The sequence below is a fragment of the Urtica dioica genome, chromosome 6, assembly GCF_054948205.1.
Source record: "Urtica dioica subsp. dioica isolate 48M chromosome 6, U.dioica_male_clone48M_v1_H2, whole genome shotgun sequence".
Classification (NCBI taxonomy): domain Eukaryota; kingdom Viridiplantae; phylum Streptophyta; class Magnoliopsida; order Rosales; family Urticaceae; genus Urtica; species Urtica dioica.
In genome coordinates, this window is record NC_142761.1 from 28764350 (window position 1) to 28836438 (window position 72089).

Sequence of the window (72089 nt, forward strand, 5' to 3'; positions counted from 1 at the left end):
AAGAAAAGCTCACCAAGGTTCAAAAGGGGACGGAGTTTGTGCAAGCCGAGCTGCAGGGCATGAATGACAAGATTGCCACCCTTCTAGACGATCTTCTCGCTAAGGATGCTCTCTTGGAGAGGTCGAATGGTAAGATTGAACGCCTTCGTGGCAAAGTTCAATTCTTATCTGTCAACGTCGATGATAAGAAGGAGAAGATCAAGGGATAGGCGGCCCGTTCCAATTATTTCGATAGAGAGAGCAAGAGGTTGGCGGCCGATCTAGCGGCTCGGAACAAAGAGCTGAAGGACGCTCTCGAGGAGCTCGCTCGATCGAAGAGGGCGGCGAAAGCGTAGCGGGATTGGGCTGTCCATGCGGCGAAGAAGACGACTTCGATTAAGTATCAGGAACAGATACTTAAGCATCGTGCACAGAAGGAGAAGATGGATGAGGCCGTCCTTATTTTAAAGAAACTCGAGCAATGCCGGGGGAACAAGGAGTTGATCTTGGAGGCCTTGAAGGGCGAGATCTCAGATTTGGCGACCGAGATGAAGGATACTGAGGATGACATTGCCCAGTATGAGGCCGACTACGTGGCCATTGTCGTTCCTGAGGTTGAGGACATCCCGTTCACCCCATACTCGGAACGATCTCCTGCCCACGCCTCCGCGACCGAAGTCGAGTCCTCAGCCATCAATGAGCATGGTTTGATGCTCGATCGAACTGACGAGGTCCTCAACTCCATCCCGAAGGGTAACCATGAGGTGGCGGCATTCACGCCCACTCCAGAGCGTCGGGACGTCGAAGTTAAACCCCAGGACCAAGCTTAAGCCTTCTCCAGCCATCAACAAGAATTCCATTTTGTTTTCTTTGATTTAAATAACAATGTTTATTTTATTTTTGGGGCCCGTGTGTTTTGGGAGAAGTTTTTATCATTTTTGATACAATTATAGGGGGCTTCGGTACCTCTATTTTATATTTGAATTATTTTTCTTATTATATTTTATGCAATGCAATTTCATTTTTTTACAATTTGCCAAGTCCTTTAGCACGCCAAATTTTCTTTTGTATGCACAAATGTTCATTTTCTGTCTATTATTCAGTCCGTCCGACAGATCTGAATATGTTTAAAATATTGTTTAGTTCGCCACTAAGATAACTCGGACTTGCAAAATTTGTTAAGTCTTTTAGATAGCCCGTATTCGGCCTATAATGTTTCCCTTAAAGATTTTAGAGGAGTCGCAAAGCCTTTTAGATCGTCAGAGATCTAAAACGTTTCCCTTAGGCTGAGGTTCTATATTGGTTTGTCGTTCAAAATCTGTCAAGTTGTCCGGATTATTGCCGGTCCGAAACGTTTCCCCTTATATTTGAAGCCGAAGTCCGCAAATAAATTTGGTCAAGATTCTGTTAAGGCTTTTAGATCGTCAGAGATCTAAAAAGTTTCCCTTAAGATTTTCGGATGAGATCGACCTTTCGGGGTGCGTCCTCCGATCTAGATGACGCTGCGAGATGTTAGTTCACGTTCCATGATCTTAAAACCGGGATTCCGTTGAGTGTTTCAAGTTCATAAACTCCGGGGTATGCTACTTTGGTGACCCTATAGGGGCCTTCCCATTTCGCCCCAAGTTTTCCGGCATCTGCCTCGGCAGTGTTTAGGAAGATTTTTTAGAGGACCAGGTCCCCTACGTCGAATCTTCTTGTGTTGTCGTCTTTGTTGTAGAATCTGGCGATGAATTGCCTATAACGAGATAACCGTGCTAGGGCTGAATCCAGCTTTTCCTCCACAAGATCTAAAGCATCGCATAATGCCTCATCATTTTTTGGCTCATCCTCAGGCGCGTGTGTTACCCTAAGGGTTTGCACATGGTGTTCGATTTAGATGACAGATTCAACTCCATGGACGAGGGAAAACGGAGTTTCCCCTGTCGGCCTTCGCGGACTGGTTCGGTACGCACATAGCACACCTGGTAGCTCTTCTGCCCACCGCCTTTTCTTGGCATCGAGCCTTTTCCTTATGGAATCTACTATGGTCTTGTTTGTTGCTTCCGCGTGCCCATTTCCTTGAGGATATCGTGGTGTTGACATCCTTACCTCAATGTTATTATGGAAACAAAAGTTCCTGAATTTGTTTGATATGAACTGTGACCCATTGTCCGTTATGATCACGTGGGGAGTTCCATGTCAACAGATTATATTTTTCCAGATGAATACTGTGACGTCGACATCCTTTATCAAGACGAAGGTGCCTACTTCCACCCATTTTGAAAAATAATCTGTTAAGATTAATAGAAATCTTAGTCCGCCAGGGGCGACCGACATTGGTCCCACTATGTCCATAGACCATTTCATGAATGGGTACGGCGCCGAGATAGAGGACAACTCTTCCGCGGGTCTTTTTATGTTAGGGGCATGGCATTGGCATTGATCGCAACGGCGCGAGTGCGCCTCGCAATCTGCCAACATGGTCTGCCAAAAGTAGCCTTGCCTCTTTATTTTGATGGCAAGCGCTCGCCCGCCCGCATGACTTCCGCATTCTCCTTCATGCACGTCTTCAAGGATTTACTTGGATTCCTCCATCCCGACGCACTTAAGGTAGGGTCCTGCGAAGCTTCTCTTAAATAGTTTCCGTCTATGATGCAAAATCTCGCGCTTCTTAGCATGACTTTGCGTTTCGCCATCTTATCAGATGGGACCGTACCAGTCGTGATGTAATGCAATATTTCATCTCTCCAATCCCCCCTTTTTATTTCTTGACCGCGGTAATGGTCATGGCAATGGAAGGTTGTTTGATTGTTTCGACTGGTATGACCCTTTTGAGATCCAGATCCGAGGTAGATGCCAAGGCAGCCAATGCGTCGGCCGAAGTATTCTCGCCTCGAGGAATCCTTGTCAGGGTGAATTCTTCGAAATTTTTCGTAAGATCTTTTACAACTTTCAGGTAAGCTTCCATTCGCTCATCCCTAGTCTCGTATTCTCCGGAGTATTGGGTTGCTATGAGTTGAGAATCGCAGAAAGCTTCCACTTTATTTGACCCGACTGCAGTAGCCAACCTAAGTCCGGAGATTAGCGCTTCGTACTCGGCTTCGTTGTTTGATGCAACGAAGTCGAGTCTGAATGATTGTTCTATAGTCTCACCATGAGGGGACGTCAGGTGTATTCCCACTCCTGCCCCTTGCTTTGATGATGCCCCGTCCACTTTAAGTGTCCAGGTGCCCTCGACTTCGGTCACGGAGGGGCTTTCCCTCGGGATTTCGATGATGAAGTCCGCCAAAACTTGCGATTCGCTCAGCTCAACGACCCACTTAATTAATCTTCCCGATTGATTGGGGCTGTGTAGGAAACTTCTGAGCGGATGCGATGTCGTTACTATTATGGTGTGAGATTGGAAGTACGGCCGATGTTTTCGTGTGGCAGAAACGACGGCCAAGGCCAACTTCTCCATAACATGACATCGAGTTTCAGCATCGACTAACGACTTGCTTGTATAGAAGATTGGTCGTTGGTCCCCTAGCTCTTCTTTAACGAGTACTCCACTAACGGCCGATTGGGATACTGCGACGTATAGGTAGAGCGGCTCCCCCGCAACGGGTTTTGCCAAGATCGGGGGCGTCGATAGATACTCTTTCAATCTTTTGAACGCCTCTTCTCAATTGTCATCCCATTTGAGCTTCTTGTTTCCTTTAAGGAGCTGGTAGAAAGGGAGACATTTGTCCGTGGACCGAGAGATGAAACGGTTGAGGGCAGCGATGCATCCCGTCAACCTCTGAACTTCATGCCTATTACGGGGTGAAGGAATTTCTCGTAAGGCGTGTAGTTGATCCGGGATAGCCTCAATTCCTCGTTGGGTAACTAAATATCCAAGGAATTTACCGGATGAGACTCCGAACGAACATTTGGTGGGATTGAGTTTCATTTTATATTTGTTTAATACCTCGAAACATTCCTCCAAATGTCCTATATGGTCGTTTTCCCTTAGGGACTTTATGAGCATGTCGTCGATATACACTTCCATCGTTCTCCCTATCTTTTCTTTGAACATTTCGTTGACTAGCCTTTGGTAGGTAGCGCCAGAATTTTTTAGTCCATATGGCATGACCTTGTAGCAGTACGTGCCTCGGTCGGTGATCAAAGCTGTCTTTTCTTTGTCGTCTGGATGCATCATGATTTGGTTGTATCCTGAGAATGCGTCCATGAACGACAGGATCTTATGTCTCGCGGTTGCTTCGACTAGCTGGTCGATATGACGCAACGGGAAGTTGTCCTTGGGGCATGCTTTATTCATATCGGTGAAATCAACGCATACCCGCTATTTTCCATTCTTCTTCTTCACGACGACAGTGTTTGCCAGCCAATTTGGGTACTTTACTTCGCGGATTGAATCAGCAGTGAGCAGTCTTTCGACTTCGTCATTGACAACTCATGCCCATGCTTTCGTCTCTTTTGTTTTACAGGTTTAAAACTAGGATCGACGTTAAGCTGGTGAGACATAACGTCGATGCTAATTCCTGGCATATCTTCGGTCGACCAGGCGAAGGTGGATTTGTTTGGTTTTAAGAAACAGATCAGCGCTCGCCTAATACCACCTTTGAGCTTGGTTCCGACACACTTGGAAGGATCGGAGCCATCGAGCTGTACTTGGACTATTATCTCGGTACTCGGCGCATCAAGGGACTCGGGTTCTTCTAGTGCAGAAATGCTCTCAGCCGACTCCACGTTCATTAATTGCTATTGCTCTTCTTTAATTTCTTTAGCACAATGCTTGTGGCTAGTGAGGTAACAACTGCGGGAGGTCACTTGATTGCCTCGGATCTCTTTTATCCCCTCAGGCGTAGGGAAGCGAATACATTGGTGAAAGGTTGAAGGCACAGCCCTCATCCTATGTATCCATGGTCTTCCCAAGATAATATTGTAGGGGGAGAGACAGTCTAAAACTTAGAATTCCACTATTTTATTGATGCCAACTTTTTTTACGGGCAACCTGATCGTTCCTAAGGATGGAGTAGTTGACCCATTGAAACCCGTCAATTGGGTTTGTTCTCTTTCGACATCGCCTTCGCTGATTCCCATCCTAGCATGGGTATATTTGAAGATAAGATCTATGAAGCTGCCTCCATCGATTAGGACTCTCGCGACATCACAGTTAAACACGTCAATCGTGATTACGAGTGCGTCGTCGTGCAGATCGGTTGTCCCTATGGCTTATTTTTCGGAGAACAAGATTTGAAAGTCTTGTTCTGGTTTGATTCTAGTGGTCTGGTTGTTTAATTGACGTAGATGTGCTTTAATCGAGTTGACCGTTCCGTTGCAAAATTTTTAAACACCCATTATGAAATCAACCATGTGTTTTGCGACGGTCGGTGTGGAATTTGGTTCCCCTTCTTCATCGGGTCTTGCTCTCTTGGGGGAGGGGTTGCCCATTCCTCTGTTATTGTTGTTAAAGACCTTCTTCTTTGGCGGGGGTCCTAGATCAACGTCTTTTAGCTCCGTTTTCGCATATTTTCTGCTAGAGCCTTACACATGGTTTCACAATTGACCGTGTCATGGCCATTAGCTTTATGGAAACTGCAATATGCATTGGGGTCCCGTGTCCATTTCTTTGCTTGGGGACCTCCCTCCTTAATGTCGTCGCCGACATTGAACGTGTAATTAGGAGGGGCCTGTTGCTTTCTGGCATGAGGCATAGCGTCATGGGGATTGATCATGCGAGGGTTGCCCCCAGCATTTGCAGGCCTTACCCAAGTGTTGGAGGGCGGTTTCTTTTTAGCCGTGTGTTTCCTCTCGTAGGAAGCAAAATCCTCTTCGGCTTTTGCATAATTCGCGGCTTTGTGAATCGCATCCTCTAACGTGAGGGGACGGTTAACAGTCATCTATAGTTTCATCTTTGAGTGGTGCATTAACCCGTTCCTTAGAGAGGTTATGGTAGATTTGTGGCATACGTTAGAGATTTTTGAGAGCACATCCTTGTAACGGATCATGAAATCCTTCAAGGATTCGTTCTCTCTCTGTTGAATTCCCCATAAATCTGCTATGGTCAGATCGTCATCCACGAACATTGAATAGTGTTTCAGCAATGCAGCCGATAGTTTGTCAAAACTATCGATGGAGTTCGGCTCGAGTTTGGAGAACCACTCTAAAGCGGACCCAAACAAGCTTTCAGCGAGTAGTTGGTAGTATCCTGCCTTCAATTCTCTCTCTGCGAGCATAACCTGTCCCATTGCGACTCTGAAGGACAAGATAAAAGCTTTCGGACTTGAAGTGCCACTATACCGTGGAAGGCGAACCTTTCCGCTATCTCCCAACTGCACTTCGGTGAGTTTTCTGGCGAAAGGAGTCCTCCTCGTTTCTTCAACGAGACGATCTATTTCGGGGGCCGAGCTGGTTGTAGAATTAAATTCTGAGAGAACAGCTCTCAGTTCACCCGTTATTGACTCCTTAAATCGGTCTAGTTCGGTCATACTGGGTTCGCCCTCGTGAAAGAGGCGACGTCCCGTATGTGCATGAGTGACTGCGGTCGCACCTACCGGGCTATGATGGGTCTGATTCATCCCGCCAAAACATTGGGGGGTGAACATTTTATAGGTCGCCAAAGGGCGAGGTCCTGTATTAGTCGGGAAGGACCCGGGCACTCCCCCAAGGGGAGGCGGAGGGAGAGCGGAAGGGTCGATCGTGACTTCTGTCGCAACTTCGCCAGCAGTCCCCCCAAGCTGAAAGCTTATGCCGGGAGACTGGTCTGTTCCTTCGGCGACCTGGATCCCAAAGTAATCCAGACGGACGCCGGGTGGGAGAGCCCGACTCGTTTACGCAACCGAGGCTGCTTGACGAGCAGATTCCGAAGCGGTCATATCTCCGGATCCCACCTGAGGGTCCGGTGAATTTTAAGGAGTCGAGAGAGTATTCAACTGGTCATTAAGAGCACGGTTGGTCTCTGCTTGCTCGTCTATTTTTTTGGTCAGCATATCCAAGATTGCCTTGATCCCCGGAGGGATCTCCTCTCCAGATTCGTAATGAGTCGGAGTGGAAGACATGATAATTTTTTTTTTACGAACTGCTTCTTTTGAGGTTGGTCTTTCTGAACTTTCCCACAGACGGCGCCAAATTGTTGATGTCGATTTTTAGATCGATCAACAATCACAAATAAAGAAATATTAAAATATAATATTTTGATGCGTTTCGAAAGACGTTATATAAGAAACAGTATAAAAATAAAGAACTATAATAATAGAAGAATATTAATTAATTTTATTGATTGTGAAATAGATTACAAGTGGGACGAGGTGACGAACTCAATAAGACGAGCTCAAGGCAATAAATACACGAATATGAAATATGGTTTATTGAGAGCTGAGATCATAAGTTGTCTTCGCGAATTGTCGTCTCCTCTTCTATTTATAGGTGAAATGGAACCTTCAAGCCGAAGACACGTGCTCATCGATCCACATTCCTAGTCAGAGCTGAAGTCGTCTCAGATCCGGTCTTCGCGGCTTGGTCTTCTCTTTGACTAGCCGATTCTTCTGACCAGGAAGACGTGGTCGAACCGAAGTCGCTCAACGTGCTGGAAAGTGTTATTGGACTTGAGCCGATCTGTCGAGATCATACTACGCCCATAATTGATTCCGTGGGCCGGTCTTTAAATGGATACTGGGCTTTGGTCGGGCAAAAGCCCATCCGAGATAATTATTAAATAATTGAATTTTTATACCCCCACAACTATTTTTAAGGCAAGCAAAACAATCAACATGGCAACAGCACCGCAGCAGCAAGGCAAGTTTCTAGAGGTAGCAATAACTAGACAAATTTCAATAGACGAGGAGTTTCAAGCAGCAAACTACCAACCCCAAACCATCTCCCCCTGATTTCCTTAAAAAGAGTCCAAAGGCAGCAGAGAGTAACAAACAACCAGCAACATAAACCATGAACATAGTATCAGAGAGAGAACCTGGAGGAAGCAGATTCAAGGTTCAAGGAGTACCAATCAACATAATCCCAATACACCAAAAAGAATAAAAGAACCAAGTTCTGAAAATAGATCCAGGAAAATTAAACTCTCGGAGAAGGGTCGGGGAGATCAGCATCAGAGTTTTCATCCTCTTCTTCCTCACTTTATTCTCATCATCACTGAGGCTCGGAGGAAGAGACTGAGAGGTAGATGCACTAGTAGCCAAAGGCAGAGGGGTCATCGCCTTATTGAGGCCTTCGCACACAGCTTTCCTACGAGAGAAAGTAGTAATGATGTTTTGGAGAGCAACAACTTCATCAATAAGGCCTTTCAGAATATCATTGCGCATTTCCTCAGACAAGTCAGCCACTTGAGAATGTTGTAAGTAGAATCACAAGTCGCGGCAGAAGGTCTGACAAGATCACGAGCATGTTTCCCTTCAAAGAGCTTGTGACTGAAAGTAAGAGTGCTAGGCTTCTTCCTTGCAACATCAGTACTACGCAATATATTCTTGTTTTGCTTGAGCAGAATACCAGTGGTGATCGAGGGAAAACCAATGGGAAGCTTTATGCATAAGAATTGGCGTGCTTTGCCAAGTGATCAAAGACAAACTCTCAAAAATCAAAAGAGAAGCGAGTACCTATCAGGTAGATCAAATAGGCCAGGTCTGCCTTATGCTTGACCCAGGTGAGGGAGGAGCCCAATTTACAATGCCAATGCGATAAAGAACAGAGTACTTAGCAAAAAGGTCAAAAGAAGGCAGAGAACCTTTGGTAGGCCAGACCTTAGTATCATCATCAAAGATTTCCTTAGCAATGATGTCCAAGGAAGGAACACGACGCATAGTGATGATTTTTCCTCAACCAAGAAAATCATTTATAACACCTGGAAAAATCTCAAAACAATGACCTCTAATAAACACTTTCCTGAACTCAGCATCATCATGAAGCTCAATGGAAAAGGATATATTGACAATAAACTCTCTCACCAAGGTTAGGTAGTAGACGCCAATAGCAGTGACAGTCTTGATCAATTGAGCCTCATGCATAAGTTCCATAATGTCTCCAATCTTCAGAGCTTCGTTGAATAGCTCTTTCTCAAGAAATATTGCTAGATGGTAAACAAATCGCCACTTACGAACACCGTCTTCCTTGTGACAGGAAACATTGTCCAGGGGGGCAGGAGGGATATTCTTGGGAAGCTTCTGTCCTCCAACAGACTTTCTATTCGAGAGAGAGAGAGAGAGAGAGAGAAAGGAGGTAACTCTTCTTCAACATCTGCAGAGTCGTTAGATGGATTAGCCACCTCAATCACAAGCTTCTCCATCATTTTCTTATTGAGGCCGACCTTAAGCTTTGTTTTCGCAAGAAAAAGAACAACGATTTAAAGCTTCGTGCAGTTCGACCCAAGGCCGGACCAAGTGGCCGGACCCGAGCCAAAGGTGTGAACTTGAAAGTCTGGAGTTAGGTTTCCTCCACTCGGAAGGTTTATCAGAGGAGAGAATGGCTGAATAGGGGGAGTGACTGTGCCTTTTGTGTAGGCTACCTACATACCCTTGTGAATAGGAATAAGGTCATAACGTAGTTTAAGGTGCATGTTACGCTGTATGAGGCGCGGAGCGTGGAGGGTGTGCTCGATAGAGGAGGCGGAGCGCGGAGGAGACCTCGGCGATGCCTCAGTTCTCAGGGATCGAGTGACCCGAGAAAGAATGTGTATTTTCTCTCCTTAGGAGGCATGGGAGATTCTAAGTCAAGAGTTCCTTGTCGTGGCAGAGGTTCCGGACGCGTAGGCGATTTCCTGTCGGAAATGCAAGACACATAGGCGATTTCCTGTCTGAAACAGTGGACGCGTCTAGTTTGCTAAACGCATAGGTAATTTTCAGTCGAAAACTGCAGGAGCACTAGTGGGCTCAGGATTAGTCGTTTGATCGAGAGAGGCGGCGCTCCAGAGACCCCGGGAGCACTTCAGAATCTCTGAGAATGCGAAATCGAGGAGAATCCTCTTCAGGCCAAGTATGGCATCAAGAGAAGCAGAGAGAAGTCTCAAGTTTCTTGAAAATGAATGGGATGGATTTTCCCTCAATGAGATGGGGTATTTATAGTAGTTGGAGAGCCTTAAAAGGCTTGTATTTCATCCATGTGGGACTGGGGACCGCGCTCCGCCAAGAAGAGGAGCGCAGCGTGGTGCGCAGTCTGCACGGCGCGGTGCGCAGACTGCCTGACGCGGTGCACGGATCGCTACGCGTATGCGCACCTCGTTTCCAAGACCGCACGCGTGCTCTCCTTGAGGGTGGCATAACACGCGGCTTATCTGCGTGGCATGCGAATCGCTGCACGTGCGCCCTTTTTTGAGAAGCGCGCGCATGCTTTCTTTGAGGGGTGCGTGGCCTGTCTTGTCGGCCGTTTGTGGACCTTAGTGATCTTCGATGACCCGGCCCGTTGGGCCTTTGGGGTTCGGGATTCCATGCAAGTCACGTGAAACATAAAAGTCTCTACTCGAGGAATCAAGGTCGACACGAGGATTTGTTGATCTAGCCCCGGAGCAAGGGGACGTGCACGTGCAAGTAGGGCGGGCGTGTCTGCGGAGGCGGACCTGTGTGTCGCGCCTTATAGATCTTTGGGTGGAGCCCCGTTCAACTCTTTCTTCAGTGACATCTTATTTGATGATATCTTAAAGCCAAAGTCTGTGGGACTCGTCAATGACTAGCATGGCGATTACTATCTAATTGTGACCTATTAGGGGAAGATCATGGCATTCGTCTCGGCCAGCGTGGAAGGCGGTTTTAATTTAACGTTTCACAAAGGCGTGCTCATCTCAAGGTCTCGGAGAAAAAAGGTTGATGCTGCGGGCTGATGCTTCGAGAAGACGGAGTGGTATCTAGTGGAAGGCTCTGCCGCTCCGGAGGCCTTCGATTGCTCTGGAGGCATCTGCCATTCCGACTTTGGTGGCGCTTCTCCGTCTGCATTTGAAAGATCGACCCTTATTCCCCAGACGTGAGTGCAGGTTTCAGCTGAGGCCTTTGGAGCAGTGCCGCTCTGATTCTAGCTGACTTTTCTGCCGTTGTGGGGGCAGAGAGTCTCGAGTTCGTGAAGGAGATCCGAAGCATGTCCGAGGCTTGAATGGCTGGCGAGCGATTCCACTGATCTGGGTTGATGGCGTGGACTAGGTAGCTCCCGTCTTTCTTTCCCGATCGTAGAGATGTCGTGGAAGAAGATGAAGTTCCTCGCACCGTGGTGTCTCCCTCGAGCGCCGGTCTTCCAGTTACTTTTGCCTTTGGCTTCGTAGCTTGAGTCTCTTTTTTAGTCAGCGTCCTGACTTTTGTTATCTTTGTATCTTCCTCGGCTAGGGCGAGGGTTCGTCCGTGTTTGGCAGGTCTTCTTGAGACTCGAAGTCCTTAGCAGAGACTCATTCTCATATCGCGGCGCGGAACGACAAAGAGAAGTCTAATACCGAACGTTCGGTAGAGAGCGGTCCCTGCACTTCTTCGAAGCGACCCTCTTCCTTGGCACTACCGGATGCGACTTCGGACACGAAGCGCGTGAACTTGATGGAGGTCAGAGGGGAGTGTTCTTGGGGGATCGAGTTTTCTTTGTTGAAGACGTGAAACGGCACAGTAACGAGTAGCGATGTGGACTTCTTCTGTCATGGCGTTTTTGACGCCCAGAGGGTAAGTTTCGCTCTATTTGTCTTTTTACTTTGTTTTGCAAACATCTTGCTTTGGCTAACCTACTCTTCAAATCGCTTCAGTTGCTTGCTCATGCAACTCGAGGCGAGAAGATTCTACAAGACTTCATTCGTTGCATGGGACTCCTCCAGGAGGAACTTGTTCAATAGCTTAGGCCGAGCGAGGTTCTTGCTCAAAGACGAAGTTCCCAAGGCAAGTGTGATTGTGCTCCAACGTCGGTGGCGAAGATGGCTGGAGAGTTGACTTTAGAGCGTCATTCTCTAGAGGAGGAGACTCGGTTGACGAAAGTTTTCCGGAGCAGGTGTGTGACCTTTGATGCTAGTTGGACACGCAGACGGATGAGGTGGTCACCATACAGGGCCAGCTTCCATTATGCGAGGCTGCATGCTGGCAGAGGAAGTAGATCGGCATACTGTGGAGAAGGCAGCGGTGGAACAGCTTGCGTCTGACTTGCAGGATGACTTCGATGTCGGGATCGCGGAGGCAAGGCACGCCGCGGCGGCGGAGTGTTGGGAAGCTACCGTTACCGAGAACATTTCTCGAGGGATCACTTTTTTGTTCTTCGATTCTCTGTTCCCGCCACTTAGCAGGGTTGAGCCTCTTAGTGACGAACATGTTGTGTTCGAGTAATTGTTTCGCGCAAGTGTTTAGCGCATTGTTTTCTTTAGGAGTTCACTTTCAGCGCACTTGTCTCAGTGCTAGGTTTCTAGGATTTTTGGGGCAGCTGCCCTCTTTTTATGAAATATGATCTTTTTTCTTTTATGAAGATGTCCGTTCATTTTGATTGTGCGTTCTCATTCCGATTAGCTATAGAATGTCTTGGTAGATATGCATGTTTGTCGATAGTTTCGACAAGTCTTCTGCCTTAGCAAGATTTGGCTTTCCTTCCCATAGAAGCTTGCCTTGGGGGTTCGGCCTTAAAGGTGCGACCTGTTGTATGGTTCGCCTCCTTGTTCCCGAGCGATCGTGTCGCTTTCTCCGGGTTGGGACAAGTCCGTCGTGAGATGGTCATGAACTGCACCATGTAAGCATCTTAAGTGCGTTATGTAGGTGGCTTGGGTGCGTCGTGAGGGGCGTCTTGGATGCGCCATGTAGGCTTCTTACGTGCACCACGTAGGAGTCTTAGGCACATCGCGAAGGATGGCTTAGATGCGTCATGTATGCGTCTTAGGTGCGCCACGTAGAAGTCTTGGGTGCGTCGCAAGGGACGGCTTGGATGTGCCATGTAGGCATCTTACGTGCGCCATGTAGGCGGCTTTGATGCGCCATGTAGGCGTATTACGTGTGTCACGAGGGACGGCTTAGATGCACCATGTAGGCGTCTTACGTGCACCACGTAGGCATCTTAGATGCGCCATGTAGGCGTCTTAAGTGCGCCATCTAGGCATCTTAGATGCACCATGTAGGCATCTTAGATGAGCCATGTAGGCTTCTTAATGCGCCGTGTAGGCGTCTTAAGTGCGCCTTGTAGGCGGCTTAGGTACGTCATGTAGGCGACTTAGATGAGTCATGTAGGCGTCTTACGTGCACCATGTAGGCGTCTTAGGTGCATCGCGAGGGATGACTTAGTGCGCAATGTAGGTGTCATAGGTGTGCCATGTTGGCGTCTTAGGCCTGCATCTCTTAGATGTCTTATTGCGCGCTGCGAAGGTGTCATTTGCCTGCATCTCTTGGATGTTTTATGGCGCGCCGCGGAGGCGTCTTTAGCCTGCATCTTTTGCATTTCTTATGGCGCGCCGCGTAGGAGTCTTTAGCCTACATCTCTTGGGTGTCTTATGGCGCGCCGCTGAGGCATCTTTAGCCTGCATATCTTGGATGTCTTATGGTGCGCTGCAGAGGCATCTTAGGTGCGCCGTGTAGGCGTCTTGGGTGCGTCGCGAGGGACGGCTTCGATGCGCCATGTAGGCATCTTACGTGCAGCATGTCGGCATCTTAGGTGTGTCGCGAGGGACGACTTAGTGTGCCATGTAGGCGTCTTAGGTGCACCTTGTAGGCGTCTTAGGTCTGCATCTCTTGAATGTCTTATGGAGCGCAACTGAGGCGTCTTAGGCCTGCATCTCTTGGATGTCTTATGGCGCACTGCGGAGGCGTCTTTAGCTTGCATCTCTTGGACGTCTTACGGCGCGCCGCAAAGGCGTCTTTAGAGCACGCTTGTTCTCGTTTATATTCGGGTGTTTTGTTTTGGTGGAGCGTACTTTCTTGAGGATTTCGAGCGTACTTACCGTTGCCTATGTTGCTAGCCCCCCATGTTTTTAGGTTTACAAGTGTTATCTTGATGACTGAAAAAATTTGATAAAGCGGATTTTGAAAGAAAACCCTCGAACTTTATTAATATTGCAAAAATTTGAAATCCTAAAACATTGGCTCATAGGCCTTATTGAATGTTGGAAAGCACAACAATGAAATGGGGGAAGTGCTGGCTACTGGTAGTACTACCTCAAGTGTTCCGCATTCCACGTGTGACAGATCGGGGTCCCGTCCGTGTATTCGATGTAGTAGATCCCGTCATGTATGACTTGGCTATTGGAATTGATCTAGGGTTAAGAAATGATTTAACGCTTCGAGCAAACGGCGGAATTTAAAAATTTTCTTTAAAACAAGTAAAACATTTTTACTAACCTAGAGAAGGAGCAAGTACATATAAATTAAAACTATTAATGAGGATTATATGTTTACTAACCTTTTGTGAAGCTTGAATGTTGAGAAGCCTTAGGAAGGTTGAAATGCTCGTCTCCCCTCGTAGCACATCTCTCTTCTTTCTTCGGGAACTCGAGCGAACACGAAAATTTCTATCACAATAATCACTCGAGAAAGAAAGGAATTAGTGTGTGGGCACTTTTAAACATGACGACTCAAGAACAAGTCTCAAAGTCGAAGAGCTAAAACACTAGGTCAAATTTGGACCTAGGTGCAAAAACAAAAACGAAAGAAAACATAGAGAGAGAGTGGCGGCCAAGCTAGAGAGAGAAGCTCTCAATATCTAAAACTTTGGAATGAATAAAATGAGAGGAATTGGGGCTCTATTTATAGGAGAGGGTTTATCTTCAACAAGGTAGTTTCCTCTTCTATAGAATATCACATATTCATGAGCAAATATTGCCTTCATTCCACATCAGTCACACGGCCAAGGAGCTTGTAGAAAGCCCTTGGATTTGTTTCCTTTTATGTTCTCCCTTAGCCTAGGCCGAAATCCCCTCTTCCTTGTATAGGAAATTTGTTTCCTCTTTTTCTTTTGGGAAGTATCTTCATACATCAATGCACAAAATAATCTCTCTTTTTCTAGCTATCTTGGGCGGCCAAGAGCATCTAGAAGGAGCTTCTAGATGTATCTTCATTTGTTTATGACAACATAAGAAAGACCCATTAAGAATTTTCAAGTAAAATTCTATGAAATGAAATTAATCCACAAGGCCCAATAAACTTGTTATGGGCAAGTGATAATATGTCATCATATGACAGTGTCAAAAAATTTATTGAAATTCATTTCATCTTATGTCCAAAAAGAAAAAAAAAATACCCTTTTGGCAATTTTCTTAAAACTTGCATCGTTATTGTTTTGACTTAGCTTCTAGTTTAACTATTCCTACTCGATATGATTTTTGACAGTGACCTCATGGATCCAAATGAATAAAGCTTGAGCTAAAATACTTGGACTCAAAAGTTCACAAACTTTTTCCAAGTTTATCTTAATGTCAACTGACTCCACTAAAGAGTTGACGTTGAGAATCTCTCGGTTCAAATGAATTTATTTTATACTCAACAATTCAAATAAATTGTGATGAGTGGATCCACTGAATATTATCGACGTTTACCCTTCATGAATATCATCATCTAGTCGGGATTTACAAAATTACCATTTTACCCTTCTAGCTGTCATTTCGTCAACTCCTTTGTCGCTTGTGAATAAGTTAGAAACAATGTATTGACGAGGAGCTAACAAATCACATTGATTCATACAAAAAAGTCATGACTCAATTTGGACACTGGCCAGTTCATTTGTTCACATTCCAAGGAAGAAAGCATGAGGTGATATACATTGCATTTCAGCAATCTTGTACATGAATTCCATATCTATGAGAACTTCACAAAGTTACTCATGACATCTTCATAACTTAGTACTTCACCAATAGGTCCTGTTAAGAATCACATAGTGAATCCAAACTCTGACTTTCTCAAATGAGAATACGTAAGCTCTGAAATGGCATGTCTCATTTCAGAATTGAGGTAAACATGATGCAACTCATACGTAGTGACCTCGAGACATAAGAGGTTAAATGGTTTTTTCTTATCTTGTCTCTAGAACTACCTTCGGAAGATACCTAGAAGAACTATAGAGTCTCCAACTCTCAATGTCCCATAACTAGACATCATAGATTCTCCTAACAATCGTACTGAGATCAATAGTCCTTTGATCCTTAGATTGCGAATATATTGTTTTAAGCAAACCATGAAGAGTTTGGTCATGCTAATCTACATTTGTTTCTTCATGTGTTGTTAGGTTTGTTTATGGACTAAAGACTAAGGTTTGATCATAAAGCTTCAGACAAGGAAGAATGAATGACCGTTTCAACTTTTATTAATAAATAAGAAATTACAAGCAAGAGTCTTCGTGAAACTTTATTACATCAAATGTACATAAGTAAAGATATAACTCTTCTTGTGGGCACCATTGATAACATTGGCGGACTCTGAAGGGTCCCTCCATGTTTGGGACGAGGACGTCGGCACCTTGCACTTTGGTATCATGCAGATGTCTTTGTGTATTTCGCAGAGGGCCTTAGTCGAATTGATGTTATCTCTAAGTTGGGAGATCGTGTAAACCGTCTTTCTAGCGGGTTTTCCATCAATTCCTTGGATGTAGCATATTTTGGCTTGGGATTGATCTCCAGCCATGATGCCGATTCCCTCCTCGATAGGGAACTTCACCAGTAGGTGGTAAGTAGAAGTAATAACCCTTAGTAGGTTCAGCGTGGGTCGCCCAATGATTACATTGTAGGGCTACTCCTGATAAACCACTAAGAATGGGACTATGTGAACGACTTCAATTCCTCCGGGAGTTCCGAAGATGAGCGACAGATCAATGATGCTATGGGTCATGACTCTCTCCCTTGTGAACCCGAATAATGGTGTTTGGGTCGGAGTTGGGCGTAGCCCCCCGAGCTTCATGCGCTCTAGGGTGGTCTTGAAAATTATGTTGGTAACACTGTCGTTGTCAATGAGAAGCCTCTTCACCAGGTTATTGGCCACCTGGGCTTTAAGAACTATCGCGTCATTGTGCGGATGCATAACTCGCTTGGTCTCTTCGTTGGTGAAGTACATCGTCTCGTGGGGCACAGACGGAGACTCCGCCTTGTAGACCACCCAGTATGGCGGTTACAACGTGGAGCTGTGGATTGGCGGTAACAGTTGCTGTGGTTCGGTCAGCAGTAGGAGTTACTCATCCTCCCTTGCTAGACTGTGGTCTTCTCGAGGTGGGGCCTGCGACGCTAATTATGCGCAACACGAACTCTCTCAGCTCACCCCATTGACTCATATCCTCGATTTTCCTTTTGAGATTGTGGCACTTAGAGGTCTGGTGACCGTATTCCTGATGGAACTCGTAATATCTAGACCGATCGCGGGTCGCGGGGTCTTGTCACGGGCCAAAGCTAGGATTTGATCCGGTGTCGTGTTCAACAGTGTGAACGCCGAGTAGCCCTTAAAGTCTTCTGAAAGTTGGTGCTTTTGCGGCATCAGAGGTTGGCCGTTGGAAGCCTGACCGCCTCTGTTTCTCCTCTTACGGGAACGTCCTTGCTCGTGGCTAGGTTCGTCTCGCCGGCGAGAGCTTTGATTTTTGCTCTTGCGGCCGTCGAGGTAATCTTCGACTCCCATGAAGGTCTTGGCTCGAGTCATTAACTCGGCCATGGTAGAAGGGACACGGCCGACGACGGACTTGAGGAAGTCACTCGTACGCAAGCCTTCAATGATAGCGGAAATTGCATCTTTGTGATCAAAGCGGTCGACCTTATTCGATTCTTCAGTGAATCGGGTGAGGTATCGTCTAAGAGACTCGCCACTCTCTTGCTTGATTGACCACAGGTACATCTTGGTCTTCTTTTGCACCACAAATGTAGTGAACCGTGCTAGGCACATGTCTTTTAGGTCTTTGAACGATGGGATGCTTCCCGGCCTTAAGTTCTTGAACCACTCGAAGCTGGGTCCGGCGAGGGTAAGACTAAAAGCTTGGCACATGGTGCCGAGAGCGACACCCTGCATCGTCATCCAGGTTTCATAGTGTTGGATATAGTAAGCAGGATCTGCTTTCCCATCGTATGGAGCGAGGTTCGGAAGTTTGAAATTTCCCATGCGTACCTCGACCAATATCTGAACCGTGAAAGGCGAGGAATTCTCTTCAACGACCCCATAGGCCCTTCCACCTACTCCATAGTCTCAGAGATCTCGTACTTCATTTAGAAGATTGTGGATCATGGTGACCACATCAAGACCAGTAGTCGGAGTAACTCCCTGTTCGGGAGGAGTCACTTGCCGCCTCTCAGTGGACCCTTGACCCGTGCGGCGGTTCCCCTTAGTTGGGCATGCCAGGGGGATGTTTGGCCGAGAGCTTAGTCGCTCTCTTAGGTCATTGCCACACTCATTGCGTTGAGCAGTAAGATGATCCCTAAGATCGGGGATTTCCGCATGAAGGCACAGGCTTCGGCTAAGATGACCGCTCTTCGCATGCCCTAACTTTCCCCCTCTTGGGCCGTAGACCAAGTCGATCAAGGGCCGAACATCGGGAGTCCCCCTCTCGGGAGGCTGTAGGTGCATTCCTCGTCTTGGGTAAGGGATCCGAAGGATCGGCTTCATTCAAAACGGGGAGTTCCCCGTCCTTTGTGAGAGAAGTCTCGATATCCTCCGAATCATCAGCGCCCTCATAATCTGGATCGTGATCGCGACTTTCCTCATTGAGGTTCTCAGGATCCCCGTTGGAGATCACTGTGTTATGCATAGGTTGTTTCACAGCTAGTTGGCTGTGGTACCTCTCATTCTTCGCCTTCAGTTTACGGATATTCTCCTCTAACTCCATGATGTGGTAGTCCCTGCTATCTGGAGATGGCGATGGTGAGTGCGTCGAGCTCTCTTTAGGGAGCGACTCTTCGTCACCATGCGCTCGGGAGTGCAAGATATATTTTTTTGTCCCAATAGCGTTATCGGAACTGTTGACGCCCTCAGAACGTATGGGTGGCTGATTACTCATCTTTTCTCGAGTCCGAGAAATTTGAACTTTCAGAAGAGAAATAGAAGATGGATAAAAGGGATTTCGGGCTGTATAACTCGGGAAGTCCCTTCCTTCTAGCGCCAAAATGTTGTCGCAGGAAAATGAACAACGATTTAAAGCTTCAGGCGGTTCGACCCAAGGCCGGACCAAGTGGCCGCACCCGAACCAAAGTTGTGAACTTGAAAGTCTCGATTTGGCTTTCCTCCAGCCGGAGGGTTTCTCAGTGGAGAGACGGGGTGAATAAGGGGAGTAACCGTGCCTTTTGTGTAGGCTGCCTACGTACCCTTGTGAATTAGGATCAGGTCGAAATGTAGTTCAAGGCGTATGTTATGCTGTATAAGCCTGGAGGGTGTGCTCGACAGTGGAGGCGGAGCGCGGAGGAGTCCTCGGCGACGCCTTAGTTCTCTGGGATCGAGTGACCCGGGAGAAAATGTGTGTTTTCTCTCCTTTGGAGGCATGGGAGACTCTAAGTCAAGAGTTCCTTGTCGTGGCGGAGGTTCCAGATGCATAGGCGATTTTCAGTTGGAACTGTAGGACGCGTAGGCGATTTCCTATCAGAAACGGTGGACGCGTATACTAGACGCGTAGGTAATTTTCAGTCCAAAACCGCAGGACCACACGTGGGCTCGGGATTAGTCATTCGATCGAGAGAGGTGGCGCTCGGGAGTCCCCGGGAGCGCTTCAGAATCTCTGAGAACGAGAAATCGAGGAGAATCCGCTTCAAGCTAAGGATGGCATCCAAAGAAGCAGAGAAAAGTCTAAAGTTTCTTGAGAATGAATGGGATGGATTTCCCCTCAGTGAGAGGCGTTATTTATAGTAGTTAGAGAGCCTTAAAAGGCTTGTATTTGGTCCATGTGGGACTGAGGAGCGCGCTCTACCAAGAAGAGAAGCGCATCGCACGCGCGACGCGAGCATGGTCTGGCGTGGCGCCGGTTTGCACGGCACGGCGCCCAGACTGCCTAACGCAGCACACGGATCGCTACGCGTTCGCGGGCCTCATTTCTAGGACCACGCGCACGCTCTCCTTGAGGGTGGCGCGGCGCGCGGCTTAGCTGCGCGGCGCACGGATCGCTGCGCGTGCGCCCTTTTTGAGGAGCGCGCGTGTGCTTTCTTTAAGGGGCGCACGACCCATCTTGTCGGCCCTTTGTGGGCCTTAGTAATCTTCGATGACACGGTCCGTTGTGCCTTAGGGGTTCGGGATTTCACGCAAGTCACGTGAAACATAAAAATCTCTACTCGAGGAATCAAGGTCGACACGAGGATTTTTTTATCGACTCGTGGACACGTGACTCTACTCGAGGAGTTATCTCGACTCGAGGAGGAAGACGGATCGACCTGAGGAGTGAGGCTTAACTCAAGGAGAAAGGTTCGACTCGAAGAGAGTGACTCGGCTCAAGGAGCTGAAAGTTTGGCACGAGGACTTGCCAGTCAACTCGTGACGGAAGACTTGCCGTTCTCAAGGACCTCCGGCCTGACCATCGGCCCCTTGAGCGGCGTGTCTTCTTGATGTTTCAGGTTTTCCGAAAAACGACCAACAAACAACCTTCTTATTCTTCTTGGAATTAGCAGGGGCATCCTAAGGCTTGTTGACCTCGGAGATCTTCCTCTTTTTCTTCTTCTTTTCAGACAGAAGAGCAGCAATGCAAACATCATCGTCATGGACAACTTTTTCTTTCATGGAGGCAAGAACAACATCACTAGTAGCTTTCTTCTTCTCAACATCCCCTTCAGAGACTTGAGAAGAAGATGTCCCTCCAAAAACAATATCGTCAACATATATCTAAGCGATCATAAGATTTCCTCCTTCTCTTTTTATAAACAGGGTTTCCTCAACTCCTCAACGAGTATAACCATTTTGTATGAGAAATTATGTGAGTCTTTCATACCAAGCACATGAGCTTGTTTAAGATAATAGAGATCCATTTTGAGTTTTTACACATGATGAGGGAGCTTTGGATCCAGAAACCGTTTAGGCTGAGTAACATAGACTCTTCATTTAGATAGCCATTCAAAAAGGCACTTTTAACATCCATTTGAAATAGCTTGAAGTGAAGATGACACGAGATTCCAAGCAATAACCTGACAGCTTCTAGACGGGAAACATGGGCAAAGGTTTCATCAAAATCCACACCTTCCACCTATATGTATCCCTGAGCAACAAGTCTAGCTTTATTCCTAGTTATATTCCCAAGCTCGTCAGACTTCTTCTTAAAGATCCACTTTGTTCATATGATGTTGAAATTTTCAGGCTTTGGAACTAGATCTCGGCCTTCATTTCTCTCAAATTGAACAAGCTCATCTTGCATCGCCATGACCCAATATTCATCATCAATGGCTTCAGTGATATTCTTGGGCTCTATTTTAGACACAAAGCAGACATTTCCGACCATTTCACGATAGTTGATTGGATTCTTGGGTCGAGTGGAAACTCCTACCTCTGCATCTCCAATAATTCCATCAGCAGGATGATTCTTTTGGATTCTCCTGGAAGGAGCAGGTCTTTGAGTTTCAACAGCTGATTCCTTGTCATATTGAGTATCATCACTTAGAGAAGTGTCTACAAACAACTTTCTTATTCTTCTTGGTATTAGCAGGGGCATCCTAAGGCTTGTTGACCTCGGAGATCTTCCTCTTTTTCTTCTTCTTTTCAGACAGAAGAGCAGCAATGCAAACATCATCGTCATGGACAACTTTTTCTTTCAGGGAGGCAAGAACAACCTCACTAGTAGCTTTCTTCTTCTCAACATCCCCTTCAGAGACATGAGCAGAAGATGTCAGAATTCGAAAAAGAGGTAACTGTATAAAACCTCGAGAAGTAAACCGTCCCTTGCATGAGCTGATATATAGAAATGACGTCGTACCAAAGAAGTGGCAATAAAGCCCTGTAAAGAGGTCGAATAGGCCAACCAGAGTCATGGACCCATGAGAATAAAATAATTCATAATTTCGTGGGCCTCCTAATGAAGAACTAGCCACTCGGTATTTGCTATGAACTGATTATGCATAATCCGAGAGCGGAACGGAGACTTTCAAACAGATTAGCATCTAGGGGCTTGGTAAAAATGTCAGCAAGTTGTCTATCTGTGCTGAGATACTTAAGACAGACGTTTTTGTTTTCAAGAAGGTCTCGAATGAAGTAATGCATGAAAGAATAATCCACCAGAGGTGCTTCTTCTATCAACTGTGCTCATTGCCCAATCAGCATCACAATATCCAACAAGAGTAGATGTAGGAGGCCAAGATCTATAGTTCCAGAGATGTATCAAATAATATGTTTGACTTTTGAGAGATGGCTGACTTTAGGATTGACTTGGAAACGAGCACAAACTCCAATAGAATATGTTATATCAGGTCGACTAGCAGTCAGATAGAGTAAACTACCAATCATACTCTTGTACTGGCTTTGGTCAACTACTTCTCCTTCGTTATCCGTAGACAGCTTAACATGAGTAGCAGCAGGACGTGCGTTTGTGCGAGCTCTTCTCAAGACCAAACTTCTTCATAATGTTCTTAGCATATTTGCTATGGGATACAAAGATACCATCATTCATCTGTTTAATTTGAAATCCCAGAAAAAGACTTAGTTCACCCACCATACTCATCTCAAACTCAGAATGCATTTGTTGGATGAAATGTTCCACCATCTTGACAGATATCCCTCCGAAAACAATATCGTCAACATATATCTAAGCGATCATAAGATTTCCTCCTTCTCTTTTTATAAACAGGGTTTCCTCAACTCCTCAACGAGTATAACCATTTTGTATGAGAAATTATGTGAGTCTTTCATACCAAGCACAGGAGCTTGTTTAAGATCATAGAGAGCCTTTCTGAGTTTTTACACATGATAAGGGAGCTTTGGATCCAGAAACCGTTTAGGCTGAGTAACATAGACTCTTCATTTAGATAGCCATTCAAAAAGGCACTTTTAACATCCATTTGAAATAGCTTGAAGTGAAGATGACACGAGATTCCAAGCAATAACCTGACAGCTTCTAGACGGGAAACATGGGCAAAGGTTTCATCAAAATCCACACCTTCCACCTATATGTATCCCTGAGCAACAAGTCTAGCTTTATTCCTAGTTATATTCCCAAGCTCGTCAGACTTCTTCTTAAAGATCCACTTTGTTCATATGATGTTGAAATTTTCAGGCTTTGGAACTAGATCTCGGCCTTCATTTCTCTCAAATTGAACAAGCTCATCTTGCGTCGCCATGACCCAATATTCGTCATCAATGGCTTCAGTGATATTCTTGGGCTCTATTTTAGACACAAAGCAGACATTTCCGACCATTTCACGATAGTTGATTGGATTCTTGGGTCGAGTGGAAACTCCTACCTCTACATCTCCAATAATTCCATCGGCAGGATGATTCTTTTGGATTCTCCTGGAAGGAGCAGGTCTTTGAGTTTCAACAGCTGATTCCTTGTCAGATTGAGCATCATCACTTAGAGCAGTGTCTTTAGTAGGAATGTCTCCATCAATGTTGCTGACATCTTTCCCGACAACTGGACTACTGTGTGGAGTGTCATCATCTTTATCAATATGTGAGGAAGCATCAGGAGAGTCATTAACTACTACATTGATAGATTCCATGATGGTTCTAGTCCGCTTGTAGAAGACATGAAATGCATGACAATTTCTAGAATATCCCTGGAAAATACCTTCATCGCTTTTAGCATCCAGCTTTCGATGCGGTGCATGATCAACAAGGATGTAGCAAGTGGAGCCAAAGATGTGGAAGTACTTCACTATGGGCGTTTTCCCCCTCGAGAGCTCATAATGAGTGACAATCATTCCAGGGCGTATGGTAACTCGATTATGAATATGAAAAGTATTGCAATAGATCTAGGGTTTAAGAAAAGATTATCGCTTCTAGCAAGCGGCGGAATATAAAAATTTCTTTAAAAACTCGTAAAACGTTTTTACAACCTAGACAAACTGCATAAGCGTATAATTTAAAATTTTAAAACTACTTTGAGTTTTTACTCGGCACCAACCTTGAATAGATCTTAAACGTTGAGAAGCCTTAGGAAGGTTGAAACGTTCGTCTCCACACGTAGCTCGCCTCTCGCACTAGTCTTCTAGAACCAGTGAGCAACCACGAAAGACCACTAAAGTCTTTGAGATTGGTTAGGATTTAGTGCATAGGCACTTTTAAACACTATGACTCAAGAACTAGTCTATGAGCCAAAGAGTTAAAACAAAACTCTAGGTCCAACTAGGACCTAGGTGCCAAAACAAAAGAGGCAAGAATAGATTCCAGAGAGAGAGAGAGGGGGCTGCCACGACTTAGAGAGAGAGGCTGTCAATCTCAAATTTGTGTATTCAACATTATGAATGAGGTGGGGTATTTATAGGAGAATGGATTGCCTTGAAGATGTAGTTTCCTCTTTTCTATTGAATATCAAATAGTCATGTGCATAATCTTTATTTCTCATTCCTATCAAAATACCAAGGTTGGAAATAGTTTCCTCTTCTTTCTATTTTGGCCGCCCAAGTCTATTGCTTCATGAAGCAAATTTGTTTCCTCTTTTTCTTTTGGCAAGTATCTTCAAACATCAATGCACAACATAATTTCCTCTTTCTCTCTATGGTATGCACGAAATTTAGCTTCTAGAACATGCTTCTAGATGTTTCTTTATTAGTTCATGACAATATAAGAAAAGCCCATGTAGAATTTTCACATAAAATTCCATGAAATGAAATTCAATCCTCAAGGCCCAAATACCTTCATTGTGGCCATGTGGACCATTTTATTGTCATTATATGACAATGTCAAAAAAACTTATTTATTGACATACATACCATCTTATGTCCTAATGGACAAAATTACCCTTTAGACAATTTTCGTAAAACTTGTCTAGTTCAACATTTGAACTTGTTTTGACTTAACTTCTAGTTCAACCAATCCTACTCTAATGACTTGTGGTAGTGACCTCATGGATCCAAATGACCAAAGCTTGAGTTAGCATACTTGGACTCAAAAGTTCACACACCTTTTTCAAGTTCTAGCTTAATGTCAACTGACTCCACTAAAGAGTTGACATCGAAATCTCTCGGTTCAAATGACTATATTTTCTACTCAAAATTATACTTAATTGTGATGAGTGGATCCATTGAATATTATCTATTTTTACCCTTCATGAATATCATCAACTAGATGGGATTTCCAAAATTACCATTTTACCATTCTAGATGTTATTTCCTCAACTCATTTGTCGCTTGTGAATTAGTTAGAAACAATGTATTGACGATGAGCTAACAAGTCACATTGATTCATCCAAAAGAGTCATGACTCAATTTGGACACTGGCCAGTTCATTTATTCACATTCCAAGGACCAAAGGATGAGGTGATATACATTGCATTTCAGCAATCTTGTACATGAATTCCATATCTATGAGATCTTCACAAAGTTGTTCATGACATCTTCATAACTTAGTACTTCACCAACATGTCTTGTTTATATCACATAGTGAATCTTGAACTCTGACTTTCTCAAATGAGAGTACGTAAGGTATGAAATGACATGTCTCATTTCAGGATTGAGGTAAGCATGATGCAATTCATACATAGTGACTTTGAGACACAAGAAGGTAAATGGTTTGTTCTTACAATGTCTGTAGAAGTGCACTGGTCAGTTCAGTATCTTCAGGAGATACCTAGGAAGAAATATAGAGTCTCCAACTCTCTTTGTCTCATAACCAGACATCATAGATTCTCCTAACAATCATACTGAGATCAATAGCCCTTTGATCCTTAGATTGTGAATATGTAGTTTTAAGCAAACCATGAAGAATTTGTTCATGCAAATCTATATTTGACTCTTCATTTGTTGTAAGGTTTGTTTAAGGAATAAAGTCTAAGGTTTATCATAAAGCTTCAAACAAACAAGGAAGAGTGAATGAAAGTTTCAACTTTAATTAATTATTCAGCAGTTACAAGCAAGAGTCTTCGTAACACTTTATTACATCAAATGTATATAAGTTATGACTACTACTCTTCTTGTGCACACCAATGTCAACAAAAAGCTGTATTAATGGCTTCAGCCTAGAAGTGCTGAGGTGACTCGTGCCATTTTTTTAAGGGTACGATTCTTTCTCTCCACGATTCCATTCTGTTGAGGGGTGAAAGGAGCTGAGAATTCATGAGAGGTACCTTCCACCATTAAAAGATAGATAAAGAAGCTAGAATTCTCAAATTCCTTTACATGATCACTTCTGATTCCGATAACCTTCCCAATACTATCGCCTTTTTCTCGTTGAACTTGATTGCAGAGTGCTTCAAAAACTTCAGCAAAAGTTTTTCATTTTTCTCGAATGAATTCAACCCAGGTGTACCTGGAGTAGTCGTCAACACAGACAAAAACATATTTCTTCCCGCCAACACTTTCAACTTCCATTGGGCTCATCAAGTCCATGTGTAATAGTTCCATAATACGAGAAGTGGTAATATGTTGCACCTTCTTGTGAGACTTCTTGACCTGTTTGCCGATTTGACATTCCCCACAGATTTTCCCTTTAATAATCTTGAAGCCAGGAATTCAAGTGATGGCCTTCTCACTAAGAATTTTGTTCATACTTCGTAATTTCAGATGGCCAAGTTTTTGGTGCCACAATCTTGTTTCATCAATGCTTGAAATAAGACACGATTCAAAGGAGATAGATCCACTTGAAGACCACATGTAGCAATTGTATTTAGATCTGAGATATTTCATGAGCACATCTTGTCTTTTGTCAAATACTGAGCACTCATCAAGAGTCTTCTAGATCACAGAGTTGACTGATGCTGATGAAGTTGGCAGTCAAACTTCAACAGGAAGAGCTTCTATCAAGCAAGGCAAGCCTGGATAGTTCAACTCTCGTTTGCCAATACTTTTGGATTGGACCATCTCCAAACGTGACATAGCAGTTGGAATAGGGTTTTACATTAGACAGATAACTCTTTACTCCATTCATGTGTCTAGAACACTCACTGTCAAAGTAACAATCCTCATGAGCTGAGGCACGAAGAGAGGTGTAAGCAATATTAGCTCTGTAGTCTCCATTTATTCCCCAGACCTTCTGAAACTTAGGAGGATGATTCCCTCGATCTTCGTGGAAGGATTGATGTTGATGAAAATTCCATCCATAGAGATGATAACAAAACGGGCAGATGTGACCATGTTGTCCATAGTAATGACAAATCCAACGACGTCTATTGACATGAGACCTCACAAGTCTATTATGTTGAGACTAATAGCGCTAAGGAGAGATGTGCTGACCAGATGTCTAATACATGTTGTAGGTCATCTTAGACTGAGAAGGATTCTTTGGAGGCACAAAAGTGGTCTTGGAGGTGGGGCACCATGAGTGAATCCAAGCCCTTTCATATTCTTGGCTGGTTTACCAAGAGTGAGAATTTTGTCAAGATCGTCAGTACTATAGTTCAGCATTCTCACAGACTTTGTCATCTTCTCAAGTTCGCTGTTAAGACGAGCAACTTCATGTTTTAACTCCATAATAGTCTCCAACAACCTGGTTTTGTCATCGGTTAGGGAGATAATCATGTCATTCTTCTTATCAATAACTTGAGATTCCTCAACCCATTTAGTGTGAAGAACATTTAAGCATCATTCAGAGTGCCATCTGAGAGATTATCTTCATCAGTTATGACAGTATCATCAGCAGCTAGGGAATCTGTGAGCACATTTAGAGGATTAGTAATAGAGGAAGTGAAGGCAACAAAGTTGTTAACATGTTCAGATTTACTATCATCCTCATCATCAGAAAGAGTGGTAACATATCCCTTCTTTTGCTTCCTTAGAAAATTTGGGCACTCCTTTTGAACATGTCTGAAACCTTCACACTCACGACATTGAATCCCATTTCCTCTGTTCCCACTAAGTAGTTACTCATGTCATTGTTAAGGCCTGCTCTTTGAGTTTTGCCTTCTTTCTAAGAAGTATGTTGCAAATGATTATCTCTGACATCATTAGAGGCATTTCTCCCAAGCAGTTTGCTAAATTACTTCATGATCCTATTATAGTTCTTTGACAAGAGAGCCATGCGAGCCTTCCAATACACATAATTCCTTCTGTCAAGTACTGGAGGCCGAATGACAGAGCTTCATTACCTGGAACTATCCATCTCAAATAGAATTGATTAAGTACGCAGGAAACCACCCTAGGGATGGGGTGTCCGCTCTGATACCAATTGAAATTCTGTATAATTAGAGAAGCAAGATGTCGCACACAATATAGTGACAATGTGTTCAACAACTTGCTATGATGCAGAAACTGGGTAATGAAATAAAAGGTGCGTAAAGTAAATGACACATAATATGGTAACCCAGTTCGGTACAATGTCACCTACGTCTGGGGCCTCACAGCCAGAGGAAAGAAATTCACTATAAAGTAGTCCATCGTACAAACATGAACTTATATGAATAAAGAAAATAAACAATGCCCCAAGTCTATTACTACAAGTGATAACAAAGTCAAGGACTCCCCCTGAATTTGAGACCCCTCTCAATTACACTCTTCAAGCTCTCTCCTATGCCTGGAAATCTTCAATGACAACTTGCGTGAACACTTCAATCATGAACCACAAGAACCCACAATCTCACAAACACTCAAATACAAATGTGTGTTTTTTGAGAAATACACCGCTAAAGATCAAAATACTCAGTTTCCTAGTCCACCCATCGAGCACGTCTAAGACACTAAATCTTTTATCAAAAGCATCAAGAGGCTGCTAGGGTAGAAGCTCTGCTTTTATAGCAGTCCAATCCAAAAGGAAGACAACTTAGGGTTTCCTTACCCATACAAGCGGCAAGATGAACAAGGAAAGCCAGAATATGTCATAAATCGGAAACTTGCCAGAAATACACGGTGAAAGATGTCACTAACAATCCTAAAGCTAATGACCAACACCTTTTGTGAATGCTTGCCATATAAAAATAATCCAACAAACCAGTAACAATAATTATCCTCAAAGATACTTTTTAGGATATCTTTAATCATGAATTTTAAGGTACCATACCAGCATTCTTCTTATTTTTCTCAAGCTCGACCAAATACAAAGGACAGTGCCTTCGCCAATGGCCCTCAGTGTTGCAGTGGTGACATTAGCAACGTTTTCTTGCTTCTTATCTTTTCCTTTTCGACTTCTCTTGAAGTTTTTCCGTTCCCTCTTAGCGGGAGCTTTCCCCTTTGAAGTACCAGGTCGTGCCTTAGATGACTCAGCACCAGAAGTCCACTTCTTCTTTGTTATTTGAGAAGAAATCTTGTCAGCATAATTCACCGACCCTTTGTTCTTCCAATGTATAGACTCAAAATTTTGTAATTCATTCAACAACTGAGACAGTCCATAACTCAACTTATTCATGATATAGTTGGATGTGAATTGTATGAAGTCGCTCGAAAGGGAATTCAGGATTATTCCCACATGAGTGACCTCATCCATCTGTGCTCCATGGAGTTCAGCCTTAGTGAAGTAGTTAGTCATTTTCATGACATGATCCGTCACCGGGGTTTCCATAATCATCCTAGTGCTAGTGCACTTACGAGTGAGCTCTATGCGGGCTTGCTCGCTTTACTTCCCAAACATTTCCTGCAGCGAGTCAAGATATTCCACAACACTCTCATTCCCTTCCATTTTTGTTCATAATGCATCAGATATGCTTGCGAGCATGTAGGTCATAGCTTTGTTGTTAGCCATGACCCACTTGTCATAATCATCCCTTAAGTTCTTGGAGGCATTAGGACCAGGAAAGGCAGGTCTCTCTTTAGTGAGGATAAAGCGTATACTTTCACTCACCAACACGATGTTAATGTTCGACTTCCACTTCGAGAAGTTATCATTAGTGAGAACGTCTTTCGGCAACAAGGCCATAATAGGGTTTGGCATGATTACTACAATTTATAATGGCAATTATTAGCAATATGAAAAGAAACAACTATTAATAATATTTAGGAAAATAAAAACTTAATGCATAAGCGCGGGATAAAATAACCCAGTTTTTATATTCCACGGTAATTCACCAATAGCCACAGTTCGTTTTACCAAGGTGACGTAACGGAGTATACCTAGTAAACATGAGAACCATCTCAGCTTAATGAGCAGTCACAGTTCATGTACATTCATAACTATGCTCATTAACTACCAGTTTATAGGAATCGTTGGCTATATGAAATAACCACCTATCACTTCATATATGAATCGACCCAACATTTTAGTAGACAAAGCTTAGCCTGTGCGTGCTAGGGGAGCCTAGGTTAGGCACGAGATCCACTTCCCTACCTATCGTCAGAAACACAACCTTGGTATTAGAATACACTTACACGTTCCGAAGGGAATGGACCACCATGTGTAAAAGACCGCCGGTCACGAGGCGAGCAAGACCACCCTCACGGTGTTGTGATAATGTTGGAGGCCTACGACTCAATATACTTTCAGTATTTTAATTTTCTTAGCATTAACTTTAATCTAGGTGAATCACTCGAGTTAACTAAATCGTGTTAAAAACTCGAGTGTTTCTAAGCTACCCTTAAAAATATAAGTTTCGATATAGCTTAATTATTAGGAATTTCGTGACATCTAGTCTTGATTATCCTAATGGTATTCCGTCACGGAAAAGCTTCTAGTTGGGAGGGAAGACATTTTCTTTTATTAACCCCCCAGCTTCGCCTTTTATTGGCTTGGTGACAATGCTTTCCGATCCGTTCAACTCATTCATTAATTAACTATCCTAATCATATTAGATACAAAAGAATGATAGCCCGTGATAACCCACGACACAAGTTCCAAGTTATATCAAGCATGGAAAAATAATTAAATAAACAAGCAAACCAAGTAAGCATGGTTTGATTCGGTTTGATCGTATCCTATTTGACTCTTTATAAATAAAAAAAGATGAACCCAATATCAAATAGATTCAACGATAAGTTATAGGCCCAGATCTATGTCCCAAAAATAAATCAATATCAAATTATTATTTTTTTATTCAAAATATTTAAATTAATCACTTGACCGAATCGATTAATAAGTAAATCATCTAGCTCTGATACCAGTTGTTGGGAAAAGAAGGGGGTATCGGACACAAACGATAGCTCCGACACCACTCGTCGGTGAAGCACATAGGATATCAGACACAAAAAATCGCTCTGATACCAATTGTTGGAGAAATAGGAGCGGTATCGAAAACGAACAATCGCTCCAATACCACTTGTTATGATTATGTGCTCACATTGATAACCATATAAGTTGCAGAATAAATTAATTACATTAACAAGAGCTAATTAAATATATGATTATCTAACAAAATCTAGATTTACTTATTACTTAAATAATGAAAGCATTCAGATGTTGGCTATGATGACCACAAGAAGAGTAGTAGTTATAACTTATATACATTTGATGTAATAAAGTCTCACGAAGACTCTTGTTTGTAACTGTTGAATAATTAATAAAAAGTTGAAACTTTCATTCATTCTTTCTTGTTTGTTTGAAGCTTTATGATTAACCTTAGTCTTTAGTCCTTAAATAAACCTAACAACAAATGAAGAGTCAAATATAGATTTGCCTGAACAAACTCTTCTTGGTTTGCTTTAAACAGCATATTCACAATCTAAAGATCAAAGGGCTATTGATCTAAGTATGATTGTTAGGAGAACCAATGATGTTTGGTTATGAGACATAGAGAGTTGGATGTTGTCAATGGTGCCCACAAGAGGAGTTGTAATCCTTATATTGTACATTTGATGTAATAAAGTCTCATGAAGACTATTGCTTGTAATTGCTTATTCATTAATAAAAAGTTGAAACGTTCATTCATTCTTCCTTGTCTGTTTGAAGCTTTATGATAAAAAAATTAGTCTTTAGTCCATAAACAAACTTAACAACTTGCGAAGAGACAAATGTAGATTTGCATGACCAAACTCTTCGTAGTTTGCTTAAAACGATATATTCGCAATCTAAGGGTCAAAGGACTATTGACCTCAGTACGATTGTTAGAAGAATCTATGATGTCTAGTTATGGGGCATTGAGAGTTGGAGACTCTATAGTTCTTCCAGGTATCTTCCGAAGGCACTGAATTGACCAGTGCACTTCTAGAGACAAGATAAGAACAAACCATTTAACCTCTTATGTCTCGAAGTCACTACGTATGAATTGCATCGTGCTTACCTTAATCCTGAAATGAGACATACCATTTCACAACTTACGTATTCTCATTCGAGAAAGTCAGAGTTCGGACTCACTATGTGATTCCGAACAGGGCCTATTGGTGAAGTGCTAAGTTGTGAGAATTTCATGAGTAACTTTGTGAAGTTCTCATAGATATGGAATTCATGTACAAGATTGCTGAAATGCAATGTATATCACCTCATGCTTAGTTCCTTGGAGTGTGAATAAATGAACTGGCCAGTGTCCAAATTGAGTCTTGACTCTTTTGGATGAAACAATGTGACTTGTTAGCTCCTCGTCAATACATTGTTTCTAACTTATTCACAAGCGACAAAGGAGTTGAGGAAATAACAGATAGAAGGATAAAATGGTAATTTTGTAAATCCCACTAGCTGATGATATTCATGAAGGGTAAACAGTGATAATATTCTGTGGATCCACTCATTACAATTAGGTTGAATTCTTGAGTAGAAAATAAATTCATTTGAACCGAGAGATTTTCAGTGTTAACTCTTTAGTGGAGTCAGTTGACATTAAGCTAAACTTGGAAAAGGTTTGTGAACTTTTGAGTCCAAGTATTCAGCTCAAACTTTGTTCATTTGGATCCATGAGGTCACTGTCACGAATCACATCGAGTAGTAATAGTTAAACTGGAAGCTAAGTCAAAACAAGAACGAAAATTATCAAAAAGCGGTATTTTTGTCTTTTGAGACATAGGATGAAATGAATGTCAATAAATTTTTTGACAAGGTCATTTGATGACTTATTGTCACTCGGCCAAAATTAGATTTATTGGGCCTTGTAGATTAATTTAATTTCATGAGAATTTTATTGAAAATTCTCAATGGGCCTTTTTCATGTTGTCATGAACAAATGAAGGAACTTCTAGAAGCCCCTTCTAGATATGAAATGGGCGCCTACTACCCAAGGGAAAGAGAGAATATTTTGTGCATAAATGTATCAAGATACTTGCCAAAAGAAAAAGAGGAAACAAATTTCCCATGCATGCATGAGGATATTCGGCCAAGAGAGAGTCAAAGGCGAGGCATGGAATAAAAAAGGAAACAAATCCAAGCCTTCTAGAAGGCAGCCTTGGCCGAGCATCTCATGTGGGAAAAGAGGTAATTGGCTCATGAATATGTGATATTCTATAGAAGAGGAAACTACCTTATTGAAGGTAAGACCTCTCGTATAAATATGAGCCTCATTCAACACATTTCATTCATCCAAGTTTAAGAGATTTGAGAGACTCTCTCTCTAGAACTTGGCCGAACTCTTCTCTCCCCCTAGTTAATTTTCGGTTTTTGTTTTGGCACCTAGGTCCTCATTTGACCTAGTGTTTAGCGCTGTGACTTCAAGACTCGTTCTTAAGTCGTAGTGTTTAAAAGTGCCCACTCACTAATTCCTTTTCTCTCGAGTGATTTAGTGATAGAAACTTTCGTGGTTGCTCGAGTTGCCGAGGAAGGAAGAGAGACGTGCTGCGAGGGGAGACGAACGTTGCAGCCCTTTTCCAAAAGCTTCTCAATGTTCAAGCGTCTAAAAAGGTTAGTAAACTTCTATGCTCATATTAGTTTTTATTTACATGTGCTTGCTCTTTGTCTAGGTTAGTAAAAACTGTTTTACTTGTAAAAGAACTCATATCAAGTAGGAATAGTTAAACTAGAAGGTAAGTTAAACAAGTACGAGACACGTTTTACGAAAATTGTCAAAAAGGGTATTGTTGTCCTTTTGGACATAAGATGATATGAATGTCAATAAATTTTTTGACAATGTCATATGATGACTTAAAACCACTCGGCCAAGTTAAATTATTTGGGCCTTGTGGATTAATTTTATTTCATGGAATTTTATTGAAAATTCTTAATGGGCTTTTCTTATGTTGTCACGGACAAATGAAGAAAAATCTAGAAGCTTCTTCTAGATATGTGGCACGCCCAAACCCAAGAGAAAGAGAGTTTATTTTCTGCATTAATGTATGAAGATACTTTGCCAAAAGAAAAACAGGAAACAAATTTCCTCTATGAGGAAACTAAGGTGGAAGGCCAAGTCAAGGAGAAGGCAAGCAAAAAAGGAAACAATCTTGCTTCTAGAAGGCTTGCTTTGCTCGTCCAAGTGTGAATGGGAAATAAGGAATTTTTGCTCATGAATATGTGATATTCTAAAGAAGAGGAAACTACCTTATTGAAGATAAAACCTCTCCTATAAATAGAGCCCTCATTCTTCTCATTTCATTCATCCCACATAAATTAGAGATTGAGAGACTCTCTCTCTAGACCTTGTGGCCGCCCCTCTCTTTCCCTCTCTAAGTTTTTTTCGTTTTTGTTTTGGCACCTAGGTCCTCGTTGGACCAAGCGTTTTTAGCTCTTCGACTTTCAGACTTGTTCTCAAGTCTTCGTGTTTAAAAGTACCCACTCACTAATTCCTTTTCTCTCGAGTGATTCTTGTGATAGAAACTGTCGTGGTTGCTCGTGTTGTTGAGGAAGAAGAGAGACGTGCTGCGAGGCGAGACGAACGTTGCAACTTTCCAAAAGCTTCTCAACTTTCAAGCTTCTAAAAAGGTTAGTAAATTTATAATGCTCATAATAGTTTTTATTTACGTGTACTTGCTCTTTGTCTAGCTTAGTAAAATTGTTTTACTTGTCAAAAGAAAATTTTAAAATTCCGCCGCTTACCCGAAGCGTTAAACTTTTTCTTAAACCCTAGATCGATTCCAACACTACTCACATCGTCTTTGAGTCGAGTGGGAGTTTGTTGGCTTTGATGCCCACAAGAATAGTAGTAGTTATAACTTATATACATTTGATGCAATAAAGTCTCACGAAGACTCTTGCTCGTAACTGCTGAATAATTAATAAAGAGTTGAAACTTTCATTCATTCTTTCTTGTTTCTTTGAAGCTTTAAGATAAACCTTAGTCTTTAGTCCTTAAACAGACCAAAGAACAAATGAAGAGTCAAATATAGATTTGGATGAACAAACTCTTAATGGTTTGCTTAAAAGCCGCCTACCCGAAGCGTTAAACTTTTTCTTAAACCCTAGATCGATTCCAACACTACTCACATCGTCTTTGAGTCGAGTGGGAGTTTGTTGGCTTTGATGCCCACAAGAATAGTAGTAGTTATAACTTATATACATTTGATGCAATAAAGTCTCACGAAGACTCTTGCTCGTAACTGCTGAATAATTAATAAAGAGTTGAAACTTTCATTCATTCTTTCTTGTTTCTTTGAAGCTTTAAGATAAACCTTAGTCTTTAGTCCTTAAACAGACCAAAGAACAAATGAAGAGTCAAATATAGATTTGGATGAACAAACTCTTAATGGTTTGCTTAAAAGCCGCCTACCCGAAGCGTTAAACTTTTTCTTAAACCCTAGATCGATTCCAACACTACTCACATCGTCTTTGAGTCGAGTGGGAGTTTGTTGGCTTTGATGCCCACAAGAATAGTAGTAGTTATAACTTATATACATTTGATGCAATAAAGTCTCACGAAGACTCTTGCTTGTAACTGCTGAATAATTAATAAAGAGTTGAAACTTTCATTCATTCTTTCTTCTTTCTTTGAAGCTTTAAGATAAACCTTAGTCTTTAGTCCTTAAACAGACCAAAGAACAAATGAAGAGTCAAATATAGATTTGGATGAACAAACTCTTAATGGTTTGCTTAAAAGCCGCCTACCCGAAGCGTTAAACTTTTTCTTAAACCCTAGATCGATTCCAACACTACTCACATCGTCTTTGAGTCGAGTGGGAGTTTGTTGGCTTTGATGCCCACAAGAATAGTAGTAGTTATAACTTATATACATTTGATGCAATAAAGTCTCACGAAGACTCTTGCTTGTAACTGCTGAATAATTAATAAAGAGTTGAAACTTTCATTCATTCTTTCTTCTTTCTTTGAAGCTTTAAGATAAACCTTAGTCTTTAGTCCTTAAACAGACCAAAGAACAAATGAAGAGTCAAATATAGATTTGGATGAACAAACTCTTAATGGTTTGCTTAAAAGCCGCCTACCCGAAGCGTTAAACTTTTTCTTAAACCCTAGATCGATTCCAACACTACTCACATCGTCTTTGAGTCGAGTGGGAGTTTGTTGGCTTTGATGCCCACAAGAATAGTAGTAGTTATAACTTATATACATTTGATGCAATAAAGTCTCACGAAGACTCTTGCTTGTAACTGCTGAATAATTAATAAAGAGTTGAAACTTTCATTCATTCTTTCTTCTTTCTTTGAAGCTTTAAGATAAACCTTAGTCTTTAGTCCTTAAACAGACCAAAGAACAAATGAAGAGTCAAATATAGATTTGGATGAACAAACTCTTAATGGTTTGCTTAAAAGCCGCCAACCAACAATCTAAGGATCAAAGGGCTATTGATCTCAGTATGATTGTTAGGAGAACCTATGATATCTGGTTATGAGACATAGAAAGTTGGAGACTCTGTAGTTCTTCCTAGGTATCTTCTGAAGATACTAAATTGACCAGTGCACTTCGAGAGACAGTATAAGAACAAAACCGTTTAACCTCTTCTGTCTCAAAGTCACTATGTATGAGTTGCATCATGCTTACCTCAATCCTGAAATGAGAAAGCCAGAGTTCTAGATTCACTATGTGATATAGACAAGACCTATTGATGAAGTACTAAGTTATGAAGATGTCATGAACAACTTTGTGAAGATGTCATAGATATGGAATTCATGTACAAGATTGCTAAAATGCAATGTATATCACCTCATGCTTTGTTCCTTGGAATGTGAATAAATGAACTGGCCAATGTCCAAATTGAGTCATGACTCTTTTGGATGAATCAATATGACTTGTTAGCTCCTCGTCAATACATTGTTTCTAACTTATTCACAAGTGAGAAATGAGATGAGGAAATAACAACTAGAATGGTAAGATGGTAATTTTATAAATCTCATCTAGTTGATGATATTCATGAAGGGTAAACATAGATAATATTCAATGGATCCACTCATCACAATTAAGTAGAATTTTGAGTAAAAAATATATTCATTTGAACCGAGAGATTTTCAGTGTCAACTCTTTAGTGGAGTCAGTTGACATTAAGCTAGAACTTGGAAAAGATTTGTGAACTTTTGTGTCCAAGTATGCTAGATTAAGCTTTGTTCATTTGGATCCGTGAGGTCACTACCACATTTCATTAGAGTAGGATTTGTTAAACTAGTAGCTAAGTCAAAACAAGTTCAAATGTTGGACTAGATGAAGTTAATTACGAAAATTGTCTATAATGTAATTTTGTCCATAAGGACATAAGATTGTATAAATGTCAAAATAAGATTTTGGACATTGTCATATGATGACAATGTAATTAAGTCCACACGGCCAACTATAGTATTTGGGCCAGGAGGATTGAATTTAATTTCATGGAATTATATGACAAAATTCTACATGGGCTTTTCTTATATTGTCATGAACAAATAAAGAAACATTTAGAAGCTTGTTCTAGATGAGAAATTCGTGGCCATCCATCAAAAGAAAGAGGAAATTATTTTGTGCATTGATGTATAAAGGTACTTTCCAAAAAGAAAAGAGGAAACAAATTTATAGCATCATGCTATATGTTGGACGGCCAAGAGAGAGAAAAAGAGAAAAAGATAAACAAATTTTCAGCCATGGTATTATTCTAATAGGAATGAGAGATAAATATTGTGCTCATGAATATGTGATATTCAATAGAAAAGAGGAAACTGTTGGAATTGATCTAGGGTTAAGAAAAGATTTAACGCTTCTAGCAAGCGGCGGAAAATAAAAATTTCTTTAAACAAGTAAAATGATTTTACTAACCTAGACAAAGAGCAAGCACATGTTATTTTTAAATTAAAACTATCTACGAGCGATTACACATTTACTAACCTTTATGAAGCTTGATCGTTGAGAAGCTTGTGGAGGTTGAATCGCTCGTCTCCCCACGCAGCTCGTATTTCTTCGTTCTTCGGGAACTCGAGTAACCACGAAAGTTTCTATCACATAAATCACTCGAGGTAAGAAGGAATAAGTATGTGGGCACTTTTAAACAGGACGACTCAAGAACAAGTCTTAAAGTCAAAGAGCTAAAACAAATGCTAGGTCAAATGTGGACCTAGGTGCCAAAACAAAAACGAGAAGAGTTAGAGAGAGAGAGAGAAGTGGGCGATCAAGTATTCTAGAGAGAGAAGCTCTCAATCGCACAACTACAAATATAGTTTTCCGGTGTGGAAGACTTTTGGGTGCGACTTTTCGCACCTAAAAGTCGCACCCAAAAAGACTTTCGGGTGCGAAAAGTCGGACCCAACAGTCAAACAAGCACTGGAAAATTTTCGCGATTTTTTTTAAAGTTGGGTGCGACTCCGTCAAAACTTTTGGGTGCCACTAAATCGCACCAAATACTTCATCCTAACTATTAGGTGCGACTTAGTCGCACCCAAATGTCTTAAATTTTTCCGCGGCCAAATTTTCCCCCTCTTTTTACAAATATCAGTGGGTGCGACTTAGTCGCACCCAAAAGTACTGATACACGTCATTGAGTGCGACTTTGTTGCACCCAAAAGTCCGTCACATGTCATTGAGTGCGACTTTGTCGCACCCAATGAATCTTTTGGGTGCGACAAAGTCGCACCCAAATTCTAGGTCAGGATATAAAAGAAATTTTCTATGCGATTTTCATTCATAACCACTCCACCGTCTCTCTCAATCCAACCCTCTCTCCTCAATTCGACCCTCTCTCCTCTCCAAGTTCTCTCTTAATCCGACCCTTTCTCCTCTCCGGGTTCTCTCTTACCACCACAGTCCACCGTCGCTCTCTCCGACCACCACCGACGGGTACCCCTCTGTTGTCAATGGTGCCCACAAGAAGAGAAGTAGTGTCTATTTGTGTACATTTGATGTAATATAGTCTCATGAAGACTCTTGCTTGTAATTACTTATTCATTAATAAAAAGTTGAAACGTTCATTCAATCTTCCTTGCTTTATGATAAAACCTTAGTCTTTTAGTCCATAAACAAACTTAACAACTTACGAAGAGACAAATGTAGATTTGCATGAACAAACTCTTCGTAGTTTGCTTAAAACGATATATTCGCAATCTTAGGGTCAAAGGACTATTGACCTCAGTACGATTGTTAGAAGAATCTATGATGTCTGGTTATGAGGCATTGAGAGTTGGAGACTCTATAGTTCTTCTAGGTATCTTCCGAAGGTACTGAATTGACCAGTGCACTTCTAGAGACAAGATAAGAACAAACCATTTAACCTCTTATGTCTCGAAGTCACTATGTATGAATTGCATCATGCTTACCTTAATCCTGAAATGAGACATGCCATTTCACAGCTTAGTATTCTCATTTGAGAAAGTCAGAGTTCGGACTCACTATGTGATTCCGAACAGGGCCTATTGGTGAAATACTAAGTTGTGAGAATGTCATGAGTAACTTTGTGAAGTTCTCATAGATATGGAATTCATGTATAAGATTGCTGAAATGCAATGTATGTCACCTCATGCTTTGTTCCTTGGAGTGTGAATAAATGAACTGGCCAGTGTCCAAATTGAGTGCTGACTCTTTTGGATGAAACAATGTGACTTGTTAGCTCCTCGTCAATACATTGTTTCTAACTTATTCACAAGCGACAAAGGAGTTGAGGAAATAACAGCTAGAAGGGTAAAATGGTAATTTAGTAAATCCCGACTAGCTGATGACATTCATGAAGGGTAGCATAGATAATATTCAGTGGATCCGCTCATTATAATTAGGTGAATTCTTGAGTAGAAAATAAATTCATTTAAACCGAGAGATTTTCAGTGTCAGCTCTTTAGTGGAGTCAGTTGGCATTAAGCTAAACTTGGAAAAGGTTTGTGAACTTTTGAGTCCAAGTGTTTAGCTCAAGCTTTGTTCATTTGGGTCCATGAGGTCACTGTCACGAATCACATCGATAGGAATAGTTAAACTGGAAGCTAAGTCAAAACAAGAACGAAAATTGTCAAAAGGGTATTTTTGTCTTTTGAGACAAAGGATGAAATGAATGTCAATAAATTTTTTGACAAGTTCATTTGATGACTTAATGTCACTCGGCCATGACTTGATCATTGGGCCTTGTGGATTAATTTCATTTCATAAGAATTTTATTGAAAATTCTTAATGGGCCTTTTTCATGTTGTCATGAACAAATGGAAAAGCTTCTAGAATCCTTTTCTAGAAGGCTATAGGCGCCCAACATACCCAAGAGATAGAGAGAATATTTTGTGCATAAATGTATGAAAATACTTGCCAAAAGGAAAAGAGGAAACAAATTTCCTCTAAGGGAAATAAGAGGTAGGCGCCCAAGTTGAGAAAGAAGCAAGGCAAGGAACAAAAAAGGAAACAAATCCAAGGCTTAATGAAGCCCACCTTGGCCGAGTACATCATAGAGGAAAAGAGGAAATTGGCTCATGAATATGTGATATTCCATAGAAGAGGAAACTACCTTATTGAAGGTGAGACCTCTCCTATAAATAGGAGCCTCATTCTTCTCATTTTTCTCATTCCACATAAGTTAGAGATTGAGAGCTTCTCTCTCTAGAACTTGTGGTTGCCGCCCCTCTTCTCTCTCTCTCTAGTTTATTTTCGATTTTTCTTGTTTTGGCACCTAGGTCCTCACTCGACCTAGTGTTTAGCTCTGCGACTTCAAAGACTCGTTCTTAAGTCGTAGTGTTTAAAAGTGCCCACTCACTAATTCCTTTATTTCGAGTGATTTAGTGATAGAAACTTTCGTGGTTGCTCGAGGTGCCGAGGAAAGAAAGAGAGACGTGCTGCGAGGGGAGACGAGCGCTGCAACTTTCTAAGAGCTTCTCAAAGATCAAGCTTCAAGAAAGGTTAGTAAACTTCTTAGCTCATATTAGTTTTTAATTACATGTACTTGCACTTTGTCTAGGTTAGTAAAAAACTGTTTTTACTTATAAAAGAAAATTTTTAAAATTCCGCCGCTTCCCGAAGCGTTAATTATTTTCTTAAACCCTAGATCGATTCCAACACCCTCCGCCCGGCCTCTGCTCCCGCGGCGAGCGACCACCACCGCGACAGGTCATTCTCTTCGACCACCCCGAAACGACACCGTCTCTCTCTTTCCGAGTTCTCTCCTACCACCACCGCGCGACGGCTGTCTGCGCTCGGGACCCGCTTCATCTCCGCCGTCAGCCTCCTCGTCTTCAGCTTCGGCGCTCGGGACCCGCTTCATCTCCGCCGTCGGCCTCCTCCTGCTCGGCTTCGACTCGGGCTCGACGATTTCAAAACTGTAGTTTTTTTTTCTGTTGGTTTTTGTTGGTCTGCAGGTTACTCAGTGTGTATGTGTGTTTTTTTTTTCTTTTTGTTTCAGTTGGTTTAGCTAAACCCAGGCAGTGATGCCCACAAACTCTCGTGGAACTCTCGGGCTCCGTCGCATCACCGTCGTGCCTGCCTCTCGCAGCCTCGCCGTGCTCAAGTCCCGCCTACAGGTTAGCATCTCGCAGCCCTTTTAATTGTGTTTTTAATTACTTTAGATTAATTGTAATTAGTATAATTAGTCTAATTGTTAATTAGTTAGGTAATTAAATAGTTTTTTATATGTATATATGTATGAATAATGTAGTTAGTTTGATAAAATTGTTAATTATGTAATTGAAATTAATTTGATATAATTATAAAAATTGTTAATTATGTAATTGAAATTAATTTGATATAATTAGTAAAATTGTTAATGTAATTGAAATTAATTTGATATAATTATTAAAATTGTTAATCATGTAATTGAAATTAATTTGATATAATTAGTAACATTGGTCAAATGTTTTATGTAGTTGAAATTAATTTAGTTAGTAATTTTTTAAGTTAATATAATATAATTTAAGTTATTTGTTCTATTGTGAATCATGAAATTGAATTTAGTTGAGTTATTGTATAATTTAGTTTATATATTTTTGATAAACGATTTGATATTATTGAATTTTTGTTGTAATCGAGCCACAGAGGTTCGATTTAGGGTTTAGTTGATTATGAAGATAGTTTTGGATGATTTGTATATGCTTTTTAAATGAGTTTGCAGATGGAGGAGATGCAGCGACAACTGTTCGTGTTAACGCAGCAGTTTTCGCCCTTGCCTCATATGTCGCCCGGCACAATGCCACAGATGCCTCAGATGTCGCCCGGCATGTTGCCACGGATGCCTCAGACGACGTCGTCGCCTCAAATGCACCCGTCGCCTCAGATGCACCCTATGCATCAGACAACGCCGCCATTAGTTTCAATGGCAGATGCTCAGACGACGCCGCCAGCTTCAGCAGAGTTCCAGCGAGAGCGTACGAGCGGCAGTGCACGAGGAGGTAGTAGCAGTTCCGGAGGAAGATTTGGCGGAAGAGGGAGTAAAACATTCAAGTAGTGGTTTACAAACCGAGGAAAGGGAAAGGGAAAAGATTGAACATTTTTTTTAATTATTTGTCGTACATTATAATTATTATTGTAATCGAAGAACAAATGGTTAATTTTTATTATTATTATGAATATTAATTAATGAATTTTCTAATTAATAAACTATTTAGTACATATTATTTGATTACAATCATAGAATTTATAAGCATAATAAACCAAAAAAAAAATTAAAAAAAAATACTATCAGGTGCGACTATCCGCACCCAAAAATGAAGCGGGTAGACCTTTGGGTGCGAATAGTCGCACCCAACGGTCAACATTTCCCGCCAAATTATGGCGGGAAGGCTATTGGGTGCGACTTGTCGCACCCAATAGTTTGGCGGGAAGGCCATTGGGTGCGACAAGTCGCACCCAAAAGTTTGGGGGGTAGGCCAGTGGGTGCGACTAGTCGCACCTAAAGGTTTGGCGGATAGGCCAGTGGGTGCGACTAGTCGCACCCAAAGGTTTGGCGGGTAGGTATTTGGGTGCGACAAGTCGCACCTAATGGCGTTCCCGCGGAATTTTTCGCATAACTTTTCTGACTTATGGGTGCGAATTTGGGTGCGAAAAACCGCACCTTATAGTCATGATCATCGGGTGCGACTTTTCGCACCCACGGCCTTTAGGTGCGGACTTTCGAGTGCGGATAAGTCGCACCCAAAGTCGCACCTAAAGGTATCATTGGGTGCGACTTTTGACTTTTAGGTGCGAAAAAAGTCGAACCCAATGCTGTTTTTTGTACTATCTCTAAAATGTTGGGATGAGAAACAATGAGAATGAGGGCTTTATTTATAGGAGAAGGATTACCTTCAAAAGGTAGTTTCCTTTTCTCTATGGAATATCACATATTCATGAGCAAATATTTGCCCTCCCTTCCTTATGTCACACGGCCAAGAGTCTTCTAGAAGGCCTTGAATTTGTTACCTCTTTTGCTTCCTCTCTTACCTTGGCCGCCCACTTCCTTTCCTCATAGAGGAAATTTTTTTCCTCTTTTTCTTTTGGCAAGTATCTTCATACATCAACGCACAAAATTAGTTTCTCTTTCCTTGGGTTTGTACGTGCAACACCTTCTAGAATGGGCTTCTAGATTTTTCTTCATTTGTTCATGACAACATAAGAAAAGCCCATTAAGAATTTTCAAGTAAAATTCTATGAAATGAAATTAATCCTCAAGGCCCAAATTCTTTAAGTTGGCCGTGTGGATCAGTTCATTGTCAACATATGACAATGTCAAAAAACTTATTTATTGACACTCATTTCATCCTATGTCCAAAAAGACAAAAATACCATTTAGACACTTTTCGTAATGACTTGTGATAGTGACGTCATGGATCCAAATGAACAAAGCTTGAGCTAACATTCTTGGACTCAAAAGTTCACATACCTTTTCCAAGTTTAGCTTAATGTCAACTGACTCCACTAAAGAGTTGACACTGAGAATCTCTCGGTTCAAATGAATTTGTTTTCTACTCAAGAATTCAACTTAATTGTGATGAGTGGATCCACTGAATATTATCTATGTTTATCCCTCATGAATATCATCAGCTAGATACAATGTATTGACGAGGAGGTAACAAGTCACATTGATTCATCCAAAAGAGTCATGACTCAATTTGGACACTGGCCAGTTCATTTATTCACATTCCAAGGAACAAAGCATGAGGTGATATACATTGCATTTCAGCAATCTTGTACACGAATTCCATATCTACGAGATTTTCACAAAATTACTCATGACATCTTCATAACTTAGTACTTCACCAATAGGTCCTGTTAATAATCACATAGTGAATCTGAACTCCGACTTTCTCAAATGAGAATACGTAAGCTATGAAATGACATGTCTCATTTCAGGATTGAGGTAAGCATGATGCAATTCATACGTAGTGACTTCGAGACATAAGAGATTAAATGGTTTGGTCTTATTCAGTCTCTAGAAGTGCACTGGTCAATTCAGTACCTTCAGAAGATACCTAGAAGAATTATAGAGTCTCCAACTCTCTATGCCCCATAACCAGACATCATAGATTCTCCTAACAATCGTACTAGGATCAATAGTCCCTTGGTCCTTAGATTGCGAATATATTGTTTCAAGCAAACCATGAAGAGTTTGTTCATGCAAATCTACATTTGTCTCTTCATATGTTGTTAGGTTTGTTTGAGGACTAAAGACTATAGATTATCATAAAGCTTCAAACAGACAAGTAAGAATGAATGAAAGTTTCAACTTTTATTAATGATTCAGCAGTTACAAGCAAGAGTCTTCGTGAGACTTTATTACATCAAATGTACATAAGTAAAGACTACTACTCTTCTTGTTGGCACCATTGATAACAGAAACTACCTATTCAAGGCAATCCCTTCCCCTATAAATATCACACCTCAGTCACAATGTTGAAACAAGTTTTTAGGTTGAGACTTTCTCTCTCTAGCTTGGCCGCCCACCTCTCTCTCCCACTCTTCTTCTTGTTCTTTTGTTTTGGCACCTAGGTCCTCATTAGACCTAGCATTTTGTATTAGCTCTTAGGCTCTAAGACTAGTTCTTGAGTCATTATGTTTAATAGTGCCCACACACTAAAAATTTTCTAAACTCGAAGACTCTAGTGGTAGAAACCGTCGACGTTGCTTGGATACAAAAAGAGACAAGGAGACAAGCTAAGTGGGAAGACGAGCGATTCAACCAATCTAAAAGCTTCTCAACACTCAAGCTTCAAGCAAGGTTGGTATCGAGTGAAAACTCATTATAGTTTTATTTTAGATTATATGTTCATAAAATCATTTTACATGTTTTAAAGAATTTTTTATATTCCGCCGCTTACTAGAAGCGATAAAATATTCTTAATCCTAGATCTATTCCAACATCAAACATGTCAAGCAACCAATAAGAACAAAGAACAAGGTTCATAGAGAACTTACGGATTGGGCTCACGAACAAAAGCTTCATTCTTTCTCAATCCGTCTTCAAATGCCTTGATCTTCTTCTTCAAGATTTCAGATTCTCGTACTCCTCTTGATGACACCGTAGTCTTCCGAAACGTAATCTCCAGACGAATAAAGAAAAATGGCGTGGGACCACACTCTTTAATCTCACACGATCAAGAAACAATGTTGTTTCAAGATCTCACTCTTGTTTTCTAATAACGGAATAGAATAATTCCAAGGGGTAGAGAGAGATATAGGGAGAGAGAGAGAGAGATAGAATCGGCCACACTAGAGAGTTGGACGAAAATTTTGGACTTCCAAAAGTTTATTTTTCTCTTCTCATGAACCCCTATTTATAGTAGTGCAAATGATATATTCTTGGTAGTTTCCAAAATATATTATTTCCTTTTACTGTGTTCACACTAGTGAATCAAAGCTCAACCCTTGGATCTCATCTCATGAATCCTACTTTTTCTCTTAGCCATTAGATCAATATCTATGAGATTGTATTTTCTGTTTAAGTAAAGAATATTTAATTATGAGAGAATAAAGGAAATATCTTATTTCCTTTTAAATATATTCTCTCTTAATATTCATGAAAGAGCATAAATGACAATATCTTATTTCCTTTTAAATATTATTCTCTCTAAATATTCATGAGAGAGAACAAATAACAATATCTTATTTCCTTTTAAATATTTTTCTCTCTCCTATATTTTAAAAACTAAAGAGAAAATATTGGTAAGTATCAATATATAGCAAACGAATTTTATGGCAAATGGCCATGAGAGTTGCGCAATCTCCTTGTTGCCAAATCCTAAATTCGACTTTTACATGTTGCAAGGCCCAATTGCTTATAACCCAATTAATTATTTATTTACTTGGTCCAACAATTGATTAATTATTTACTTGATCAAACAATAAATAATTAATACTACCGTAATAATTATTTAATTCTACAAATACACATATTTCAGAATCGATGCTGTCAATCACAATTAGAGCTTGTGAGATTATAATAATGAAACATTATTATTAGAGGTTCTTTATTCGTCTTATCGAAGTCGAATCGGGGACTATGGACCTAGTAATAGGAGATTAACAAATCCGATGAAAAGACGAAAAAGTTATTTCTCTTTTCCACGTCGATTTGTCTAATCTTGGTCAGACCAACCTGGGTACGCTAAGACTGAACTCTCCTTTATACTAGAATTGTATTTACTCATCGTGACAAGTGTCCACTGATCTAGTCAGTAGGTGATCAAGATCCTCCAGGTTCAACCCGTATCGAGAAACATCAATTAATCCGTTATACATTTCTTGATACATATATACCCTAAGCACTGTTGCTTCCCCAGCGAAAGATTCTCCCGAACGTACATACTTTGGAAGTGTCGGCAATCTATCGGTTCTGGAATCAACCCTTAGGTGAGTGAACATTGACCTTCTTTCAGGAAGGCTGAATTCTGTATCCGTCAACCACTTCCCACTCGAATCATGCTCTGAAACTCCAAAGACATAAGTTGTGATTAGCATGATAGTCGCCTTTTAGCGAATGAGTCAAAGAGCGCGGTAACTTGATCCAGTGTCCATGATCACTTCAGGGTTTAGATCAAGTCTCACTTTGATCATCGTAGCGACCCCGAGTAGTGTGTCGTAAAGGTACTTAAACGACACATCTACAACCAAAGTCTGTCCGAGTCGTGCACTTACCACGAGTGCAGAATGCTCGCACGTCGTGATCAATATATGACTTTAGATGCAGCTATTCAGACATGTATCAGTCATCAACCATGTTTTAGCTCATCGCCTGAACTTAGGTGCCCTGCACGTGACTCAGTTTCAGAGGATACGGATGATAGTTGCTATTGATTCTAATATTCAGAGCTCAACCCACTAATCATATGATGCTAATAAAGTAAACCATAATTCTATTTAGAAATAATTTATAATATTTTCATTATCTCTCGTGGACAAGAATTCCTAACGTCACCGGCTTCACTTGAAAGTCATCGAAGCTCAACATTGAAGTAGGAACTGGTGATGCAGCTGCCATATTTGCCTTGTGCAGCAATTCTTTGATATATCACTGTTGAGAAAGATGATACCCATGTTTAGTTGTTGTTACTTGCACACCAAGGAAATAGTAAAGAAGTCCCAGATCTTTAAACAAGAAGGCTGAGCTGCTCAATTTCTCTTGTGCTACTTCCTTTAACTAAAATGTCATCTACGTATACAATGATGTATAATATAGATGATTTTGCGTGCCTCACAAACAACGATGGATCAGTTATGCTTGACTTGAATCTTTGATGTGACAGAGTGATAAATAGTTTGTGAAGCCAGGCTCTTGGAGCTTGTTTTGAACCATCTATTTCTTTGTGAAGATGACAAACCGCACCTCTTGACTTTGATTCTATAAATCCTGGCAGTTGCCTTATGTACAGTGTCTCCGTCAAATCGCCATTTAAAAATGCATAAAAATGCATTGTTGACGTCTAGCTGACGTACGGGTCAAGCTTTAGGCGATGCTATGCATAAGATGACTCTTATGGTCACAGGTATTAAAACCGGACTAAAAGTCTCAGTATAATCAAACCCTTTTTGTTTAGTGTTTCCTCGAGGGACGAGCCTCGCCTTGAATCTCTCAACCGTGCCTTCAGACTTTCTTTTAATTTTAAACACCACCTTGCATCTGATGATCTTTCTATCTTTCGGTGCTGGAACAAGAAACCAGGTTCCATTTCCTTGCAGAGCCATTATCTCCATCTTCATTGCTTGCACCTACAGATTGTTCACAAGAGCTTCTTTAACCGTTACAGGTTCACTGTCATTTTCCATAGTTGCCGTAAAAGATTTTGGCTTTGTAATTTCTGATTTACCTCTAGTGGTCATGGGGTGAACATTGATCAGTTGAGGAATTGGAGTGTCTTCTATTTGCTGCTGAGAACTTTACAGTGGAGCTGAATGCTGAAAAGTCATTGGAGCTAGTTGTGGAGATTCTGACGAAACTGCTTGTTACGAAGCTAGCGCATCTGGTTGTTTAGGAGCGAGAATATACAGGTTGCTTGAAAAAGAAGAGCTTGAATTTGATGTCTCAGTACCTATAGGTGGTGATGAGTGATCGCTGGCTGCTATGAGTAATTGATTAGGCATACTGTTGTTGATGAAGATAAAGTGTTTGGCTCCAAGATTAGTATTGCACAACTGGGAAAATGAGCATAAGTTGGTGTAGATTCTGATGGTGTTGTTTAAGTTGCATAGAAAGGGAAATTGAGCTCATTGAATGCGACATCTCTGTATATATACACTTTCCCTGACTTATGTAAACACCTGTATCTTTTATGGTTTGGACTGTACCCTATGAACATGCACGACTGAGACCTTACTGAAACTTGGTGGAGTTGTATGGCCTCAGATAGGGAAAGCATAGACAACCAAACAGTTTTAAGTGGCTATATACAGGCTTAGAATTGAACAGAACCTCAAGAGGGGTTTTCTTTAAATTGTTAATGAATGCAGTCTATCTAACAAATACACATCAGTGCTGAAAGCATCAGGCCAGTATTGCAGAGACATAGATGCTTGAGCCAGTAGTGAGAGACCCATATCAACGATTTGCCTGTGTTTTCGTTGAGCGAGCCCATTTTGTTCGTGTATGTGCGAACACGGATGCCTATGTACATACTTTGATAAGATAGTTGTTAGGCTCCTAAATTCACCACCCAATCTATTTGTAATACCTTGATCTTTTTATTGAGCATATTTTCTACTTGAGCTTTGAAATGCACAAACACTTTTAGAACATCAGACTTTGCTTTAATGAATTAGATCCATGTAAATCTACTATACACATCCATAAAGTTCGTAGTATCTACTCCCATCAATACCCATTGTAGCAGGTAGACCCCACACATCTGACACAATCGATTCAAGAGGATACTGATACACAGTTTCAAAGTCAACAAAGTGCATTTTGTGGCTTTTTCCCATATAATAATTTCTGCAAAAAAAATCACCATGAGTGCCATATCTACACTTAGCTAACACTGATTTAACAACTTCTAAACCCGGATGGCCAAGTTTCATATGCCACAACTTGATAGTATGAGATACATCACTGCTACAATGCTTATTTGACAAAAAAAAAAAAGCAGAAGTAGTTCCAATACCAGCAAAACTTGAGCTTGAACTCTTATATCCTTGCACTTCACACACCTTAGAGTCTCTCTTCAGCAGCTTTGACAAATTCTCGAACACATAGAGTCCTTGCGTAACATTCCCGGATAACAGCACCTTGTGAGTAGCTCGGTCATTGACCCCACATAGATGAGGATGAAACTCAAACTAAGCATCATTATTCTTAGCAAACTGAGATACACTCAATGGATTCTTAGTAATGCTAGTGACATGAAGCACTTTATTTAGAGTTAAATGCCTAGTTATTTCATCTGTTGGAGCACAAAAAGAATTAGAACCAATATGTATGATGATCAAACTTGCACCATTGCATATCTGCACTTTCTCTGAGCCTTGCTACGGTGAACCTATAGAGAGGTGACTCGGGTCATTGGTGATGTGATTGGTTGCACCTGAATCAGGGAACCAGTTCGGATCAGAGAAGATGCTAGATTGGTTAGAGTTATGGTTGAAGCTAGGCTGATTGTTGTTGAAGTCGGATTGATATTGAAGTGCAGCCAAATTGACTGATGGATTGTCTGAACCAGAATACATTTGACTTCCTCCTTGTTGTTGCTGATACAGAGGTAATTGAAAACTTTGATCGAAGCGGTAGAAGCACTTAAGCGTCATGTGACTGCGCTTGCCACAAACTTGACATTGTATCTTTGACCTTCCACGTCCTCTACCTCATCTATTCGCATTGAAGCCTACTCTTCCATTGGTGTTCAGGTTATGAATGTTATTGTTCTAGTTCTGATTGTTGTATCCTTCACCGCAGCCTTTGTTTGATCCACCTCGTCCTTGATTGCCTTTTGCTAAATTGGTGGATACTGAAAATTCAAGACATGTGTTGTTCTGTTCCAGACTTGATTCATATGTACTAAGCCATGCGCTTATGTCACGGAGATTAAGTGGCTCAGATCTCGACGTGATTGACACCACAAACGAGTCGTAGTCCGATCCAAGGCCATTAAGAACATAGAGCGCCAAATCATCATCGCTTAAAGGTACAACAATGGCGTTAAGACAATCAGCGTAGGATTTCATCTTCATGAGATAATAAGTGATCGATAAATCGCCATTCTTCTAAGTCCGGAGTTTCAATTTTTATTGAATTACCTTTGCCTTCGATTGCGTAGCGTAAAGCTCTTTCACACCACTCCAAATCTTCGATGCAGTGTTGCAGCCAATCATTTGCGAAATAATTTCCACGGTCAACGAGGCTAAGAGCCAATACACCATCAATTGATCTTGACGACTCCATTACACATAGCTTGGATTGACATATCTTCTAAGATTGCTTGGATTTTTTGGTCAGTCTCGTGTCATCTCCGATGGACAAGCTGTCGCTCCGATGAGGTAGCCTACGAGACCACTGTCACGAGTCGCAGCTGAGACTTGTTGATACCAAATCAGATAGTTCTCTGTGTCGAGTTTCAAAGAGATAGGATGAGTGGATAGAGTGATGATCGGAAGAGGAGATTGTGACAGAGATGATGCTACAGAGGATGTTCTGGTCGGCCATTGCGGAAGCAAAATAAACAGAATCAGGATCAACAGTGCTCTGATACCATGAACGAGTTTGGAGAGCAGAGAGGAATTGGAGAAGATGAAGAATGAGGTAGTTAGGTTGTTGTAACTAAATGATCGAGATTGATCATCATGTTTTTCCATTCTCATTTATATAATGTATAATTACGCACTACTAATATCTTACATTATGAGCCACGTCATCACCTAAGTGGGTGTATTATGTGTGTTAACAATTTACTTTGTTATTGGGTATTGTTTTGTTTGTCTTTTATTGGAGACGGATTAGCTGTCGTCCACTATTAAAGTTTGAATTTCCTGTTAGATTTTGTTCTATATAGGCTGAAGATTCATTTTTTTCATGGTCATCGGACCGCGGTTGATTGTATATTTCCATCAAGCATTATGGGATTGTATATTTCCATCAAGCATTATGGGTATTTTAGAAGAGCCGTATGCGTGCTCAATTTTTAATGTATTTTTTTTTGTCCATTTGTTTGAAGTATGCACAAGATGAGCGATCACTTGTTCTTATTGTTGGATTCATTCTGACTTAAGTCTGTAATGCGCCTTGTATCAAAATGTTATTCTCCTATATCTTTGGGTATTTTACCCGATTTTTAATGAAAATTATGTGCTTTTCTTAACAATATATATATATATATATATATATATATATATATATATATATATATATATATATGTGTGTGTGTGTGTGTGTGTGATGACGATGATGTTGACAATACTGAATAAAAACAACAACTTTAAAGCAACCTAATCTTTAAGGTAAGAAAGGAGCAGTGACGATGAATGCTTATATTTTTTAAATCATAAATTTAATTATTTTAAATTTATCACCTAAATAACTCACAATAGGACAATTACTCATCATACATAAAATTATATCATTTAATTTCATGATAATAACATGTAAATAAAATATTTTACATATTATTAATCTTTAGTTTATCTTATTATTATTATTAAGATATATATATATATATTTATATATATAGACATTTATACTATATGAAATTAATGAGTAATTTTATTACATTTTAGTATATGTATGGAAAGTCTTTTTTTTAATTTATTTGTTGTATCCCGCGAGATATCCTATTTTTTTTTTTGCTGTGTATCTAGCGGAAGGCGGTGTACCACGCGGTACAAGATACTCCGAACGTTCATCAAATATGGTGGGATATTTTAGTACGAGATGAGATACTCTTAAAATTAAAGGTGCGGTACGACTGCGAAATGCAAGATTTTAATCCCTGATTCAAACATCACATCTGAGCTTATATTGGTTATACAATTCTTGTAGTTAAATGCTAATGTACATCAACTAAGGCAGTACAAATCAGGTAATACACTAGTTCATGTAAGATAATATACCTATTACAAACACTCGCAATGTCCCGGCAAATGATTTATCGTGAAATGGAAGGTCTTGGTGAAAACAAGTTGTAAAATCATACGTTTTTATAAAATATTGACGATGTTTTGATGAGATATCAGAGAAAAAAAAAAAAAAAAAAAAAAAAAAAAAAAAAACCTTGCTTTCAAAATATTGGAGGATGTCACCTCTAATTTAATCTTAATATATTTCATCTCTTTCATCTTTTTCTATCTTTCAGTTACAAAAATATAATCATCATATTAATCAATATCTGTTTTTGAACTAAGAATTGAAGTCTAAGTATGTTCAAAAATCAAATTTTCAGTTTGAAGATAGATTTTGAATGAGTTTGGAAGTGAAAAAAGACAATATGAGAGATATGAAAGATGTTGAGAGTAAAAATAGAAATAATACAAAAGAAAATGTAAACATATTGTAAGAGAAATGTTAAGTCAATTTTACAATTTTTCTTACATTTTTAATAATGGATTTGATTGAGTCTAGGTGATGAAATTTCTCTTTTGCAATAGACCTGTTTTGATACTAATATTTGATCCTCTTTGGAGAAGTGCAATCTTTACTCTTTAAGGGAGGATAATAATTGAGCACTTGTTACGTTAATTGATGTTTTCTGATTCATAAATATATTTCTTCATGACATTTAACGCTTTTTAGAGATTCTGCTGGTTTCATTTTTTCATGGTTTCTTTCATCATTGACAAAAAATAAAAGCCAAATGGATCCAATTAAAAGATTACGCGATGTCAAACCATTCGCAAAAACAAGGAAGAACATAGATAATTTTTTTAAAATCGTAAAGTAAAGAACAAAATGACCTTAAATATGATAAATACAACTGAGAGTAATAATATCTACAAAGATTACATTTTGTTATTCACATTATACACTGGGAACTCTCTTACCCTTATAAATTACATATACATGAATAAATAGACGACCCAATTATTCCAGTCTTTTATTGAACCAGGACAACACAAATCCTGATTGTAACAGGGTCTAGCAAAATTGGTATATTATGTCTTAAAATCCTAATTGAAGAAAGAAACAAAAGGCAATTAATTTAAATCCAGGACTGGATGGGATAGTTACACTTGAAAGAGTTCACTCCACTGATGTGAGCAAAAATGTCTGAAGAATCGACCATATCATCCTCTTCTTTTACAACAACCTGCAAAAATTTAAAACATTAAATTAAAATTGTAACAATATGCCACATGTAATTAACGTGACAACTTTGAATTGAATGTTTTAAAAAAGTAATGCGTACTTCTTCATCATCATCGTCTTCATGGTTGCTAGAGGCGGTTCTAGTAGTCTCGCCAAAATCATCATTCTTCGCAAATCTTCCTCTCACTCGTGGCCGACTATCTGCTAGTGTTTTTCGGCACGCGTACTGTGAATTAAAAAAATGAAAATACAGCTAAATGTTAGCATTATTTTTTTTATAAATAATAAAATGTGTGAGATAAAAAGAAAGAAGAGATAAACCTTGATTTTCTTGCTGAAGTTTCTTTCGTTGCGTTTCTTCATGTACCTGTGAATTTTCTCTTTCCTTTGCTCAACAGAGAGCTTTCCAACTTTAAAGGTCTGGTCTCCCATATTTGGTATATCGCTGCCCAGCGAAGCTGAATTCCCACCCCCACCAATCAGTTGTTGAGATGCCTCATTTCCAAGCCCCTTTTTTATTTATTAAAAATAAATACACGTTTATGATAAATAAATAAGTAAATAATACACACCTCAATTAACTATATGTGCGGAGTAGTCTTAAAATATTTGATTATTGTGGATCCGAACTCTAGAACACAATTAATTCATTCTCGTTTTATCAATTTCATATATCTTATCCTATCAACCGATGACAAAATATCACCATATCAAAATAAATAAATAAATCACCGGAGAGGGTACTATTTATTGGTCGACATATAAATATTTTAGAAACAAAATTCTCTTTTCAATTTTCTTCAGATAATATTTTCTTTTGTTCAATAATTGGCAGTAATCAGCTTCATGACCACTAAAAAATAAAAATAATCCGGAAATATTATCAATACATTGAGAGGCCTTTAATAATTTTGACCGATATTAACCTCTCTCTTTTTTTTTCAATCACCATATTTTATATAATACATGTTTAAATAAGATTTACACACTTGTTTGAGGAGTGATTACCTGAAGGTCAACAGGGTGGTTAAAGACACGTTGCATGGTGTCGGGGCAGCCAAAGATGGAAGGGTCGGGCTGGTAGTCGAGGTCTTGGGGGTGAAGCATGTCCGGGGGCATGAGTAGGGCCGTGCTCGAGAAGAGCGTGTCAGGGGCGGGGAGGTAATTTCCCATCGGTGGCCCAATGAATGGGAACGAGGGGGGGACCACCACCGAGGACAAGCAGTCTTCCTCGAACATCGTGGGCCCGCCCCCGGCGTAAGGCCCAAAAGCGTCCTGTTGCGGAAAGTCAAATTGGGGCGGGACCGAGAAGTCAATAGAGGCCGAGATGTCGCCATCGATGATGTCATCGCTCGGGTCGAAGAGGATGGTGGTGGGGTCCGGCGGGACGGATTTCGGGGCGGTGTTTGCTGACGTGGCATTGTTGTTGTTGGATTGGTGGTGGTATGAAGCGAAGTTTTGTATGTCTTCATGTTGTTGTTGTTGTTGTTGTTGTGTGAGTGAGAGGTTTTGAGGGTATGTTGTTGCGGATGAATTCTCTTCATAGCAACAATTTGAGCAAGATGTGACTTCTTCGGAGTTTTGGAGGGTCTCATTGAATAGGTCATGGTCACAAAACTCGAAGATTTGGGCGCTTAATTGGCTTGAAATATCATCCTGCAATAAAATATAGTAAAACCAAAATTAATTCACAACAAAATACGAAAGATGAATGAATCAAATACAATTGTTTTTGACCTTTACATGATTCATCATTCTCCTCAAGAAAGAAGGGAAGGAAAATAAATTATAAAGGGCAATTCTGTTTTGACAAGTTATTGGTGTGGTTTTAAGCAAAAAAAAAAAAAAGTTTATTGGTGTGGTTGATTTATTTAGAGATGTTTTGATGAAATGATAAAATTGTCCCATAAGAGGATGAAGATGTACATTTTGTGGAGCCATGTGACACGTATAGGGCATGATTACCCATTGTTGGCAAAAAATCAAACGCACAAAGAAAGAAACAAAGCACCATGATGTGTTGCTCTATCGCTCAATATATAGAAACACAAGCTTAGTTTGAGCAAACAACTGGGATTAAGAAAGACTCTAAAAGGAACCTGAATTTCGTTATATGATTTATTATTATTATTTTTATTACATGCTTTGCCTATAGCTTAACAAAATCCAACTTAGGGAAGCAAAATATGGAAAGAATCCATGCTAAAGAGCAAGACAGCTTAAACTAGAAGCTGAGAAAGCTACGTTATTCCCACAATAATGTCAGATAAAAAAAAATGCTTTTATATAGCTATCAAGAAAAATCTAAGATATAGATTGCTATATGGTGGTGATAGTGTAATTTGGTGCTCGTAGAAAACGACAATAAATTGTTATATATATATTATATAAAATAAATTTGTTCTAATAAAATGGATGTGGCAGTTTTCTTGTAGATTGAAAGAAAATGATGGGAACAGCTAATACATTCTCTCTCTCTCTCTCTCTCTCTCTCTCTCTCTCTCTCTCTCTCTCTTTTTGACAGAGTCAATATTAAAAACACCCTTTGGCTTTGGCCAAGCGGAAGTCGCTTCATGGCACAAATTCTTTCCGGGTGATTTTGGTCTTATTGGATCACTTAAATAGGCTAATTTATTGGCTTGAAAATTCAGTAGAAACTATTATCTCACAAAATGAAAGAGTCCTGAGTTGTTAAGAGTACTACAAGCCCGTCGATTTTTTTTCCTTCTCTTTTGAGCTATTGGGAATGCATGTCATAATCATGCAAATGCAATATATTCATGAAAAAGCACAAGGAATGAAAAAGAACAAATGCTAGTTGGTTTCTTAGAAGAAAAAAAATCCTTACCCACTTGACTAAGATTATTTAAGCTGAAACGAGTTTTCCTTAACAACATAAAGGATAAATATTCTCATGCAAATAATAATAATAATAATAATAATAATAATAATAAAATGTTAAAGGAAACGTAAGCTAAAATAATTGGAGGAAGAGAAAGAAAAAAAAAAAGACATAGGAGAATAGGAAGAAGATGAAAGTAATTTTCCAGAAAAAAATTATGACATTATCAAAGCATGCATGCCTTCCAATGAATATGTAATGAAAATAGTCAGCCTAAATAAAATTACAAAACAAGAACAAATGTCAGAAACATAGAGAATGACATATAATTTAAAGAAAAATGCAAACAAGAATCTAAAGTAATAAAAAAGAATTCGAACACATTTTAATAGGGGCGTGAAAGAAAGACAAATAAAAAATTACTACTTGAAGTATGACAGGCTGAAAATTCACGTCCTCAAACATTGTTTTTCTTCTTCTTTTTTAATTTTTTTTGTGTGTGTGTGTGTTGTGTTTCTTCAAAAGGTTTCATTGAATTAATTATATTTTTTTCAGTTCTTAATCATTTAAAAAGCATAAACAAAATCAAAACCAAAAAACCAAAAACAAAAAAACAAAAAACAAACGAATCCCATTTAAACAGGAAAGAAGAACAAGAAAGAAAGAAAAAAAAAAAATAGAGAGAGAAAAAAGATAGTAGTGTTGTTTTTTTACGTTATCGATCTTCTTGTCTGATGTGATGAGCTCGGAACAATGCGCAACTGAAACCAACTCTGCAAAGCTATAAGCCTCCATGGAAATTAACAGACAAAACAGAGCCAGAACAGAGAGAGAGAAAGAGAGATTAATTAATGCTTTGTAATTCAGAGAGAAAAACAAGGAGAGTCAGCTAAGAAAATGGAAGGCAAAGAGTAAACAGTTACGGCAGGCTATTTATAATATAGCTACGCGATACATATATATACACGCATACAAGAATACGATGAGCATGCATATATAAGCGTGCATATACATATATGTTTTAATGTTCTTGTCCGTAACAAGGCCGTACGTGCGTGTCACTGCTCTGGTCAACACGAAATTCATGCCTGACCATGAATTGGGTTTGACTCGATACGTGTCATGATTTGATTCGTTTACGTTAATCTAATTTGGGAATGGTGTGACACGTGGATTTTGGGGGACATGGCATAGTACGGAAGTCATGAATTATATATTATTAAATACATGGGAGTATCTATAAAGCTTGTTCCAAACTTGCAATGGGTGGAGCGGAAATTCGTTGACCAAGCCATTACCAATACCCATTCCCTCGGCCGATTTTTTGTGATAAAATATTATTTATTTTGGTCTATTGAGAGCTTCCCTAATTAGCCCTATTCTTACTTATGTGCTAAGAATAGATTTTTTTGGTAACGAAAGTATATTAAAAAAATAATTTTTTACTATACATAGAGATTATGTTTAAACTTAATTGAGTATGTTGTTGGGCCATATTTTCCGTACGGTCGAAACGACACTTCAAAGACAAACAAAAACAAAAAAGAACAAGGAATTCGACAAAAAGAGCCTTGAACCGAACGCCAACTTCTATTCCGTGGGTTTGAACTCAACGCCTTCCGATGGGCATGAGCTCCAAGCCACTCGACGGGCTTAAGCTCCGAGCCACTTGACGGGATGGAGCTTCGAGCCACTCGACAGACTTGAGCTCCGAGTTGTCAAAGACACCGAAACGCCTAAAATTCATGGACCCCAGATGCACACCCACATCAAAAGCCAAAACTCCTATAAATACACATTCGAATTTAGAGGTAAATGAGAATCTAGAGAGAGAGAGAGAGAGAGAGAGAGAGAGAGAGAGAGAGAGAGAGAGGCCAAATGCTACCAAATTGGTTTCTCAACCATATTCTCTCTCCCAAAACTCACATACAATCATATACTCATATCCTCACTCTCAAAATGTAGTTAAGCGCGAAGGAGGGAAACCCTACGCGCCCTCTAGCTCAAATTCTCTACTTTTTTTTAGTAAAATGAACTCAAGGAGACCGACCCCTGGCAACATGTAGGATGGAGACAAGGCGAGGAAGAACTAACAGAAATCCAAAGGATCCTCTAGAGGATAGTGACGTTCAGGATTGCCATAAGCCTTCACTATTCTCCCGAGACCCACAGAAACGTAACTGCACCATCACAAATCCTAAGACCCTCTTGAGATAGTGATACGTGACCCGAGGACTTAAAATCGAGACACGTTGCAAGCTTATACACCGACACGTGTTCGTTAATATTAATCCAAAAATGGCTTGACATTTTGGCGCTAAAAATAGGGAATCTCGAGAACAACTACGAGCTCTCCACCGCTAAACTCAGTTCCTCCACAGAAGACCACAAGATTCACGGACAATAAATGGCTAGCCTCCTAGCCATCTCCGATGGCGGCGCCCCTCCGGCGAGAGGCGTCACATTCAATACTCAGGACTGAGCCCTCCGAACCCTAGAGAACGACGTCCCTCGAGAGGAGGCTCTCTCTGCACCTGTTCAAGGCGATCGAGATACAAGAATGGAGCGAGTCGTGACAAGTATCTTCTTTCTCGCCGATGTTTTTTGCGCCTTCATAGACGATGTCTTCCATGAGCAAGACGCGCCAAAGTACATCCCGTTAGGACTCGAGATTAAAGACTTGGCGAACGGCCTTGACGACAACTTCGAAAGAGAAGCACCCGAGCCCCTTCAATAGGAAAGCGACGACACCCCATATCCAATCATCCGAAACATTAGCCACAATCACCTCGAAGGAGCACGAGGAGTTCGTGAACATCACCTATGCCGTGAGGCTCGTCGAACGATGGTCGAGCTAAGGCCACGAAACCACCCGGCCGATTCACATAGCTTTTGCTCCTTCTCTGAGGCTAGAACGGATCGATCACGTCCGTCCACCTGCGATTGTCGAGGCCACATTGAGGACATGGTGGATAGCCACGACACTCGAAGGTTCGCGCCACCGAGACGATCCATGAAACGAGACTTTTGCGCCGCCATGACGAGGATCGAAGGCAACGCTCAACGCCCGACCGCGATGAGCAGGTTCAAGACTAATACCAGTCGACTCGACTCCATCAGACATTGCGCCTCTCGACCAAGCGTCTATGACCAACAACAAGACTTGCCCCATGGCAACCCCCATTGACAACACGTATTTGATGACCATTTTTCAAGAGTTGACGGTTGATGTGTAAGGCATCAGAGCAGCTCAAACCTTGACGCCAGATGTCCGTAGCATGATGGAAGACATTGCATCTCCATTTACCACGAATAATCCCGCAAAGGATTTCGCGCGCTACATACTTCTTCCACGCATCCTCGCTTTCGATGGAAAGTGTTGGAATAGATCTAAGATTAAGAATAATTTATCGCTTCTAGCAAGCGGCGGAATACAAAAAATTCTTTAAAACCCGTAAAGCGATTTTACAACCTAGACAAAGTGCATGAACATATAATTTAAAATTAATAACTATAAGGTTGAAGCGCCCGTCCCCCACTTAACTTGTCTCCTTCGTGTCTTCTAAAATCCTATTAACCACGATAGTTTCTACCACTAGAGTCTTCGAGTTTAGAAAGGATTTAGTGTGTGGGCACTATTAAACACAATGACTGAAGAACTAGTCTTAGAGCCAAAGAGCTAATACAAAAGCTAGGTCTAATGAGGACCTAAGTGCCAAAACAAAAGAGCAAGAAGAGAGAGAGAGAGAGAGAGAGAGAGAGAGAGAGAGAGAGAGAGAGAGAGGGGGGGGGGGGGGTCGGCCAAGTCTAGAGAGAGAAGCTCTCAATATAAAAAAATTGTATCTTCAACAATGTGAATGAGGTGTGGTATTTGTAGGAGGAGATATTGCCTTGAAGAGGTAGTTTCCTCTTTTCTATGGAATATCACATATTCATGAGCATAATCTTTATTTCCCATTCCTATCATAATACCAAGGTTGGAAATTTCCCTTTTTCCTCCTATGTTGGCCATCCATGTCTGTAGCATCATGCTACAAATTTGTTTCCTCTTTTTTCTTTTGGCAAGTATCTTCATACATAAATGCAAAAGATAATTCCCTCTTTATCTTGATGGTGTGCACGAAATTCTCATCTAGAACAAGCTTCTAGATGTTTCTTTATTTGTTCATGACAAAATAAGAAAAGCCCATGTAGAATTTTCACATAAAATTATGTTGTTGGTCGTTTTCGGAAAACCCGAGACGCCAAGAAGACACGCCGTTCAAAGGGCCGATGGTCAGGCCGGAGGTCCTGAAGAGCGGCGAGCCTTCTCTCACGAGTCGACTGACAAGTCCTCGTTCCAAATCCTCATGCCCCTCGAGTCGAGCCCCGAGTCGTTCCTCGAGTCGAGCCTTGAGTTGTTCCTCGAGTCGAGCCTCGAGTCGGTCTCCTCGAGTCGAGCTTCACTCCTCAAGTCGAGCCTCGAGTCGCCCCTCGAATCGAGTCACTCTCGCCAAGGGGAAACCTTCATATTTCATGTGGCAAGAATGGTATTCGAAGGCCCGCAAGAGCCCGACGAGACGGGCCATGCGCCGCGCGCGCAGCCGCGCCGGCCAACCAAGCGCAGCAGCCCGCGCGCCGCGCCAGACAGGCCGCGCGCCGTGCCAGGCGGACCGCGCGCCGCGCAATGACATGCCCGCGCCGCGCATCCCGCGCCTGGTGACCCGCGCGCCGCGCCCCCTGCGCCGCACGCCGCGCGCCGCGCAATGTGCGCCGCGCGCGCCGTGCGCCTCCACTTGATGCCACATGCGTTCCTAGTCCCACATGGACGAAAAAGGAGCCTCCTATGGCCCCCAAACACCTATATAAACCCCCTCCCATTGAGGGGAAAGCCATCCCATTGAATCCTATTCAATACACAGAAATTCTCTTCATCTCCTATCGACACGCTCGATTTCTTACTCTTCTCTGCTTCTCTGGATGCCATATTTGGCCTGAAGCAGACTCTCTTCTCCCTCCCTCGTTCTCAAAGGTTCTGAAGCACTCACGGGGACTTCCCGGACGTCGCTCCCTTTGACCGAACGTTCTCCGGTGCTCAAGCACGCCCCTAGGGTTCTCAACTAGAGCTACCCTCGCGCGTCTAACACGCTAGACGCCTACGCGATCTTCGACGCTCTGAGACGCCGCCGAGGACTCCTCGCGCCTCGTCTCCTTCGTCGAGCACGCCTCTCCATCAAGGCTCCGCGCCTCATACTGCGTCTTTCACGCTTGAACTACGTTCTGACCTGATCCCACGCACGGGTACGTAGGCAGCCTACAACCAAGGCACGGTCACTCCTCCTCCTCATCCCCTACCTCTCCCGAGAGGCGGGTTGATCGGAGAAAACCCTAGCTCGAGACAATCGAGTTCACACTCTTGGCCCGGGTGCGATCACTTGGTCCGGCCTTGGATCGAACCGCCCGAGGTTTTAAATAGTTGTTCATTTTCGTGCGACAATATTTTGGCGCTAGAAGGAGGGGACTTCACGACCTATTCAGCCCGAAATCCCTTATGTTCATCTTCTTCTTTTCTTCTGCGAACTCAACCTTCTCGAACTTGAGAAACGATGAGTAACCAACCACCTGTACGTTCTGAGGGCGTGAACAACCCCGAAAACGTCACTGGGACCAAGAAATACTTCTTGCGCTCCCGAGCGCATGGTGACGAAGAGTCGCTCCACGAAGAGAGCTCGACCCACTCACCATCTCCATCTCCTGATAGCAGGGACAACCGCATCATGGAGCTGGAGGAGAGTATCCGCCAACTAAAGGCGAAGAACGCGAGGTACCACAGCCGACTGGCTGCGAAGCAACCCGCGCATGACACAATAACCCTCAACAGGGATCCTGAGAACCTCAACGAGGAAAGCCGTGACCGCGACCCTGATTACGAGGGTACTGGCGATTCGGAGGGTATCGAGACTTCTCTCGCGAAGGATGGGGAACCCCCCGCCGTGTTTGAAGCCGGTCCTTCGAATCCCCTACCCCGGAAAGGCGACGCACCGGCTGCTTCTCAAGAGGGAAACTCCCGACGCTCGGCCTTCGACCGACTAGGTCAAAGGGAGAATGTTACGGAGAGTCAGGGCACGCGGAGAGCGCGCCGTCGCAGACGAAGTCTGCGCCTCCGTATGTCCAGCCCCGATCTTAGGGATCACCTCACCGCCCAACGCATTGAGCGTGGCGATGACTTAAGAGAGCAACTAAGCTCTCGGCCAAACGTCCCCGTAGCAGCCCCAACTAACGGGAACCGCCGCACGGGTCAAGGGTCAAATGAAAGACGGCAGGTGACTCCTCCCGAACAGGGAGTTACTCCGACTACCGGTCTCGATGTGGTCACAATGATCCACAATCTTCAAAATGAAGTACGAGATCTCCGAGAACACGGAATAGGCGGAAGTGCCTATGGGGTCGCTGAGGAGAAGTCCTCGCCTTTCACGGCTCAGATATTGGCCGAGGTATGTACGGGAAATTTCAAACTCCCGAACCTCGCTCCATATAATGGAAAAGCAGATCCTGCATACCACATCCAGCACTATGAAACCTGGATGACGATGCAGGGTGTCACTCCCGGCGCTATGTGCCAAGCTTTTAGTCTTACCCTCGCCGGACCCGGCTTCGAGTGGTTCAAGAACTTAAGGCCGGGAAGCATCCGCTCGTTCAAAGACCTGAAGGACATGTTCCTAGCACGGTTCGCTACGTCTATGGTCCAAAAGAAGACCAAGATGTACCTGTGGTCAATCAGGCAAGAGGATGGCGAGTCTCTTAGACGATACCTCGCCCGATTCACTGAAGAATCGAATAAGGTCGACCGCTTTGACGACAAAGACGCAATCACTGCCATCACTGAAGGCTTGAGCACAAGTGACTTCCTTAAGTCCATCGTCGGCCGTGTCCCTTCTACTATGGCCGAGTTAATGACTCGAGCCAAGACCTTCATGGGAGTCGAAGATTACCTCGATGGTCGCAAGGGCAATGATCAAAGCCCTCACCACCGAGACGAGCCTGGCAACGAGCAAGGAAACTCCCGTAAAAGGCGAAACAGAGGAGGTCAGACTTTTAATAGACGACCTCCGATGCCCCAGAAGCCGCGACTTGCGGAAGACTTTAAGGGCTACTCGTCGTTCACACCGTTGAACACAATGCCGGAGCAAATCCTAGCTTTAGAGCGTGACAAGTTCACTCCCCCGGCTCCAATGAACAAAGATCCCACGACTCGCGATAGATCTAAATATTGCGAGTTCCATCAGGAATACAGTCACTTGACCTCTGAATGCTATAGTCTTAAAAGGCAGATCGAGGCATTGATCCAACGGGATGAGCTAAAAGAGTTCTTGTTACGCATGATTAGCGCTGCGGGCCCCACCTCGAACAGACCACAGTCTGGCAGGGGAAGAGGAACAGCCGCTTCTGCCGACCGAACCACGGCTACTGCCAATGCCAATCCACAACTCCACGTTGTGACCACCATATTGGGAGGTCCACAAGATGGAGATTCGGCCCGACAACGGAAAAAATTCCTAAGGGCCGTGGCTCAAGAAGACGCTGCTATGCACGTCAACCTCACGTATGAAGAACCTCCGTCCGTGCCTCACAAGACGATGCACTTCACCAACAAAGAGGCCAAGCGAATTGTGCATCCGCACAATGACGCAATTGTGCTCAAAGCCCAAGTAGCTAATAACTTGGTGAAAAGAGTTCTCATCGACAACGGCAGTGCTGCCGACATAATCTTCAAGTCCACCCTAGAGCGCATGAAGCTCGGGGGGCTACGCCTAACTCCGACCCAAACGCCTCTATTCGGGTTCACTGGGGAGAGAGTCATGACCGAAGGCATCATCGATCTACCGGTCACCTTCGGAACTCCCGGAAGCATTGAAGTCGTTCACATGGTCCCATTCCTAGTGGTCGACCAAGAGTCCCCCTACAACGTAATCGTTGGGCGACCCACGTTGAACCGGCTAAGGGAAATCACCTCGACATACCACCTACTGGTGAAGTTCCCTACCAAGGATGGAATCGGCATCATGGCTGGAGATCAATCCCAAGCCAAAATATGCTACATCCAGGGAATCGATGGAAAAACTGCTAGAAAGACGGTTAACACAATCTCCCAGCTCAGAGATAGCGTCGAGTCGACCAAGGTCCTCCGCGAAGTCCATGAAGACACCTGCATGACACCCAAGTGCAAGGTAACGGCGTCCTCATCAGGGACCCCACACAGTCTACCAGGTCATACATGGACGAGACACCGATCTATCGCCTGTGGAATGCGGAACACTTGAAGAGAGTACTACCACTAGCCAGCGCTCCCCCCATTTTATTTCTTTGCTTTCCAAAATTCAATAAGGCCTACGAGCTATGTTTTACGATTTCAGATTTTTGCAACATTAAATAAAGTTCGATGTTTTTCTTTCAAAATCCACTTTATCAAAGATTTTCAGTCATCAAAGATCACACTTGTAAACCCAAAACTCGGGGGGCTAGTGACATAGGCAATGGTAAGTACGCTCAAAATCCTCAAGAAAGTACGCTCCGCAAAAAGAAAGCACGCTCCATCAAAACAAAACACCCGAACACAAAACGGGAGCAAGCGTGCACGTAAGACGCCTCCGTGGCGCGCCATAAGACATCCCCGAGATGCAGGCTAAAGACGCCCCCGCGGCGCGCCCAAGAGACATCCCCGAGATGCAGGCTAAAGACGCCCCCGCGGCGCGCCCAAGAGACATCCCCGAGATGCAGGCTAAAGACGCCTCCGCGGCGCGCCCAAGAGACATCCCCGAGATGCAGGCTAAAACCGTCCCTCGTGACGCACTTAAGACGCCTACATGGCGCACGTAAGACGCCTACATGACGCACCCAAGACGCCTACATGGCACACTTAAGACGCCCACGTGGCGCAACCAAGTCGTCCCTCGTGACACACCTAAGTAACCTACATGCCGCATCTAGGCCATCCCTCACGACGTGCCTATGATGCCTAAAACAACGCACAGAGCCGTCCCTAACAACGCGCTCTGAGCCGCCACAAGGCGCACCTAAACCTCCTCGCGTCGAGCTTCGCTTCTCGAGTCGAGTCATCCTCCTCGAGTCGAGCCTTGCTCTTCGAGTCGAGTCGTACTCCTCAAGTCGAGCTTCGCTCCTCGAGTCAAATCACTACCCTCGAGTCGAGCCTTGCTCCTCGAGATGAGTCATTCTCCTCGAATCGAGCGTCGCTCCCCGAGTCAAATCACTGTCCTCGAGCCGAGCCTTGCTCCCCGAATCGAGTCATTCTCCTCGAGTCGAGCCTTGCTCTTCAAATTGAGTCATTCTCCTCGAGTCGAGCCTTGCTCTTCAAATCGTACCATTCTCCTCGAGTCGAGCCTCGCTCCTCGAGTTGAGTCATTCTCCTCGAATCGAGCCTTGCTCCTCAAAACGCACCATTCTCCTCGAGTCGAACTTCGCTCCTCGAGTCGAGCCATTCTCCTCGAGTCGAGCTTTGTTCCTCGAGACAAGTCATTCTCCTCGAGTCGAGCTTCGCTCCTCGAGTCGAGTCATTCCCCTTGAGTCGAGCCTCGCTCCTCGAGTTGAGTCATTCTCCTCGAGTCGAGCCTTGCTCCTCAAATCGAACCATTCTCCTCAAGACGAGCATTGCTCCTCAAAGTCGAGTCACGCTCCTTGAGTCGAGTCTTGCTCCTTGAGTCAAATCATTCTCCTTGAGTCGAGCACTGCTCCTTGAGTCAAGACATCCTCATCAAGTCATTCTCCCCGAGTTGAGTCTTGCTCCTCGAATCAAGTCATACTCCTCGAGTCGAGCATCGCTCCTCGAGTCGAGCATCGCTCCTCGAGTAGAGTCATATTCCTTAAAATCCAACCAATCTCCTTGAGTCAGCCTAGCCCCTCGAGTTGAGACTGGAGTCGGCTCCCCGAGTCGAGCCTAGCCCCTCGAGTTGAGACTTGAGTCGGCTCCCCGAGTTGAGCTTCGCTCCTTGAGTTGAGACTTGATTCAGTCTCCTCAAGTCGAGCTTCGCTCCTTGAGTCGAGCCTTGAGTCAGTCTCCTCGAGTCGAGCTTCGCCCCTCGAATCGAGCCTTGAGTCAGTCTCCTCGAGTCGAGTCCCACTCCTCGAACAAACACCTGGAGCGACCTGAAGAACAGGTCAGCCAAAGTAGAGACCCGCGCTCGCGCCTGGGGAATAAAGGCCGATCTTCCGAACGTAGACGAAGAAGTGTCACCAAGGCGGGAATGGCGGATGCCCCGTGAGGCCGACTTATGCTTGATGCGTGGTCAAACTTTTAGCGTTTATCCCCGAGCAGTCGAAGCCCTCCGGCGCGGCAGAGCCTTCCGCCAGGTACCACTCCGTCTTCTCGAAGCATCAGCCCGCAGCATCAACCTCCGTCTTCGAGACCTCGGAATGAGCACGCCTTTGCAAAATGCAAAAGTGCAGTCGCCTTCCAAGCTGGCCGAGACGGAAGCCATGATCTTCCCCTAATAGGTCACGATTACACAATCGTCACCCTGCTAGTCACCGTCGAGTCCCGTGGACTCCGGGTTGATGATATCATCAAACAAGACGCCATCGAAGAAAGACTTGGGCATAACCTCGCCCAAAGATCAATAAGCCGCGACACGACGGCACACCTCTACATAAATGCATGCCCTACTTGTGTGCACGCATAACCCCATCGCCCCGGGGCTAGAGCGACGGACGCCAACGCATTCGCCTCGCCCACGTCGAGCTACGTCTCTTATCCGCTTGGATCCTCCTCCACGTGTCGATCATACACTCGTGTCGAGAAAGACGAAAAAGCGAGAAAGAGCACTTACAATTGTGAGAGTATTCTTTATAATCACAAAGGCTTCGCAACAGTGAAGCTCTGGGGAGTCTATTTTCCTCAAACACCCGGCGGAAACAACTAAAAGTTCACCGCCCGGGGCCTCCCGAGCAATGAACTTGGGGGGCTAATGTTGTCGGTCGTTTTCGGAAAACCCGAGACGCCAAGAAGGCACGCCGTTCAAAGGGCCGATGGTCAGGCCGGAGGTCCTGAAGAGCGGCGAGCCTTCTCTCACGAGTCGACTGACAAGTCCTCGTTCCAAATCCTCATGCCCCTCGAGTCGATCCCCGAGTCGTTCCTCGAGTCGAGCCTTGAGTTGTTCCTCGAGTCGGTCTCCTCGAGTCGAGCTTCACTCCTCAATTCGAGCCTCGAGTCGCCCCTCGAATCGAGTCACTCTCGCCAAGGGGAAACCTTCATATTTCATGTGGCAAGAATGGTATTCGAAGGCCCACAAGAGCCCGACGAGACGGGCCATGCGCCGCGCGCGCAGCCGCGCCGGCCAACCAAGCGCAGCAGCCGGCGCGCCGCGCCAGACAGGCCGCGCGCCGCGCCAGGCGGACCGCGCGCCGCGCGATGACACGCCCGCGCCGCACATCCAGCGCCGCGCATCGCGCACCGCGCCTGGTGACCCGCGCGCCGCGCCCCCTGCGCCGCACACCGCGCGCCGCGCGCGCCGTGCGCCTCCACTTGATGCCACATACGTTCCTAGTCCCACATGGACAAAAAAGGAGCCTCCTAAGGCCCCCAAACACCTATATAAACCCCCTCCCATTGAGGGGAAAGCCATCCCATTGAATCCTATTCAATACACAAAAATTCTCTTCATCTCCTATCGACACGCTCGATTTCTTACTCTTCTCTGCTTCTCTGGATGCCATATTTGGCCTGAAGCAGACTCTCTTCTCCCTCCCTCGTTCTCAAAGGTTCTGAAGCACTCATGGGGACTTCCCGGACGTCGCTCTCTTTGACCGAACGTTCTCCGGTGCTCAAGCACGCCCCTAGGGTTCTCAACTAGAGCTACCCTCGCGCGTCTAACACGCTAGACGCCTAGGCGATCTCCGAAGCTCTGAGATGCCGCCGAGGACTCCTCGCGCCTCGTCTCCTTCGTCGAGCACGCCTCTCCATCAAGGCTCTGCGCCTCATACTGCGTCTTTCACGCTTGAACTACGTTCTGACCTGATCCCACACACGGGTACGTAGGCAGCCGACAACCAAGGCACGGTCACTCCTCCTCCTCATCCCCTACCTCTCCCGAGAGGCGGGTTGATCGGAGAAAACCCTAGCTCGAGACTATCGAGTTCACACTCTTGGCCCGTGTGCGATCACTTGGTCCGGCCTTGGATCGAACCGCCCGAGGTTTTAAATAGCTGTTCATTTTCGTGCGACAACAAATTCCATAAAATGAAATTCAATCCTCAAGGTCCAATTCTCATTTATGGACGTGTGGATCAATTTACATTGTCATCATATGAGAATGCCCAAAATCTTATTTTGACATTTATACCATCTTATTGTCCTTATGGACAAAATTACCCTTTAGACAATTTTAGTAAAACTCGTCTAGTTCAACACTTGAACTTGTTTTGACTTATCTACTAGTTTAAAAAATCCTACTCTAATGACTTGTGGTAGTGACCTCATGGATTCAAATGAACAAATCTTGAGCTAGCATGCTTGGACACAAAAGTTCACAAACCTTTTCCAAGTTCTAGCTTAATGTCAACTGACTCCACTAAAGAGTTGACACTGAAAATCTCTCGGTTCAAATGAATATGATTTCTACTAAAAATTATACTTAATTGTGATGAGTGGATCCATTGATTATTATCTATGTTTACCCTTCATGAATATCATGAACTAGATGGGATTTATAAAATTACCATTTTACCCTTCTAATTCTTATTTCCTCAACTCCTTTGTCACTTGTGAATAATTAAGTTAGAAACAACGTATTGACGAGGAGCTAACAAGTCACATTGATTCATCCAAAAGAGTCATGACTCAATTTGGACACTGGCCAGTCTATTTATTCACATTCCAAGGAACAAAGAATGAGGTCATATACATTGCATTTCAACAATCTTGTACATGAATTCCATATCTATGAGATCTTCACAAAGTTGTTCATGACATCTTCATAATTTAGTACTTCATCAACATGTCTTGTATATATCACATATTGAATCTAGAACTCTGACTTTCTCAAATGAGAGTACATAAGCTATGAAATGACATGTCTCATTTCAAGATTGAGGTAAGCCTGATGCAATTCATGCATAGTGACTCTGAGACAGAAGAGGTTTACTTGTTTGTTCTTACAATGTCTCTAGAAGTGCACTGGTCAATTCAGTATCTTCAGAAGATAACTAGGAAGAACTATAGTCTCCAACTCTCTATGTCTCATAACTAGACATCATAGGTTCTCCTAATAATCATACTGAGATCAATAGCCCTTTTATCCTTATATTGTGAATATGCTGTTTTAAGCAAACCATGAAGAGTTTGTTCATGCAAATCTATATTTGACTCATCATTTCTTGTTAGGTTTGTTTAAGGACTAAAGACTAAGGTTTATCATACAGCTTCAAACAAATGAATGAAAGTTTCAACTCTTTATTAATTATTCAGCAGTTACAAGCAAGAGTCTTCGTAAGACTTTATTACATCAAATGTATATAAGTTAATACTACTACTCTCTTATGGGCACCCATGCCAACAAACTCCCACTTGACTCAAAGAAGATGTGAGTAGTCCTTCATGCCTAATCCCTCCCGATGCTGGTCGAAGGCCTTGCTGGCTAAAGCCTTGGTGAATGGATCTGCCAGGTTGTCCACCGCCGAGATCTGGTTCACCTCCACGTCTCGACGCTGCACGATCTCTCGAATCAAATTGTATTTCCTCTCAATATGCTTAGAGCGCTTATGGCTTTGAGGTTCCTTTGTTATCACAATAAAGTGTCATGGGCTCGTCGACTTTTGGAACGACTTCAAAATACTTAAGGAATTTTTAAGCCACATATTCTGCTTCCATTGTGGAGTCAGCAATGAAAGATTACTTGATACTCATCCAACCAACAGATCCACTATTTATGATGAACACAGATCCTGAAGTGGATTTCCTGGAATCCTTATCCGCCTGAAAGTTGGAGTCGGTATATCCTGTCGGAATCCTTTTCCGCCTGAAAGTTGGAGTCGGTATATCCCGTCATAGTCAGGTTAGTACCTGAATATGTAAGAATCAAGTTCCTAGTTCTCGAAGATACATAAGAACATGCTTAACAGCAATCTAGTGCTCAGGTCCAGGGTTGGACTGAAAACAGCTTACAACACCAACTACAAAGCAGATATCTGGTCTAGTACAAAGCATAGCATACATGAGACTTCTCACGGCTGAGGCATAAGGAATATTTCTCATGTCCTCAATCTCTTGTGCAGTCTTGGGAGACTGGTCCTTAGAGAGTGAGACTCCATACCTAAAGGGTGTTTGGCCCTTCTTAGAGTCTTGCATCGAGAAGCGATCCATCACCTTATCAATATAAGATGCCCGAGAGAGCGATAGAGTCCGGTTCTTCCGATCTCGAAAGATCTGAATCCCCAGAATATACGCGGCTTCTCCTAGATCCTTCATATCGAATTGCTTTACTAGCCAGATTTTAAACTTAGATAACTTACCCACGTCATTCCCTATGAGTAATATATCATCGACATACAACACCAGAAACACAACTTTGCCCTCGTGCATTAACTTGTAAACACAAGGCTCATCCATTGACTGCTCAAAACCGAAGCTCTTTATAGTTTCATCGAATCTAATATTCCATGACCTAGATGCTTGCTTTAATCCATAAATGGACTTAAGCAAGTCACAAACCTTGGTGTGCTGACCATCTTTCATGAAACCGTTTGGTGAGCCATATAAATGCGCTTTGTCAAGATTGTCATTCAAAAAGGCAGTCTTAACATCTATTTGCCAGATCTCATAGTCAAGAGCTGTAGCAATGGATAGAAGTATACAAATGGATTTGAGCATCGCGATTGGCGAGAAGGTATCCTCATAGTCAATACCTTCTTTTAGGGTATAACCCTTATCCACTTGTCATGCTTTGAACGTCTCAACGTTCCCATCCGGACCACTTTTCTTCTTGTATATCAACTTACACCCTACGGGTTTAATCCCTTTGGGAAGGTCTACAAGTTTCAAGACTTTGTTGACATACATCGAGTGCATATAAACATTCATGGCGTCAAGCGAAAGGTTTGATTCAAAACCATCCATTGCTTGGCTATAGGAAACAGGGTCATCCATGTCAGACACGGCTACGAGAGCATCATAGTAAGACATGTACCTATCATGCTTTTGAGAAGCCCATCCACTACATCAAAGTACTACCTGACGAGATTCTGATGAGTTAGGTTGTGTTTTAGTTGGGGTAAGAACAACTCTTACAGATGAGGTAGAAGCATCCTGAACCAACTTTTCTTCAAGCACAATTTTGCTTCTAGGTTTTACATCTTTCGTAAAGTCCTCCTCAAGGAAACGAGTGTTAGTGCTAAGTAATGTTTTGTTGTCCTCGGGACTATAGAATGTGAAACCTTTTGTTTCCTTCGGATATCCAACAAATAGACATAATTATGGCCTACTAGCCAACTTGCTAGTCTTTTGCTTTAGCAAATGTGCAAGGAAACCCCAAATTCTGATGTGGCCTAGATTTACTTTACCGCCAGTCCATCGTTCATAAGGAGTACAGGAAAC

General features: G+C 42.3%; 1 protein-coding gene and 1 pseudogene across 1 annotated transcript; both read right to left on the bottom strand.

Moving 5' to 3' along the window:
* Positions 1 to 27468: 27468 nt before the first annotated feature.
* Positions 27469 to 29741, bottom strand: LOC149393574 (uncharacterized; annotated as a pseudogene).
* A 23606-nt stretch (positions 29742 to 53347) lies between these two features.
* Positions 53348 to 57304, bottom strand: LOC149393575 (uncharacterized). The gene is made up of 5 exons (XM_089618078.1): positions 57224 to 57304; positions 54676 to 55323; positions 53989 to 54177; positions 53768 to 53893; positions 53348 to 53668 (listed from the first exon to the last, which is right to left on the bottom strand). The coding sequence occupies exons 1-5, from the start codon at positions 57302 to 57304 to the stop codon at positions 53561 to 53563; spliced, it is 1152 nt and encodes a 383-aa protein (XP_089474204.1). The 3' UTR covers positions 53348 to 53560.
* Positions 57305 to 72089: the final 14785 nt, after the last annotated feature.

Excerpts from the sequence above, each read along its gene's own strand:
- LOC149393575 (XM_089618078.1), bottom strand. The coding sequence starts at position 57,304 with ATGGAGGCTTATAGCTTTGCAGAGTTGGTTTCAGTTGCGCATTGTTCC. Across the intron at positions 54,178-54,675 it reads ACCACCCTGTTGACCTTCAG|GGGCTTGGAAATGAGGCATC; the intron begins GTAATCACTCCT and ends TAAATAAAAAAG. Across the intron at positions 53,894-53,988 it reads ACTTCAGCAAGAAAATCAAG|TACGCGTGCCGAAAAACACT; the intron begins GTTTATCTCTTC and ends TTTAATTCACAG.